This window comes from Vidua macroura, chromosome 11, assembly GCF_024509145.1.
Source record: "Vidua macroura isolate BioBank_ID:100142 chromosome 11, ASM2450914v1, whole genome shotgun sequence".
Classification (NCBI taxonomy): Eukaryota; Metazoa; Chordata; class Aves; order Passeriformes; family Viduidae; genus Vidua; species Vidua macroura.
Genome location: NC_071581.1, coordinates 18,265,376 through 18,332,682, shown reverse-complemented (window position 1 = coordinate 18,332,682; position 67,307 = coordinate 18,265,376). Strand labels below are relative to the sequence as shown.

Here is a 67,307-nt window from a genome sequence, read left to right as displayed (position 1 = left end):
AGGGATGCTTGTCCCATTGTCTGGTAGGGAGAGGAAAAGAAAAGAAGTCTCTGCTCACTGTTTTGGATTTGGCATTTGGGAATGACTTCAGAGCAAGGGATCATCCTTTTCTTTTCATTCTTTGATTTTAAACTGGGCTGTTCTGTAAATTAGCAAATTATCACCACGGAATAGTCATGTGGTGTATTTCTTTATGTGCAAGCTGTTCCAGAGTCAATTGAATGGCACATCTTTGTACTAAATATCTTATCACTCTACCATATTCTCCCATATGTGACCCAAATCCACCTATGAAAGTATGGCAGGATTCCATAAAACTAAGGCAGTTTTTTAACTTCATGCTTTTGTTTCTAGATAAGGTACTTAACTGAGTTCAATGTTGTTAATTTTAAAATCCTCTGGAAGGAGAATTATTTCAATATAAAGCATGTGATTGCAGAGTAAATCTTAGGCTCCATTGACCATGAAGGATAAAGAAAATCGTTGCACAATTATATATTATGCAATTTCATATGGGTTACCCTAAAATCCGATTTTTTTCAGCTGAATCACCATTGTTCTCAAAATGTTTAACATCACTTCTTAAGACTGACTGATCTCTTAGAACTATAACAATTATTTTATTCAAATAAAAAACACAGTTTTTGCTATAGACTTTTCTGACACATTTATTATACATTGTTCCTCTTCTCCAAACCTCCTGTCTGTTTGATGGCTGATCTTCACTCCGGGAGATCATCAGGACAGCGTACCTTGGTCTCTTTTTGGAAAGCACTGACAGAAGCAGATGATAACAAAATAAAAACCCAGATTAGAAGAGAAAATATAAGTTCTTTGTTTGAATTAGTAATACCAATACTAATACTAAAGAGCAGAATTGAGCCACAAGGCTGTAGGAGATGAAGGGGATCAAAATCCACAAATATATGGAGATACAAACACATAGACATGCATATCCACCATACATATGCATGTGGGTACTTGGACGTGTGTGAGTGTGTGTGTGTGCATTGAGATGTTGATTTACTTTATACACAAAGCCAAGTAAGGGGTTTTTCAGCAATGTTAGGGACTGAAAAGGATCTGGCAAAAAACCAAAGCTGCCCAACTCTACTCTCGCTAAGCCATGGGGACTTCTCTCTCCACAATGTTCAGTTTTGCTGTAATATGTTTGTTTCAGTGCATCCTCATCCATTTATGTCTGCACTCTTACTGCTGTAGTTTTAATTATCTGACCTGTGAGATGCCTAATCTGTAGTGATATTAAGATTTCCATGGAGCAAGTAAGCAATAAAAAGATTAATTCAAACCTCTTCTGCCTCCTCCACACCAAGTGTTCATGTAGGTTAAGGGTCAGCCATGATGAAATAATTGGAAGCCTTGTTAAAAGTTGTCTGAATGGAAGAACAAGGAGCTGCAGATATCCAACAGCTTCTGAAATCAACCTAAATGTGCTTGGTAGCTAATTTTAAGTGTCTGTGACTGAAAGTTTTGTCTCGTATGTTGTACAACTTAAATAAAGAAGCTTTATGGAGATAGTTTTTCCTGCTTGTCAGTAAAAAATACTTCATTTACCAGCAAAATTTTTTTTTGCTGTTTTCATCACACTAATGACAAATAAGCAGTTTAGTACAGTATGTGGAGATTAATTTTCTTGCCAACTGTGTGATTTCCCCTCTTTTTACAGTGAAATGGCAAAATATCAAAGCATTGATTTACAATTATAATGTGTAATTATAAACAGCAGAGGATGTGGATTAGGTGATTTTTCTAATTTTATTATTTCACAATGTTCCTTCTCGTTGCAAAACCCTTCAAATATAAACCTTCCCCCAACCAAAACTCCCATTTCTCTCCAGAGTTTCCTCTCTGTATTCACCCCTCATGACAAGTCACCAGCTCCCCACCACATGCAGATTTGTTTCACTGTATTTCTCTCTGTGCTAAACAACTATGCTGAAGGCCACAAGCTGTTTCCTCTTGGGCCCTTTCTCACTTTCACTTCCCTCCAGTCTCTGCATGTCCTGAGCTTCTCTCCCAGCCTTTAAAAGGGCCATGAAGACATTTTTGGAGGCTGGAGGTTGCGTTTTGGGTGTGGTTAATCTAAACACAGCCTTCCAAGGCAGCAGAGCTTGTTAACTGCATTTCTAGTACAACAATAATGACATTGACGTGTGCCTACCTTTGTACTTTTGGTTCACTTAGCAAGAAGCAAGTTATTGCCTTACAAATCACAGAGAGACCAATAAAATTCCTTATCTCTATTGTACTTATTTTAATCTCAGTCTTTTGCTTATAGAAATTGAGTTCTAATTAAAGCCCATTAACAAAGGTCAAATTGACTTGACATATGACTTTTAAGCTGTGCTAAGAACTTTCAGCTATCAACAGTTATCTATTACTAACAAATAAAACTCCAATAGCAAAACTGATATGAACTTAGGAGTTGTTTTTGCTGAAATCACACTGATTGCTATCTCACTATCTAGAAACACAAGTTCTTATCTTTGTTAAATACTCTTTTATTGGCATGACTTCATTTCACAAAACTGCCACCAGACTATTTAGAAACACGCCACTTGCACTGTCCAGATATAACTGCAAACATAAATTACTAATGTAGTTTGTTCAAATTTAAATAACAATAATTTCCCTATATTATTCTGACCAGGTATTATTTAGGTCAAAACTGTTATATCATTTGGACAAAAGTAACTGTTTTTCTGAGATTTTAATTTCCTTTTTAAGATTTTAATTTTGGGGAAGGGGAGTTTTTTCTGGGATTTCACAATTTCTTTGATAAACAGAAGTATTGCTTGTTTTTCTACAGTCATAGATTTAATACCTACCATGAGAAATACATAAAATAAATACATGGAGTAACTTAATATTAAAACTCTTCAAGTGCTGAGGCATGGAACTGCTGGCCTACCAATACTGGTATCCATCAGACTGAGCCTGCCCAGTGATCATAAAGCCCAAATATTTAAACACTAGACATTAAAACAAATAAACAACCACAGTGTCCACATAAAATTCCTTGCTGTAAGACTTCTATAATCTCATTTGCACCTTTCAACATCCCTATTTACATGTTTTAATATGTAAATTATACAGTTCAGTCAAGTGTTTTCAAGTGGGCAGAATGACAATGTGAAGGTTGGTACTCAGTTCCATGACTGAAGGTGTAGAGATGGGGTCACAAATGGGTACAATGACAGAAATTAATGTTGCTGCTCTATCCTACCTAGTAGCCTACTGTACATCTTTGGGGGAACATAAAGAAAAACTCAAAAGGACTGCTTTGTGCTTTTAGTAAATGGCAACTGAGTGTAGAGGGCTTAGCACAAAAACAGTGTTCCTGAACAGAGAGGCTGCTGGGCCCCCAGTCCTCTCATTATGGGAATTGTGAAGCTGATCTCTCTTGTAAGCTGCTGGATATCTTCTCGTAGGAGACATTATCAATGAAAACAACTTGTAATAAAGCTTTTTTTCCCTCTTTGTTTCCATGCCCTGTAAGCTCTGAAATAGCTCATAATAAGCAGAAGAAAAATGTGTAATTAAATAAAATAAAACAAACAAGAGGTGGAAACTGAAACACCTTAGAAGTCTGGCCAGCTTTACACTTGTGGAAATCTGGAGAGACTGCAGACACAATGGCTGTAAATGATGGCTGTAAATTCAGATCCAAGCAATTTATTTCACCTCTGTGTGTGCTGGGTAAAGTTCAGTCCGTTTGTATCTACCAGTTAATGTTTTACCCAAAGAGGGCACCTTTAATGCTTTGAACAGTTCTCTAATTACGACATTAAGGCAATGGCAGATCTAAATTGTGCCACTTAGTCAAACAGGATCACAAGGACATATGAGGTGTCATCAGGTTCTTGAGATAGTTCTGCTCCTTTCCGAGTGAGCTTGGGGCTCAATTTGGCCTTCAATAACCCCAGCTCAATAAATGTTCTTATGGGGCCCACTTATCCCCTTCTTCCTAACAATCAAAGTTCTGCTCTGCAGGCAATAGCACAGGGGAAAGAGCTGGGAAAGAGGCAGGGACTGAGGCATCGACTGTGGCAGTGAGGAGAGGCCAGCTATGAGCCTAAAGGCAATGCCAGACAATTCCAAGGGGACAGTTCCTATGAGAAGACCCTCGGGGACTTATCCAGGTGAAGACTTATCCAAGTAACTATACACATCTTATAAACAGAAATGATGTTCAAATCAACAGCTCCTGAATGTAATCCTACTTATCTTTATCCTGACCCCATTATGGCAGGCATGAACGTCTAATTTAATTATTGCACCCTGTACAGATAAGAATTGTTTTCCCTGTTTTTATAAACAAGATAACATCAAAATTGCAACTTGGCAGGGATCACTGGTAAGTTCAGTGAGTTGCCTCATGGAAAATTAGACAGTAGAAGCAACAACAAGACCAAACCCTTTTCAGTCAGCAATAACCGGGTCTCACCATCAGGATAAGCAGCACAGGAGAGCAAGGAAGGAAGTTGTGATCCACCTTCTTAAACTAATTGGCAAATGAGCATTTTTAAAGCCAGCTGAAGAGATGGAAGGTGTAGGTGTAGTTGTAAGTGTAAGTGTAGGTGTAGGTGTAGGTGTAGGTGTAGAGGTAGAGGTAGAGTCTCCTCAGGACTCAGTACTTCCTACCTATCAGGGTAACAATGTTCTTCACACTGCAGAAGTTTACATGACACAGTAAAATGAACTACTCATAATCTTGTCTCAAGTTCATGATACCTGAAAATAATCTTCTTTTCTACCTCAAAGTCAAAGCAATGGAAATAAGTTTTCCATTTTTATGTTTACTCAAGTAATAGAACACAGAGGTGTTTATATTCCTGATAAAAATCTATATATTAGATTCAGTAATATTCAGGAATGTAAAGATGGTAATATCCTCCTATAGAGAGTAAATTTACTTGCTCTTCCTCAAGGCAAATGAACAACAGCCAAATGAACAGGGGTGTGATTTATTCCTTCTCTTTGGCAGCTCTTCACTTCCTGAATTCTTCAAATCTAGCACTTTATGGTCTCTATTATGGATTGTCAAGCTATTCTGCAGTGCTGCAGTTTGAATCACAGGACATTCTCAGGCTGTCATGATGCAGCTGTGATCTGTGATCTGCACTGGGTACAGACCAGGACCACTCCGAAGTCAATGACTTCTGGCATAAGAAAGCTATTTTAAAAAATATTTCTGTTGAGGAAGAATGCAAAAGACAAGTTTCCCACAAGAAGGTAAGTTCAAGGAGCACTGTTTACCTGACATCAAGTGAGTTCTCACTTAGGAGTGAAAAGGGTTTTCAGAAGTTTCTCTCTTCCTGGAGACCCTAGCTGCTAATTTTGATGCTTTAAAAGCAGTATTTTCTTTTCATGTAAATGCTTTTCTCATTCTTGTGGTAAACAATAAACTGACAGAATACTTTCCTGGCACTAAAGTATAAAAAGTCAACAAACTGCCAAAGAGGGAAATTGTCTTTCTTCCACTCTCCATCTGCTGCAGGCAGCTGAAGAGTAACTTATAGCAACCGTAGATTAGGAAAAAAATGCACATTGCTATAGAAATTGCCAACAGTAGACTCACTTGAAGAGCTTGGCTTTATTTGTAGACATTTCCAAACATTATTTGTTCTTTTTCAGGGCCTATTTCAAAATCCATCAATGCCAGAGACAAGACTTCCATTAATTTCAATGCCTTTGGAGCAGATTCACAGGGGAGAGCCTGTGGCATGCTCAGCCCTGGCATTTTTAGTATGTTCATGTAGTCAGATTCCAGCAGCAGAGAAAGAACTGGACAATGCTACAGAACACATTCATCACAAAAGTGAGCTCCTACTGGAAATGTCTGTATCACCAAGCCAGTGCATTTAAGTACAGTCTCCTTCATCAGCCTGTGCTTTCAGAAACAGGCTGTGCTTTTCTTATCTAGAAGGATAAAGTGGGAGGGCTGGATGCCAGCTCCTGTGAAGCCTGGCAAGTCTGCAGGGCCCAGGAAGAAGCAGGGAGTCTGGAGAAAGCATCATGCAAACATACAGTAGCCAACTAACTTAAATGCAGCTGCCCTCATCTCTGACTGCTGCAACAGCTTGAATATAAAACACTTGGATTGGATGTTCCCAAACTGAAGCCTGTAAAGATTTTTATGGGGCCTGAAAGGGATTCCTAATTTGCAGACACATGCAAGAAAAGCAGCTGATAATAGTAGTTGCACAATCTCATCCAGGAAGGGGATGGGTGTCTGGGCCAATTAGCTAATTAGAATATGGATTGGCCTTCTCCAGAGCTGGGCAATCCAGTCCCAATATTCATATCTTAGCTGCTCCATAAGCTCTCCCTATTAATCAGTCAGAAATTCATGTGGGATCTGCTCCAAGGGCTCCATAGCTGAACTCTTGATTTACAGGCATGGTGAGAAAGAAGACATCCAGAAAAGTGTATTTTCTTCTCCTTTCCTCTCATCCCCCACTATTTTCCTATCCTTTAAACACTTCCCAATTAACTTTATCTTGAAAACCCTGATAACAGTCCTGCTTTTTCCAGCTGAGCAAGACAGCCATAAACAGGAGGTCCAGAAAGGTCTTGGGATCGAAGTTCACTCTCAGATATTGACTGGATGCAGTGCAAGCACTTTGGCAGAAAGCTTTGGAGCTGGACTGGCACACTGCAGGGATGGGCATTGCCTTCAGCCCAGCAGTGCAGTGCAGGAGGCATTTCTGCAGTGCAGGAATCCATCAAACACTGCTGATTCCTCTGTGCTCTGGTAACTCTCACTGACCCATGCCTAAATATGTTCTTTCAGTTTTGGGTTATGGTGGTAAAAAATTAATAATAATGGCATCAAACTTAATGGAGTTAATACCGAGGACAGGAGGATCACCATAGCTAAAAATCCTTATTTGTACTGTGCTCCTAGTAAGCTGGTGGCTTTGTAAACCCGATGGATATCTTTTATAAGGAAGTTGAGATGCATTTAGAGATTTCAGCTCCTAAATGTTGCTGGGCTTGCTTCCCAAAGTCCATCATCAGCCATTGGAATGTGCTAATAGGGCTCTCAAGTAGTTCTGATGATTAAGGCAATATTTTCATCTTTTCTAAACCATTGGATTAAGTTATGGCCTTCTCTTCTGCCTCCCAGCAGATATAAATACTGTAGCTCCAAAGAGCTGAGCAGCTTATCTTTTAAGGGATGCTGGGAGCATTTCACTTGGGGTGTGGAATTCTAAGCAAACACAACAGTTCAAAATGAAGCCTATTTGGAACAGCTGAGATGAATCTGCCCATGCATAAACAAGGAGGCAGGATGGATCTGATACAGTAATTATAGACATTGCATTAGCATCTAAAAGAAGGACCCCAATAATTATTAAAAATAAAGCAATCCAGACCAATTAAATGTATCTAGAGAAGCAGAGTGTTTTCCCATCTCACAACTCCTTATGTTTCTCATTTTTTTTATTCTCACTATTTGCTGTTTGTTGTTGCTATTTGTTGTAAAGACCTCCCAGCTTCAATGCTCACACAATGAAGCCTTTGATGTAGGAGCTTTATCTCACTTTTCCACATGTCCACAGTAGCATATATCAACTTTATCTTCTCTGCTCACAAGGAAAGCAATGATTTAATGTCTTCTCCTCAAACTGATCTCACATGGGATGTGACATTTGTACAATGCAGCTCACAAGGGTCAGTGCAGGGGCTAAGCATCAGCACAACACCCCCCAGATACAATGACAATTATATATTAGAAGTTCTGTTCTGTTCCATCCTCTATTGCTGCTGTTGTGGCAAGGAGCAAAGAGGAAGGAGAATGCTGATGACATGACAAGGATGACATCTCAAGCTTTTGAAGAAGGCAGCAAAAAGAGTGGTGTCCTGGTAAGCAAGACCAGTGGGATGCATGGCACTGAGCTGAGAATGTGGCTGGGGGTCACAGTTCTGATTTCTCTTGCTGTGAGTTTGGCTGTGGAGGAAGCAACTGATGGAGGAATACCTTGTTCAAAGTACCAGCAAGCTTTCAACCATTCATGCTATGAGTTTGTTAGACTCCAGCAAACCTTCACAGGTGCCCAGAGCTGGTGTGAGAGAGGAGGAGGGCATCTTGTCTTTATTCACAATGAGGAAACTCAAGAGTTCTTGCAAAAACATATTGCTGAGGATCAGGAATGGTGGATAGGACTGATTTCAAACTCCTCGCTGAATGAAACTACTGATGGTAAGTGGTTTTAAAATCACATCTTTAAAATTGTACCAGCTTATGATGTTTTCTCAATATGGTAGGAAATGCAGTCAGTCCCTTTGTAAATATCTGCTGAAAAGCTTCTTTTGTTGCTGTATCTTCAGATTTATATTAATTTCTTTAATTGCCTGCTTCACTTCCTTGTTGCATGTAATCACCCTTTCCATTGGATCTTGTGGTTGTGTGAACACATGCTGAATGAGACCAGCTTGCTGACCCAGTGAAACAAATGTGCTGGGTTAGGTCTCCAGTGGAAGCCAATTCATCCCAGTAGGAAGTGCTGCAAGGTCTGATGCAAGGGAAATGGTGAAATCTTGAGGCTGGGAGCACTGATGGAAATGGCAGTGTCTCTTTTCATGATTGTATCAGTTTCAATATAAAATGTAATTGAAGATCCTTACCCAGACTAAACCATCTCTGCTTCAGTAGGAGCAGGGCTACGGTCCTGCTCTGCAGGCTCTGACTCTAATTGCATTACTGTGGAAAATAAACATTCAGGACACAATTTCTCTGTTCACAGGGTCAATAACTTGGCTGGACACTTCAAATATAATCTACAGTAACTGGTACAAGGATCAGCCATCTCCCTTCTCATCCATGTGTGGATACATCCTGAAGAATGCCAAGTATCAGTGGGGTGTGACTGAAAATTGCAGCCAGGAATTTGACTTCATTTGCGAGTTTGGTAAGATACACAACAGCTGGAAGAGCGAAGTGAGTGTGCTGTGATCACAATGGGGCATAAATTGCCTTGTTGCTTTCCAAGTAGCTGGTAAATAACTTCATGAATCTTACTAAATGTGAACAATCAAAAAGTCATATAACCCCAGCAGGTGCTCTTTTTCCAGTGTGCTGATCCAAAGAAGGAAGAACCCACTGGTGCTCAGCAACCAGACATTAAGGCCCAGGGTTCCAGCAGAGGGTTGATAAAATAGAAACAGATCTGAGAGTGACTCTAAGGTGCAGCTGTCCACATCTTCAGTGGACATAAGCTGGCTATGTTAAAGCATGGCTGCAAGAATAAACTCCCACAACACCATAATACCTGGGCTAGGTAGGACTCGTATGGCTGTACCATAAAAACACTCATTAATGTGTGCCAGAATAATTTCCATTTGTAACTGAAGCAAAAATACAGGCAGGCTTCCAGAGGCACCACTCCTTGCAGCCTGGAGTGAGCAAAAGTGAGAGCAAGTTTTTCTTGTTTCTTCTGAGACCCTTCCACTATGTGAACTTCAAGGTTTTCCCAGGTTAAGGAAGCAGACAGGAACCTGTACTTCCTGTGCTCAGACAGAAAATCCACAGACATTGTGTCACTCAAATTGTGACAACTGAGTGAACAAACAGTTCTGGACAGGAACGCTGGCAATATCATCCCTTTCCACCTATAGATATGAGGGGAATTTGTGTTCCTCCCACTTTGCACCAGAGTACTTTAAACTGCAGCTAGAACTGGGGTCACAAGCACTGGAAGGACAGTCTGGCTGTGGGCTCACTATTATAAAAAGGCTTCTAATCAAGTATGCAAGTACAGGTTTCCACAAGCCCTAGAACTGCTACTGCCCAGTCCAGCAGTCTACTACTACCGACATAAATAACAAATTGTTCTGCAAAAAGCAAAGCTAATAAAGTTTTGTTTCCTATCCTGATTTTCTGCTCCACATCCCCTCCCTACTCTCCTCAGCACTCCCAGTTCACTCCCATATCCCCAGCGTGTCCCACCTCTGCAAATACTTTTCACTGCCTCAGCTGCCTCTCCTGCAGCTGCTCCAGAGCTCCAGCTGTATGTGCTGGCCACTTGAATTCCATGTCCATGGCATTGATGTAGCTCTTTCTCTTCTCCCTAGATATTGCATTTCATGAATTTTTAGGGTGTTGGAGGTTTATATATACATCTAATTTAGATGAAGATGACTAACACTAAAAATTACTGGGGGAGAGGAAACTGGCAGACAGCACAATCCCTTAAGCTTATTTTTCTTGCAAAAACAGACTAAAATTATTTTGCCATTATAACCACAGTAGACAACTGTCTGTTTGTAAGGAAACTCTCATCTGTTACCCTAGGATCTGACTGAAAGCCCATTAAATTGAAAGAGCAACAATATCCTACACTACATTCATCATTCCACTACCCAGGAAACCAAAACCAGATCAAGTCAATTCTACCATTTGGTGCTCTGTAGGTTAGCAGTTTGTTATAGTAAATATATATGTATCAATGCTGGGTTTGTACCTAGAAACACAGACCAAGTTTTGTACATCCTTCCATGTAAAAGTTGCTGAGACAGCAAATACTGTGAGAAATCTGCATGTAGAGAACAAAAAAAAGGCATGAGATAATGGTCCATACTAGAATTTACCAGCAAGTTATTTTACAAGCTTATTTAGAAAGCTCTAATCTGCAAACTGATCATGTTGCTATAGTTACAGCCAGGCTTAGCTTTAGCCTTTAAATAACAATAGCACACAATTATTGCTGTGTGCACACACTGGCACTGTTAATCAAAGGACTTGAGGGGAATGATCCAAACAACAACAGGAGGACAATGTATTTAAACCTGGAAGAGCTGAAACAAAAACATCTTTTTGCAACACTCCCATATGAGAGCAGTTATTCACATCCTCCTCTTCAGGGTATTAAGTATCCTGATTACTACATGATACTAAGAATTCTGAAAGATAATTAACTGTCCCAGATTAATCAAAGAATGAGGTGTATGTATTTAGAGCTATGACCTTACCCATCTGAGCAGTCCTGCTGAATGAAGTCAGTCCAATATCACACAGGAACAAAGGAGTCTCTGTGGCAGAAATGGGATCAGCTCCCATACTTAATATGCAAACTATTCTCCAAAGCAATTACCTGAATATTGTGCAATCCATACATCTCTTTTGGAAGTAAGGAGCAACTTTAAACCTTCCAGTATTTCAGGTCAAACAAATGCTAAGAGTTTTTCACAAAATACTATCTATTTCTATAATTACAATATTTTTGCTTATTGAAAATGTCCTCAATATTGTAAGGCAGTAAAAACATAAATCTATTCATTTTGACTTTTTAAAAATAAAAATATTTCATTCTTTTTAATTTTCTTAAATTTTCTTAATTTTTTAGCTTAAAAGGGAGAAAAGGGAAGAAAGACAAACAAAACAAAATGAACACGGAGTAGAATTGTAGCAGGATTTTTCAGAAATTCTAAAAAGGTAATAGTCGGGTTTTTTTTCTCCTATTAGAATCTGGCCAGAGCATCGCTTGTGATAATTACAATGCCACTGTACAGTGTGGATCAGGAGAAGTGATTCAAATTGAAGAGAGCTTCTATGGGCGGAAGACCCCTCACTACTGTGTGTCAGAAACTCCTCTGCAGTTTGAAAGAGATGAAGGCTGCAGCTGGATCAGTGTCAAGGATGAAGTAGCAGGTGGTATCTTACAGCATTGTCAAAAACACAGAGTGTGTACCAAAGGTCTTTGTGCCTCGAATACTTTCTCTTTTTTTCCAGTAGAGTTAGCAAATGGGAAAGTGGATTATTCCTAAAATGAAGGGAATCACAGAGGACTTCTGACAGGGAGGAGGCTGCTACAGGAGGCTGGATGGAAAAGAGAGGTTTTGTGAGGAGGGAAAATTCCGATTCCGAGAAGGAGAGGAGGAGCAAAAGGAGGGGTTTTGTCAGGAGCAAAGTTTCAGAGGAGAGGAGGAGCAAATGAAGGACAAGGGTGGGGCTGGCTCCTCTTAGTGTATGAAGAAAATAAGTGAGCACACCGATTCCTTGACAAATTCAGTGGGATACACAAGGTTTGAGAGGTGGAAGGCAACACATCCAAACAAACCGAACTCCAAAGCAGGAGGGGTGAAAAGGCTGTCACCTGTGGGGACATGAGGGCAGGAGGGACCTGCTGCTGCATGTCAGGCACCCACCCTGCGGAGCCAAGGGCTTGGATACTGAACAGTGGCCTGTCCCCAGGGAGAGATTCCTGGGGCTTCCAGGCAAAATTAAAGAAAACACAAAAGCGCTTTTTTTTTTTTTTTTTTAATAGCTTTTCAAATTTAACTTTGTTCCAATAAAATGAAGTGTTGCTAAGAAATGCCACAAAATAAGCAACACGCTAAAGTCAAAGTGATGTGGAAATTTGTCTAGAAATCAAAGACATGATACTGCTCCTCCTGCCCTTTTTGTTTCTCAATCATCTTCCATCTGAGCTGTTGTGGCAGTAGAGTTAAAAGCCACTTGCTGATCTGAAATGCTCCCTTTCCAGGCCAGTGTCACGGGCTGCAGGCCTGCCAGGTGGCAGCAGATGGCACTTTCTTTGGAGATCCTTGTCCAGCTTTGGGAAGCTATTTGTCTATTCAATACCACTGCAAGGAAGGTAAGAGGAAGGGCTGTCCACACTAGAAGCCTGTCCCGTTCTTTGCTGTAACACTGAGATCACTGATATTTATCTTAAAAATCACTGTTCCATCCTCAGCCAAGAAACTGGAATAATGGTGATCACTGCAAATAAATAGGCACAAAAATGTAGATTCCCATCATAACTGAGGGTTCTGGGTAGAATACAAAGCCCAGAAATTCAGACACATAAAACATATTTAGATAAAATTATGTTCCAACAAGAATTTTGATTACTAGTAATGGAAAAGAATCAGCTCCCTGTCACACCACTAATGCACACAAATTAGCAGCAGTACCAGCTGTGGTTTGGAGCAGGCTGGCTTTCAATGCCTGAAAATCAATTGAATTTTGTAAGAAAAGTAGACAAACCCTGGCACTGAATTGTCATTCTGCTTTGCAGGTCTGCAGCTGATTATGACAGACACATGTTTTGTCTTTGAAAATATCACGCTCACTTTGACCTGGCTGCTCTCACCATTCTCTGGGAACCTTTCCTGTACCATTAGCACTGGAGATGGTCACACCATTGATCCTTACTACCCTCTAACGTAAGACACAGCCTCCATTTCTCTTCAGAGAACAGTACCTTTCATTGCTTGCACTTTATTGAATGTGTCAAATCTCATAAATGAGATGTTAAAAACTAGATAGCTCAATAATAGAACATTCCTACAAGGGATTTGGATTCTGCAAAAACCTGTTTCGAAATCAATACAAAATCTTATATTAAGCTGCCAAGCAAAATCTTTCTCCTATTACAAGTGTTTCCTATTTCCAAGACTATTTATTCCAGATCTTAACACTCAAAATTACCAAAAACATGTCAGAAATTGCCAAACTACAAGCAAATATTAAGTTTAAAGAGTGGTTTTTTTTTGTTTTTTTTTTTTTTTTGTTTTTTTTTTTTTTTTGATAACAAAATAGAACAAGGACATTCTGTAGTTTTTATTTTAAGTGCATATAAATCCTGTCTTTAATACATCAAACATTTTTCTGCTGGATTTAAAAATCAGATTTTGTCTGAGTGGTGGGAATGACATTTGAATGAATGAAATTTGGGGATGTGTTATCATGTAAGGTGAAGGACTTCCCAGGAGGGTCTTCCACAACAAACAGCTCTTCTCTTTCTATTCTAGACTGGTCAGCAACCTCACATACAGGTACTCCTCTCCTGGGGAGTTTACTGTTTTTGTGGAGTGCACCACCAGTGAGTGGCACGTGATGGCACAGAGGCAGGTGACAGTTCAAGATCAGGTGGATCAGCTCAGCATTACTGGGTGCTACAGCCAGTATGAAACAGGGAACAGCTCCTGCTGCCGTACGCTCTTTGGGGAGGTGTTGTGGATCCAAGTTCAGCTCAGTGGAGGTGAGGATAATTTCTCTGCATGATTTAAAGGGAAGGATAAATATTATGGCCATCCTTAGGTTAGAAGCAGTATTGTCATTATGCAAAATAAGAATTCTTTTTAGTCAATGCTTTCCCTCTAATTGTTGTATTCCTGCAATTTAATTCTCTCAGTTCCCTTGGAGGGGTTCTTTCTCAGAGATATTTCACCACCTAAAGCATAAGTATAAACCCTTTTTTCCTATTGACAAAGCTGACAGCACAAGCATACCTTTAGTCACAAAAATCAACATGATGCCAGTCAGAATATTTCTGTATTTGAAGTTAGAAATTTATGGAAATGCTCCTCTGATTAGAGTAAGAGGATTCCATTCTGAGCTGGACACATTTGCTGGTATACATTTCTTTCTCACTTCAAGTTCCTAGAAGCCACATATATGCTGAAAAAAATAAAATTCAGTAGTGTATAATTGAATTCTCTTCTCAAAACATTCCCAGCAGAAAACACACAATAGATTTTCATTAAGTCACCTTAAGTGACTTCATTAAAAATGACTGCTTTGCTGCAGTGTTCTTGTGACTCCTGTATAAACACTGGAATGCTGCACAAAGCAGCTGGAACTTGTTGGCCTGTTGCACAAGCTGTGAGAAATTTTCATCTGTGTTTTTGCAGGCAATGAAGTAACCTACACTATGTTAGCAGGAAACATGACACTGAGTGAATCCAGTGCAAAAGAAGGTCTTGTCCCTCATAACCTGACACTCAGCAGTGCCTCTCAAGAGCTGATAGGCCCAGGGATGCATCAGCTGGAAATCCGAGCATCCAGGAACACGATGGCATCGGAGATCTCTGGGACTATTGCTGTTCATTTAATTGAGCCAGTATCTGGAATTCAGGCTGCAGTAGCTTCCCACACCCTGCAGCTGGGGGAGGATTTGGAGGTGAATGTCTCTGTGTCCCATGGTGCCCCAGAGAAGCTGATGTTTGAGGTGATTGGATCCAACCAAACCCAGTGCCACAAAGCAGACAGCCCTCGTGGGGAGCTGCGGATGTACGGTGTTCCCGTGCCCCAGGAAGGTACAGCACCCTGACACCTCCTGTGCTTCCAGGACATCACAGATGAGTACAGGTCACATAAAGAGTCACAGCATCCTGGGCTAGGGGACAGTAATGCACAGCTGAATTTGGCAGCTTTTCTGACTGCTCAAACTTAGTATGCAGAGCAGGATGAACAGCACAGCCCTATGTAAGTGAGCTAAAAAATGGAGCTGACAAATGGCTCTGCTCTGCAGAGTCAGAGCAAGGCTTCACCTGATTCTTGCAATGGAAGAGACACAGTAAAGAGACATAGGGTTTGTTTTTTCATGGCACCATCTGATTGAAGTACAAATGAGGACATTTTCTTGAATAGCAAAGTGTTTCCCTCCTGTTTGTTCATTATGTTTCAAGTTTATACTGCTCTGCATTTTACACTGAAGTAATTCATACTCTGAGGAGCTCTCAGTAGAGATGACAAAGAAAAGGGGAGTTTTTCTGCATGTCCATTTCCAACACATAACTTTTGTTGGAGTTAGTTATGAATAAACATTTTAGTAATATTACTCTTCCATTATTACATAGTCAAAGCCTTTAAAATGTGGAATTAGGCAGATTTTGCTGTAGAGGTAATTAACAGTGGCAGAAGAGAAAAAAGTTTCCACCTCTAATGAGCTATTCCAACCCCATGCCAAAGTGGAAACAGAAGAAGCTAATTATGATTTCATTTCATATTTTTAAATTATTCAATATTAAAGTTTCATTTGTTCTCCCTGTACCCATTTGAACATTCCTTCCCCATAGGCAGAAATTTTCAAACAAGATAACTGCTGTCTCAAGATGCCTAAACTCATTTGGCCTCCAGTGTTTGTACACCTCTAGTTTCCTGTGTGATACCATAGTCAGCTGACAAAAAATTGCATGACAAGGGCTAGAAAAAGGGCGGAGGAGTTATTCAGAAGTTGAGATAAAGGGAAAAAACATTCCAGTAAAAGCCTTTCAGCAGTGGATACCCACCAGAAACCCCTCTGAAAACTCTTAACAGAAAAGAAGGAAGTTTTCTTTACAAATTGGTTATTATACCTCAAGCTCGTTGGACTGGGCCCACTGCTACTCTTAACTGGCCCTTTGCCTTCTCTAGGTATTTTTCTAGTGAAAGTGGTGGCCATGAATGACTTCTCAAACATGAGCCTGGATCTTGGATTCATCACTGTGTTGGCAAACAGCTCCCATAAAAAAGGTAATTGCATTAATCTGACAGTGCTGGTTTTGACCACCTAAATGTCTTTTTGCAATCAGAGCATTTCATGGAGTGTTTATGGTTTGCATGTAGTAATTGCTTTCCTTCCAGCAACAGTGCTGAAAACTTTTGTGGAGGCTTCTTCCTGATGAAGGCAGATTCCCTGACTTTGATGTAGTCATAAATTAGCATGACTCTATATATGTAACACATTGCACATTTGCTGTTTGTCCTAGAAATAATGAGTGAAGTTTATGGCTGGGGACATAGCTTTGAAACCAGAAAATATTTGCATCACAGCAGCCTCATAAATTGCTGTCACTAATGGCTTCTAGATGGCTCATCCTTACATTTACAAGAGCAGATTATATCAGAAATAAAATAACCTTAGCACTAATTGTATTGAAAGTTTTCCTGTGCTTTCCATCAGTTTTCCTTTGTACATCAGTGAAACTCCATCGCCTTCTGTGAATATATTTTTATTTATACCATTATGGTTGAAGAATCAGGATCATCTCCTTTGCAGTCTTTGATGAGCTTGTTGTTACCATTTTCCAAATTTGACTGTGCTGTTTGTCACAGCTCTGGAGTCTGATTCTTATAGCCCCATCTTTCACACTGTCAGGAGTCAAATCCTGTGGATTTAAGTCATATTCACTGAGGATGTCTGAAAGCTTTCCAGGTAGCACTAAAATATTCTGTTCTTTTTTGCATTAAACAGATTCTGATAAGGAAGAAGGCAGCTACAAAACAAATACCCCAAAGAAAAATGTAAGTATTATTTAAGGATCTTTCTTTAAAATTGCTTAGAAATTTTTCTTACCAGTGAAAGTGCTGTATAAGACAGGGAAAAGAAGTATTTGTAGCATAGTAAATTATGGTCTAGATGTTCTGTTCCCCATATGGCTTAACACAAAATCTATACCACAAGTCTTGGAGACAAATGTGTTTACAGGCATTCCATCTACAATTAATAAAAAAGATTAAAGAAAATGAACTTTTTACAACAATTCAGTTTTGGAAGTTAAAATGTGTTTAGATTAATTTTTAATTCATCTACATGACTAATGCAAACCTCTCTCTGGAAAGTGATCCTTCAAGTAGAGTTTAATATATTTTATATGGTTCCCAAGTGTTTTCTACTTCTGTATTGGAGTGTTTAAATTATTTTGCAATGAAAAATCTTCCAGTTTTTGGCAAACTGAGAAGTTAATGATACACCAATTGCTAGCAGCTGTCCAGATTTAAATAATAAAAATGTCAGATAGAATATTTTATCATCTTAAAAGTCTAGTTTTTAACTGTAACACTAGCAGACAGACATCTGCTATGGGAGATATACTGCTTCAAGAAGCCATCATGCTTTACAGATTGCCTGTAAAAATATATTGCATCAGAGGAATATAAATCTTATCCAAACCCAAGTTTATCACAGTTTTGTACACAGAAAGACAAACTCAGCTACCCCTTCTTCTCTTTGTTTATAGCTGCAATGTATCCAATTCAGAAAAAAAAGGAATGCACCAGAAGACAAATGGTTGTTCAAGGGTTAGAAGTCTTGGTCCAAATGTGAAGCTTTTATAGGAATTAATTTCCTAAGTACCTAGTTTTGAAAATGGGAGCTGCACTTCTAAACCAATTCTGCATTTGGGAGAATTTTGCCACACAATTTTTCTGTGCCATCCTCTTCTATTCCCATAGCTTCTAGTTCCATACTACCTCTGCTAAGGGAAAGATGATATAAAGTACAGATCTGCATCCAGTGATTTGGGGTCTAAACTTTCAGACCTTTTTCATTATAAAGAAGCAACATATGTATGTGTTTATACATGTTTGTGTTCTAACTGATACATTTACTTCTTATTTAGGATCACAAAATATATATTAAACCGAGTCGCCATGTGGATCCTTTCACAACTGTTACACTTGGCTGGCCAGACAACAACAATAATTCCAGTTTTCTCTGGACCTGTGGTTTGTGCATTTCCCAAACTTTTTTCACCAACTTGTACTTGATGAGTAACAAACTCACTGTTGTGTCAGATCCAGTGTTGAAAATCTGACTTAAGGATGCTTCATTTCCTGGCTTCAAAGTTTGCCACTCACTGTATGTGAAGAACGTCCTTCTACCCAACCCTAATTTTGGGATCAAACTAATTATGGTATATAACATGGCATAGTACTCCATTTTGTCTTCTCCCAAAGGGTTCCGTTTTTTAGTTTTTCAAGATCTACCTGTCCTAAGCTTCACTCTCATAGCCAAGGATTAGTCCCAAGTGACTTACACAGGCATTTGCAAAGTACATGTGTCTCAATAAAACAGCAATAATTAACATTAAACATGATGCAAACACATTTCTGGCTGAAAACAGGATTTGGATTCAGGCCATCTGTCTTCTATCCCCATAATTATCCCTGACCTCATACATGACTTTGGAAAAACTGTACTCTGAATCCAGATTACCAACTCCTTAAATTGTGTTCAAGAAACTTGTCTATAAAGCTCTTTGAAATTTATGGCAGGAAAGTCCTTTATAAGATGCTGTTCTAACTATAGAGGAAATGTTTCTGCAGGAGCTTGCTGGCCTGCCTGGAATGAATGTGTGAAGCAACAGATAATCCTAATCAACCAAAGTGAGGTGCAAATCCCACCTTCCTGCCTTCCTCCTCCGAAATCAGCAGTGACTGTCAGGATTACCATCCAAAACCATGGCAGTGAAGAGAGGCAGGATGAGCAATGTCTCTATGTGACTGCAAAACAAGAACTGCAACTGGAAATCAGGTCTGGTTTTAAACCCTGGTATTCACAGGTTAATATTATTACTGCGCAAGCATAGTGCAAGACCACAGTTTCCAATAATAATGATAATAAAGTAGTATTGTACTTTTAGAATCATAGAATCCTAGACTCACAGAATGGTTTGGGCTGGAAGGAACTTTAAAGATCATCTTGTTCCACCTCTCAGTTATGGGCAGAACACCTTCCACTAGATCAAGTTACTCAGAGCTCCATTCAGCCTGGCCTTGAACACTTTCAGGGATAGAGCACCCACAGCTTCTCTGGGCAACCTGTGCCAGGGCCTCAACACCCTCACAGTAAAGAAAACTTATTGTTCTAAATCCATTTGCACCTTACCATGATAAAAATTACTGACCAAATAAGTCTTGCTGCATTTTTCAGTCCATGTTTCTGAACACAATCCTTTTACAAACTGAAACACATTCTTCTGAAAACCGCTTAGGGTTTTTGACTCCACTGCAGTGTTGGAGATTTCAATATGTCAACCTCATTGACACAATAGGAATAAATGCCACAAGATATGTGTGAAGTTTTTTCCTAGACATCTCATACTATGTGTAACTCCCATCTTACTTCCTTACAGGTGTGAGGCAAACTGCAAGCCAGTGAATGTTAGTGATGAAGTTGTTTTGAGTGTCTCTGAACAGGAGGACTCCCATGCCATATATTATAACTGGTATTTAGATAACACATTCCAAAACAAGGTGAGAGCACCAGATTGGTCAGAAATACTGCACACACAAAAACAAATATCCACAAAGCCATATGGCCTCAGAGGGATATTTTGTCAAGTGGATGCTTAGAAAATACTAGTGAAGACTGAGACAACGGGGTGCCTGGATTGGGAGGGGTTATAATGGAGGGCACCAAACTGCTACCCTGTTCCTGATAAATCACAACAGAAAGAACAGCAAAGAGCCTTTACTACCATGTGTTCTTTTCTGTCTGATTTTCCAGTCTGCAACCCTCCCTCTAGCCTGTGGCCTGACTGGTTTCCAACAGAACTCTTTGAATTTGCTTCAAAGCAACTCATCCGTGTTGAGAATGACCAGCTCCTTCTTGCAGACACAGGGAGAAGCTTTTCAGATTAAAGTAACAGGTAGGGGGTAACAGGGTTTTTAGGGTTTACAGACTTATTTGAGATAATCTCTGCTGACATGACATCATATTGATGTCACACATGCATAGCCTCACTGACAAATATGAAGGTGTTACTTGATACATGATTTCTTTAAAATAATGAGGATATAAGTTTGTTCTGGGGTGTCACACAGCAGAAGAAATTCAGTTATCTTACTCCAAGCTGTTAATAACTTTGTTAAGGCTCACCTGAAACAAAGTCATGCTAAATGCTTGATCAAGTAATAGCGCTTTGCTTTATAATGCAGACATTAAGATATTTGAAATAGCTCTTCTGCTGATATGGTTTATGCAGTAGCAGGATTTCATTCCTCGTTAGCCCAGCCTGCCGTGTGCGTGCCCGAGCAGCCAGCCCGGTGGGCGCGATGCAGGGCTGGGGCACGGTCCTGCCTGACGCTCTGCTCCCTCCACTCCCAGCCGCGACTGAGCGACGCTACGGGGAGCGATCGTTCCTGGTGAGCACCGTGCCCCCGCCCGAAGCCCCCGGCTGTGCCGTGAGTCCCGAGCACGGGTCGGTGCTCACCGCCTTCAGGGTCTCCTGCAGCGCTCCCGGCTCGGAAGGGTCGGGCCAGGCCAGTCCTAGCAGGCAGCTCACATATTGCTTCTATGTGACACCGGGTAAGTCCCCAGGACAGCTGTTTGGCTTCTGACAAGAGCAAAGGCACAACCTGCCCTGCTCTGCACTCCTCGAGAGTGAACATGCCCTGAGTCCCCTGTTCTCAGAGAGCAGGAGGTGTCTCTGTGGTGTCTGCTCCCTGACCCCTTCTTTCCCATTTCAGATTCTCTCCTGGATTGTAGCCCGGATCCTGAACTCTTCCCAGTTTATCTTCCACTTGGAGAAGAGGAAAATAATTTCATTTTACATGTGACAATTATTGTTAGCAACAACGTCGGTGATACAGTTCAAACAAATACTTCAGTGAAGGTACACAGTAGAATTAATTAGTTTCAGGAACTCTCAAGTGGATAACTAACCCAAAACTGACTTTTGGAGCTCATTCCTGTTTTAGATATACTACTTCCATCTGAATGTGCCATAATCACCATTTTTCTACCTAACAGAGACTATTCTCTGAGTGCTCAATGTCAAAAGGTCTTCCACTGCCCTTTATTCTAGAACAAAAGTCTAAAAGAATTGTTTGGACATTGATTGAGCAGTGTAAACCTATTTACTGAGTCTGGAATTACTCTGTGTAGGCCCCAAAAGCCTCCTGCTTCTTCCCCAGTGCCACAGTAAGGACATCCTTATCAGGCCATTAAAAATAAAACATTTAAAATGGGAACATGAAGTTTTATGTCCCACTCTATCTAGGCTGTTATTAAGATGATCATGGAAGCTGTTGGAAGAAAATTATAACACCCTTGGCAATGTTGAGAGCACATCTGATTCCTTCACCAGGTTGGACCTGCAGATATGATGGATGGGAACCTGACCCTACAGGCTGTGGTATCTGAGAAGGCAAATATCATCCTAAAAGATGGGAACAACAGCATGAGTCTCTTCCAGCTCTACAAGTCAGTGACATCTGTCCTTAATCAGCAGATCCAAGAGGAAAGTTTTAACATGTCTTTACAGACAAACACACGAAAAGAGGTCAGCAAAACATTTTCTTGCAGTAAAATGTCATATAATGGACTCTTCATATTTTTTGACAGCTCTTAAGTAATAAAAAGCTCACATATCACTACTTGAAATCAATGAACGTTTCAAGTTTCTAGTGTTTGGCACAGGTTTCATCTAGTTTTCACTATTTGTCTACATAAATTATTTGTTTTATCACTTATCACTAAAACAGTTAATTCTCAATTGTTATTTCATTGATTTAAACTAGTTAATCTAAACCTGATTTTCCAAAGCAATTTAAATTTCAATAAAATGGCATCTCCAGTGGGATAAATATCCTATCCAATTTTCCCCAAAAGCACTAGATGGCAGGTAATTTTCTTTAGTCCACTCGAGCCACCAGTTGATGTTTCAGTCATAAGCTGATATTTGTACAGTGCTTTGAGCACCTCAGATGAAGAGATCTAGAGAATGTATCCATCAGTTAAGATTCATTATTTGAATAACATCAATCACACATGGCTCTGCTTTCTCTGGAAGTGGCATTTACACAGTAATTCACATACATTAGTACAAATTCTCACAAGTAACTCTCCTTGCTGTTAATGGATGTTAAGTGTATGAATTCTCTGTGCTGGGAGGTAACATAAAACTCATGATTATATAATTACTAGGGCAAGTAGCACCTTGTCAGTAGAGCTATAATATCAGCTCAAATGATCCTTGTTGTGGAGCCTTACTCTACTGCATAACTTACAGCAAGCCTGGCTGTCAATACACAGCACTACTTTCACAGTCCTAATTAGCATCTTGTTCCTTTGCCTAATTATCCCTTTTCATCCCAAGCTCCGAGGGCTGATGCTGACAACTCTCTCTGTTGTTAACATAACATCAATGCAGACTGCTCTGAAGATGTCAGAGGTATTGAAAGAAATCACTTACAGGAGTGAAGAGCTGTCTGTCTCAGCACAGGTAAGAAGCAATTCATCTTATATCTCCTCACACTAATAGCAGAGTGTGCTCTAATTATCCCACTGACCTTGGAAGAGTTTCAGTACCTTATAATTATCTGTTCTTACCCATTTTTTCAACTGTACCAAGTATGTGTATTTTGACTAGCAGTATTTGACTCTGTTTAGAGTAAGTAAATTCAAGTCTCAGATATTGTCTCAGCAATCTCTACAATCCAGGCTATGACCATTACATTTATCATACATTTTTGTTATTAAGAATCTTTAATTTTTAGTCAGAAACATGTTTGGGTGCATGTTTTCTCTTGTAAAGCACTTTTAGAACCTTGAACTGCCCCATGAGGGTTTTTCTATAATTGCCCACATTCATTCATCCCTGGTCCTGGCACTGCACAAAATGCACATAGGCAATGGTCAAGGAACATGTCAGCACCCAGAGGAGCTGGGCACAAATGTGCAGGTTGAGCCCACAAAAGTATCTCTTGAGTCTTGTCTGGGAACAAGGCATTATTAGTAGATGATGCTATTTATGGTTACAGGGTGAGCATATGGCAGGACAGAACAAACTGTCACTGGGGGAAGTTTCCCAAATATGCAGGCAATAAAAAGAGCTGTCCTGATTTCGATGTATTATAGAGTTGGAGCCAGACAATGGCTTGGGAGCATTTCAGCAGGAAGTGGTTAAATTTGGCAAGACAAGAACACAGCTCAGATCCAGCTCTTACCCTAGAGAAAGGCTGCTCAGTGTTCACAGGCTGTGGGGATGGATGTGTCCAAGCCTGCAGTGAATTTGCTTGGCTCCTTCACTATGCTGGGCTAAAATCTGGCCAATGCTTTCCCAGTCCCAAAGCTGCATCCAGGCACAAAATAAAAATTGTAAAACTCATTCTCCTTTGGCACTTAGCACTTTGGCACTAAGATAGAAACTTATAACCTAATTTACTACTTTACTGTAAATCTAAAAGCTATCCTCGCCCAGGGTTTGACAGACAAGCTTCTTTCAGATGTTACTAATCTTTTTATGGATTACATCTGTAGAAGCAGGCTGCATTTTTCATGCCTGTATTCCATTTTGGTGTACCATCCAGTATATCATCTTTATTAGCATTTGAAGTATTACCCCAGCACAAATAATAATAGTAAAAATGGCATTACCCACTAATAGTCCAAAAAGATTAGTGCTGTTGCAATTTTCAGTAAATGACACAAGTGTCACTTCTGTCATTTGTAGTGCCAGTACATATAAACTGCTCCCTGTGTTTTTCCTGCAGGTGGAAGCCAGCAACACTCTGAAACATGTCAGTGCCTCTTTGCTTGCTGTAAACACAGAGCACAGCAGAGATGGTCAGGAGTTAAAGGAAGCAGCCAACTATCTGTTTAATGCAGTGAGCAGTGTTCTTAAAGCTTCTGTAGAAATCAGAGCTGGGAACACTTCAGTGCCAGAAGCAAAACAGGTAATTTAGATTTGGTCCAGTTTACACTGTACTGTGTGTGAATATTTGTTTGCTTTGGGAGGTTTTTTAAATCTCTGCTGTCTCTTGTATTTTTACCTTTCCACTGGGAAGGGTTCACTGTGACACCATGATGGACTTGAATATGAGAGGAAACTTCTCCCCAGTTAGACATGTTAGATTGAATATCTGTTAATGAAGATAGAGGCCTCTTAAGACTTGTTACATTGAAAGCTGAACAGGACAGAGAACACAGCATCAGCTCTGACCTCTAATCCATGACAAGCACATTGTGATTTTTTTCAGATTTGCTTCTAGACCCTCCTTTTGGCCCATAATTCAAGGAAGCCACAGGTATTAAATATTCACGATTGCCACCACTTCTTCACAGCTTGAAGCAGCTCTGGCTGCTGCTGACACTTTTGCAGAAAGCTCTGATTATCTGTTCAGAAAGACACAACATACCTATTTTGTCCTACCCCTTCCTAGCAATATGTGAATTGTCACAGCTAACTCTATGAGTTTCCTGGGCTGAACATACCTTAATTTCATCACTGCAAGGCAGTAGGGATGAAATAAATCTGAGAGAAAGGATTATCAACTGGACAAGTTTTCCAACAATAACCCACTAATAATACACAATTGATATGTAATTAGGTCTTGCTTTTCCAAGTAACAAAATACTAACATGTGCAGCTAAGGGCATTAATACACAAAAGCACATGAATATATTGATAGATGTCATGCTTCAATTCAATGTATTTCAATGTACAGAAGTTATAAATGTAACAATATAGGAGTAAAATCTGTAAGGCATTTATTTGCCATCTGCAATGTTTCAATGAGAATTACAGAAACTGAATTGCAATAGAATAGCTTTCTCTGAGACTAGGAAGCTTATCACCAAGTTAGTCAGCTTAGTAAGACACCAAAATTAAATGGAAGCAATGACAAATAATGTGCAGCTTGATAATCCTGAGTACTTTTGTTGTAAATTTCCTCCTCCAATTCTTTTCCAGAGTTCAGTGTCACACCAGCTCCTGAGTACAGTTGAAAATCTCCAGAGTGCCCTTCTGTTTGGGAAGGCACCAGGTGATGAGCCAACAGTCCTCACCTCTCCCTCTGCCACAATGTACATGCACAGGTAAAAGCTGCAGTGTCCCCCACTGAAGCTTCTGAGAGCTACAAATGTCAATTCCATTGTGCTTAAACAGAACGTTTGGAACTAAATATTCTAGCATAATGACAATTTCAATAGTGTAACAAGTCTGTTGTTAGTGACTGATAGTAAGAATAGTTTGGACTCCAGGAGCATCACCTTAGAAATTCCCATGCTGTGTGTTCTTTAACCAGCAGAGAATTTGCTACAATTTCCTGAATGAGGCAGTAGTCACTTACTTTTGGAATTATGTAGAAAACTCATATCATACCAGCTAAGGGTTTCTTTTCTTTTCCAAGTTGCCAATAATGACATGTTATATGGAACTGTAAGCAGCTTGGCAGAAGCAAATATAATTCTGAGGAGTCTGACGAGCATTTTCCATTCCCTATAATCATCCCTAAATTGTTCCCCGAAAGCCTGGTTTTCATCCACATCAAACTGTGCATTCAAATCAAGAGCATGTTCACACAGAAACCAAGTCTTTCGAATAAGTACACCTTGGTAAACTTCCTCTCCAGATATGCCAATTCCACCCCTTTTTTGATGATTCTATGGTAGGTTTACGTGGAATACTGCATCAGGGACAGATCCATGTACTGGCAGACTTAGAAATAGTTTTGCAGCTAAATTATATCCTTAAAGAGAGAAAGATTTCTCTGTAGATATGAAGTCCATGCTATTGATGTTTGGGTCTTTTCTGGTGTGTTTTTTCCTTTTATTATTTTTTTCTCTTTTATTCTGCTTTGCTTTTGCCCAACCATAACTGGACAGATTACAAACAGAAAACATGGATAGCACATCCATTAACATCTCCAATTCCAGCTCTGCCAGCTTTACTCTCCCACCTGCTTCCTCTCTCAATGTTTCAGGAGTTGATGGTGAAACAGTGGATATAAGGGCAAGTAAACAGCTTTTATCTAACTCTATTTGATAACCAGCTTACATTCCTGATGCAATGGTTTTAGCATCATTTATCCTTTCACAATGACCACACAAGCACACTTCATTCTTCCTGTCATGCCAAGAAAATTATTTGAAATTATTGGTCAAAGAAGCCTTCATTTATCTTAATTGCATAAGGTTGGTTGAGCAAGTTAAGGACATCTGAATTCTTAAATTCCCCATCCCATCAGCCTCTTGCATACGCTCTGATTCACACGTACATGGCAGGAGCAGGCGCTGGAATGAATCAATACCTACACATCTATGTGCTGTTTGCTTACATCTTATGCTCTGAGGAGAATGTAACAGCTCAGACTCCATATCACATTCAGACTAACCTACAGCAGTCTTCTTTCATCCCAGCAAGAAACACCTGAGTGTGAGCACTCAGATCCTGCAGGAGACAAATGTGCTGATGGTAGCACAGCCCCCATCTGAATTAGGATGTAGTGTTTTTTCTCTCAGAACAATAGATAGCATATAATTGTCATATTTTCATAATTAATTTTCTGAAGATCTCTCTGGTTGGTTTGACCCTTTGACAAGACCTCTAAAATACCTGCAAACATTTTTTTTTCATTGCACTTTTTCCAACTCTGCCAAAAAGGTGTCACACTGTATGAAAACAATAAATATTGTTGTATACATTTCAGAATGAAAATCACTTTCAAGGTTTATAGACCCACCTTAGAGATAAGGTAGAGTCTTATTTAAATCTGGATGCTTGGAAGTTTACTTCTATTTGGGTCTGAGCTCATTCTTTCACTATTCAGCAATTCAGGATGTGAATAAAATGAAATACTGACAATACTGAATATCTGGTAACAACAATAGCTCAGTTGTCTGATTGTTAATGTCTTCTAACAGATGGTGAGCTTTGCCATGAATCCCTTTTTCTCCAGTGACAGCAGTTTTGACATCAGTGGAACAGTGGGAGGTCTAAGTCTAACTGGTCTGGATGGTTTGATCATACCAGTCAGCAACCTCAAAGAGAACATTGAGGTAAAGCCACTATTTCCTAACTCTCACCCTCTTTCCCATATTTTTCCTCCCTCCATTAACAAACTGTCATTTGTGTTATTTGTGAGGTGAACACAAATTCTGGTAGTGTTCATTACATTAGATAATGGGCTGATGCAGTCTGTAGTTGTGATGGAGGGATTTCTGTGATGTGGTAAAAAAAAAAAACAAGTATTTCTGTCTTTTCTTGAAAAGGAGGCATTTTATTCTTCCTTTAAATGAAAGAATGCTAATGGTTGTGGAAATAGATTCCAGATTACATTCATCCCAAAGCAGAATGTGAAGTCTGATTTCATCAACTAACTACTGAATTTATTGTGCTACTCTTTGGCTTCCTAGCCCATGTATAAACTGACATCTAAATCGCTCATACTTTATGCACTTTATGCAGCCAATGTCTCAGTCATAATCACAGGTCTCAGTTCAGAAATGCACTAACCCTAACACTAACCCTAACCCTAGGTTTTGTGATGAGTCTACACAGATTTCACATTAATTTTTCAGAGGTTAGTTGACATTAAAAAGAAAACTACTTTGAAAGTGGTATTTTTGCTGGCCATGCTTTCCTGATGTTGTGAAAAAAGAAAATCTAGCATGTGGCTGCATGCTAAGAAGAAAAAGCTTTTCTGTATTTAAACCTATGTCTTTTTGTTTAAAAACAGATCATATTACCAAGGCTTTCAGCAACTCGGGAAGATAAGATTCTGTTGAATCTGGGCAATTATAGCACTTTTCAAGTCAATGTTACCTCAGAAAACACATCTATAGTGATCCACCTGGAATCTGAACATGACATTCCACTAATACTTTACTTGGGGTATGGTTATCACCCAAATGAAACCAGCTATGATATGAAAAATCATCTGTTCTATAAGAAAACTTCTGGAGGTAAGATAAGTGGTTAGTGACTCATAAACTTGCAGAATGAGCCTTGACCATGAGTTCAGGTGTCTAGCTGGAAAGAAACCTCATGCTTCAGTGTTCCAATCTCTTGAATAAAATGTTTATTAACAAGAGCAAAGATTGGGGTGATTTGATCAATGAGTTGCTAAGAATGATTTCATGCCTGTTTCTTTGGTTCATTTATTACATGCATGCTTCTGAATTAGCCTTCTATAGATACATTGAAACGAAAATATTTATGTTCAAGGTGAGATGAACAGCTGGGTTCTCAGCCCAGAAGAACTTATTTTTGGAGAGGGAACCTACTATTTCATGGTTTTACAAGATATGGGAATGGATTCAACAGTCTACGAGGGGTTAACCATAAATGCCACTTGCTTTGCATCCCGCTGTGTATTTTGGGATGAGCACCAGGGAGGCTGGAACAGCTATGGATGTCATGTAAGTAGAGCAAAACAAAACAATGTGCCTGTTACACACTTCAAAGCCAGCCCTCATAACCACCATCTGTAGTAACTGACACCATGAAACAAGATCATTCTGTGATGTTTTAATAAACTCAGGAAGTTTAGTCATATTGAACTAACCTTTAAACAACATTCCCATTTCTTGGGATGAACTTCTATATAAGAAATGGAACCATTCTGACAAGGCCATAATATATTGTAATTCCCATTACAGGTTAAGTGTTAGAATTAATATTCTTTATTGGAACTTGAACAATTTGGTGTGCAGCAGCTCTCTACACTAAATTACCAGTCTCAGCACTGTCTTTTCATTTGCTTCATAAGTCATCTAATACTTTGAAGGCAGATGTTTTATCAGAAATCTTTTCTGGGTTTCAGGTAGGACCAAAAACAAATCCTAGCAGCACACAGTGCCTCTGCAACCATCTGACCTTCTTTGGGAGCTCATTCTTTGTCATACCCAATGCCATAGATGTCAGCAAAACAGCACAGCTGTTTGGTACATTCGTGGACAATCCTGTGGTGGTGACAACTGTAGGATGCATTTTTCTGATATATGTGCTTGTAGTTATTTGGGCTCGAAGGAAAGACATCCAGGATGATGCCAAAGTAAGTCTCCAGCTAATAAAGTCAATGTATTCAGGCCAATTCCCACCATGCCTAGCCTGTTTTAATAGGAAGTCTTTAACCAATCCTACTCCTTTCCCTGTGACTCTCTGTTTACTGGTAAGTAAACATTGTTCACAAGATCACAAATTCCTACTCACAGCTTTCAGGAATCTGTTCTTACAGGACAGCTAACATGCTGCCTGTGTTGTGTGGCTCTGCAGGTGAAAATCACAGTCCTGGAAGACAATGACCCCTTTGCTCAGTACCGTTACCTTGTGACCGTTTTCACAGGACACCGCCGTGGTGCAGCCACAACCTCCAAGGTATCAGTGGCACTGTGTGGGAGGAGAGTTTATTTGCTTAGAGAACTGGATAAATCATAGAGCACCTGAGGCTATTAAACAGGACAACTCTGTCTGAGACAGAAAGCCCTTAGGTTTAATGAAAGGAGAAATAATCACACTTAGGATTGAGACGTGCAAATCTTCATTTTGCATTTTTATTTTCCAGGTGACTCTCACCCTGTATGGACTGGATGGAGAGAGTGAGCCTCACCATCTAAATGATCCTGATACGCCAGTCTTTGAACGTGGAGGAGTGGATGTTTTCCTCCTCTGTACCTTCTTCCCTCTTGGGGAACTGCAGAGTATTAGATTGTGGCATGATAATTCAGGGGACAGTCCATCCTGGTAAGTGAAGGTCTAGAGATCCTGGGAAGTAAAAATCCACAAATAACTTTTTATAATGGTAACAGCTTTCCCTTTCTAGCACTTGAAAATTATCCTTTCTGCAGTTCTAGAAAGAAAAGAAGTGTTAGATTCTACTTTTTGCAGCTGAATAGACCAAATAATAGCCTAAAGTGCAGGACCAGGAGTGCTTCCCGTATCCCATGTCCAGTACAGGATGGGATATGTCTTGTGCCTTACAGTTTAGTCACCCCAAGTAGCTGAAGGCCAGAGTTGGTCCTCCACAGTCTTGTTGAGCTCTGGATTTCACACTCTCAGTGGTATGTGACCGTGCCCTGTGTGTTTTTCCAACAGGTATGTGAATCGAGTATTAGTCCATGACCTGGCATGGGATCAGAAATGGTACTTCCTCTGTAACTCTTGGCTAGCCATTGATATTGGAGAATGTGTCCTAGATAAAGTGTTCCCAGTAGCAACAGAACAGGACATGAAGCAGTTCAGGTACCTCCTATTTCATGGATTTTTTTACTCTTGATAGCAGTCAGTCCGGAGCAATAGGCATGAAAAAACCAGACCAAAGCCCTAGAAAAAAATTAAAACAAGGAAGGTCTTTCCTCTGTCCTTAAAGGGCTCTGAATAAGGGAGAGAGGGATGATGGTTACATAAATCATTACCCTAACAGTAGTAGCACAGTGAAAATATTGGTGCTAAAGAAGGATAGCCTGACAAAGCTACAGAAACCCAAACATCTTCTCTTAAGTGTAATTATCTTAACAATTTAAATCGGAACTATTCTCTTTCCCCCTATGCTGTGTCCAAAAGAAAAGGACATAAGTAGCCATGACCATTCTATGCAAATCAAGCCATGATACTTGATAATTTCTCCTAGTTATTACTTCTGCTGATAGTGCCTAGAAGCATAAACAGGTTGGGACCCTGAATTAGGGTTCTTCCTTCTCCTTTCCACATATCCATTTGATTTCCCTCTTCTCCTTCCCAGAAATCTGTTTTTCATGAAGACCTCCAAGGGTTTCCAGGATGGGCACATCTGGTACTCAGTTTTCAGCCGCTCCCCACGAAGCTCCTTCACACGAGCCCAGCGCGTGTCCTGTTGCTTCTCACTGCTCCTCTGCACCATGCTGACCAGCATCATGTTCTGGGGTGTGCCAAAGGATCCTGCTGAGCAGAAAATGGATTTGGGTAACAATCCTCACCATTGCTTGGGCAGGCAAATAGAGAGACAGCAGAATCTGGAAGCAAGAGTTGATTAAATTGTTTTTTTCACAAGAGAGAGACTTGATGGTTTATTTTGCTTGGGGTTATTTTTCCTTCTCTGCTCTGTTTGATCTTGACAGGTAAGATCGAGTTCACATGGCAGGAAGTGATGATTGGCTTTGAGAGCTCCCTCCTCATGTTCCCCATCAACCTGCTCATTGTGCAGATCTTCAGGAACATTCGACCCCGGCCAGCCCAGCAGAGCAGAGAGAAGAAGCCGAGAAAGAATAGCCGAGTGTCTCCAAGCCTGCTTCCCACCCCAGGGGCCACCCAGGCTGCCTCTCTCACTCCAGAGGCTGTGACAAAGGCAAGTCCCAGTGAGTCCTGCACTGCCCTCTGCTGCCACACACTACCACCTTCCCCAGCTCCACAAATTTCCCTGTTTCGATGCTCTTCAGCCTGTCTGAAGAGAAAAGCCAATTACCACTGGTGCAAAGTGCCCACCTAAATGCCATCCTTCATTAAGGTCTGCCTTTGTACATCCCAGCCCTTGCACAGTTATTGCATGACCAAATCACTGTGTTCAGCAGTTAGAGCAAACACTAAGCAAGACAGTGAAGATAAAAGGTATCATGGACCACATCTTCCTCAGCTTAGGTCCTCAGGCAGGCACGCTGCCCTTTTGAACCCTGAAAGCTGCCTTGCTGAACTCCCTGAAATGTGCCTGTCACATCCAGCACTGCAGGATGTGCTATTTGTGTCCATTCTGGAGATTTTAGCAGTTGGTGCAGCTCCCAGCCAGTGGTACTGTCAGATCACATCAGCTTAAGCCACTGCAGCCAGAGTCACTGCTGTGTTGCTGCTGTCTTTCCTAGGACATAAGAAGAATTGCCAACTCACTCTTTAAAGCCCTGAAGACTCCGTCTCTCATCTCAGCACCAGACCTTGAAAAATTAGCTAATATCAACACACTCCTGTCATTGGTTGAGGATATCATCTGTCAGCAGAACAGAGCTGGGCAAGGGTTTTATGAAGAGATCAAGAAGGATGGCCCTCTAATTGTCACATTGGGTGCAATGGATATCCAAGGTAAATAACACACTGTGAAATACCTGCTGAAACCCTTGCAATGAAAGCACTGGATGTGATGACCCAAGCTCTTCTTACATTCTGACTCTAAGGCAACTACAGAATCACGGAATAGCTGAGGTTAGAAGGGATCTCTGCTCAGAGCAGGGTCAGTGGGAGCAGGATTGCCTAAGATCACATCAGTCTGATGCTGAATGTCCCCAAGGATGAAGATTCCACAAATTCTCAACTGGAACAACCTACTCCAGTGTCCAATATCTATGTTTTTTCCTATGTTCAGAAATTTCCCATGTTTTAAGATGTGCCCTTTGCCTCCTGTTCTTTCACTGCACCGCTGAGCACCCAACTAAGTAAAGACAACTGAGAAATCTCTGTTTCTTACGCTGTAGAATCAAATGTTTGCTACCAGTCTGGCTTGGGAGCTGGATCAGCATTTACAAATGAAAAGACTTACAAATATCACTTGTTTCACAAACTCTTTGACCAGTATTTTTTGTTTTCTTCTTGGCTTCATGCTGTTGTTCCTTTCAGTCTGACTCTCAATTAAACAAGAATATATGAGTAAACAACCTCACTGATTTCATTAAGACTCACATTTGGCTTTTCCAGGGAGTCTTCCAAGCTACTAATTACACAGGTAAACCATGAACAAATTAACAGTTGATCTGATCTGACCTGTCTATTAAGATTTTAGGACTGCTGTTTAACTCAGTTGCCTTCTAGAAAAAGTTCCAGGCCATTCCAGCAGAAGAGCTTTAAGGTCTAGTGTCCTTTCATATGTTAGTCTTCACTTCATCACATTTATGATCTTTAGCTCCAGAGAAACCACCCTTTGTACTGAACAGTGTTTTAATCTATTTATTTTCTCAGTAAATAAATAAATAAATATTTGTCTGCAGAAAAAACAAGAAGTCCAACTCCAGAGAAGAGAATTTGTGACCAGCTGAAATACAATGATTACGATCGTTGCTTGTACATGCAACTCCAGCATGTAGAGATGGAGCTGAAATTACTGGGGCCCCATAAATTTCAGATGCCTCAGAGTTACACACAAGCTGTTTGTCAGATTCAGCATATGAAGAACCTCCTGGAGAACCAAATCTGCTCATCAGCATCCATCAGTGAGGGGTAACCCAGTTCTCACTCTAAGTATAAGTAAATTCAGGTCATGCATTCAAAATTGGGCAGGATGACAGAGCCCAAATAATTACTGCTTAACATGTGCTAGATAACTATTATTACATCTGTAAAAATAAGTCTTACTATTATAACACTGCAGGAGCTACAAAGAAATTGCCATGCACTGCGAACTGCACACAAAGGCAATAATGACAGACCATTGCTGTTTGTCATTTTTGCCTCCAAAGTGGAAAGTTACAATAAATGTCATATGATAGTAAAGGGTTGGGATAATCACCCAGCTCCAAAGTCACACAAGTCTCTTAAAATGTATGGATAAAGAAAAATTAATAGGCAGACAAAAATAGTTCTGTGAAATATGATAATTAAGTTGGAAGTATTGAAAACAATTGCACTAATCACGTCACTTGGCCATTATGGTGATCACAAGAGATTCATTCAGCAGATTTAATACACTCATAGCTTTGTCAATAATTCTACTGGAGATTCAATTATGCATGAACTGAGGAGTAAAGAAGCCCATCATATTTATTTTGATTTTAGCTGATCCCTGCACACTTAATTATTTTTTCTCACTGTACTTTTTGGTATCCATATATCCTACATAACTGCATTAATTAAAAGAATATTTTGATTTTATATCATAAGATGTTGCCTATTCCCAGTGAACCTGATGACTGCAATTTTGGTTCCTGTTCCATCGCAGACTGAATTTTCTCTTCTGGTTCACTCTCAAGGTGGTCCCATACTCCGAATTTGTCCAATGATGACAAGAAAAGTTCTTCTCCCAGAGGGCTGCCCTGGTGGTTTGTGTTCATTGCTTGGTTCCTTGTGGCAGCCACCAGCAGTGTGTCGGGGTTCTTCACCATGCTCTACGGACTCCATTATGGCAAGGAGAATTCCATCAAATGGCTCATCTCCATGGTCATCTCCTTCTTGGAAAGTCTTTTCATCACACAGCCCTTAAAGGTGAGAGCCTCAGAAATACAACCACTGGTCAAGATGAACTCACCTGCTGCCATTGCAGGAAGACAATGTAACATGTTCTAAAGAGCTGCAGGATTTGGGATATAAAATGAGAAGTCTTTGCCCTTAAAACAAGAGCAGGCAGGTGGTTTACAGAGTTCTGTTGGTTTTTGCTGACATTAACTCCATTAGTTTCATCTCCCTTGCTTTGTCAGGGTTTAATGATGTTTCTGACAAGTGAATATGTGTCACAGAATCAGTTTAGCTGGACGAACCCCAGCACTGTGCCCTGTTCTCTTGTTTATGGGCTTCAGCTGCATGGGTTCAACAAACCCAAGGCACAGTTGTTTTCCTGCAGTGCCTGGATCCAAAGGGATGCAGGTCAAAGCCTGAGCTTCTTCATATGAAATTGGAATACGGTGAGTCTATGGCTGATTCTTTCCAGGTGCTGGGATTTGCTGCTTTTTTTGCTCTGGTTCTGAAGAAGGTGGAACATGAGGATGAAGAAAACACAGCTATTGATGGGCCTTTATCTGCACCAGGTAACTGCCCGGAAACTTACAAATTATTAAAGAACGTGCAGAAATTTCCAAGCTTTTGGAGTCCTTTATGAATGAATATGTGACTAAGCTCAACTGGCTTGCAACAAAACCCCTAACTATTCCACAACTTAGTGAAAATAAATAAGTGAACAGTAAAAAATGCACCCTTCATGTAGACTGGTAGGTCTTTATCTGACAAGCATAACTAAAACCTCTCACAAAGAAATTTCCTGCATCCTTTAAGCCCTATATGGATGTTCTCAGATTACATACTTTTCCACAGCCACAATTATCTGTATTATTCCCCTAAACTTAGCAGTGGCTTCTGCAGTCACAATCATATCTAAATAAAGCCTTCACTAGCAGACAGGAATCCTAGTGCATAGCAAAGTTATCTGATCTACAGCTTCCGCCCCGCTCAGCCCCAGGCTATGAATACACCACCTTCTGAGATGCTCAGCCTAGTGAGAGACACCTGGACCACACCTGGTCCTAAACCCAACACACAGTTTTTGTGAGCTCCTTCCCTCCCCCCTGTTTGCCTTACAATTGCTATAGTAATTTTTTTAATCACATCCTCTGTATTCCTGAGGGAAAGCGTTAGATAGAAATGTTTCCTTAGAAAGTCCAAACAAACAAAAAGCAGGACATGGATGATCAATTGACTAATTCCAGGGTTCACTGCTCTCCCTCACAGGTGATTCACACCCTCTCTTCGGGGTCCGAAGGGACAGTAGAAGCAATATTTACCGGCCACCTCCTGCTGCTGATGTGGAGAAAATGAAAATCAGCTACATGAAGGAGCAGAAAGCATTTGCCCTCATCAGAGAAATCCTGGGTATTACCCATAAGTACATGTTCTTGTTTTATTCAGTAATACTCATAGGTAATTTTACATCAGTGAAAATATTGTTCTCTTGGGTGACAAAGTTTTGGCATATCTTCAGCTTTCTGCCAGCCATTATGATGTAGAGACAGGCTGTTCCCTGGCAGCTGGAGCTGCAGGGAGGTGGGAATGTTAGCTGGAGCTAAAAGTGTGGCTAAGGCTTCATTTTATGGTAAAGAAACACATTGCAAACATGAGAGATTAAAGAAAAGCAGAAAGGCTAAAAGGAGGAGGTGAACAGTTACATGAAGCTGAAACCAAAGAGCAGATGGAGGCCATCTTTCTAAAAGCAGATACTATCTATAGATAATGATTTATGCCCCTGTTTTATTTCCTCTAAAATCAATGGCAAAAAAAACCCAAAAAAACTCAACTTTACTTGGAACAAAGTTAGACTAGTCATTTTATTTGGAGCTACCCTGACTACTTCTATTCAGCCTTCCCAGTTATTTTCTTGACAGCTACTCATATTCCAAATGTGAAACACTTAAACTGCAGCACATGAAGCAGCTTGGGTGCATTCATTAGCACTGGTCACTCAGAATCTACAAAGCACCTCCTTGGCCTAATGGCTGCTGGCAGCAGTAATCGTTCATGCAATCTATTTTGAACAGCATTGTTAAGCCAGAGCTCACATGTGCTGTCTCTTTCTGGTTTTTTTCCAGCCTATCTGGGGTTTTTATGGATGCTGTTACTGGTTGCCTATGGGCAGAGAGATCCCAATTCCTACTATTTAAACAAACACATTGAGGACAGCTTTACAGATGGATTCCATGATGTCTACAGTTACCAGGATTTTTTCACGTGGGCGAACACTACTTTACTCAAAAATCTTTATGGATCTTATAAAGGTGCAGAGTCGCATTGTTTCCCTTCAGCTTGCCAGATTCTGAAACATTATTTTTAATACTTTAATACTCTAACTTGCATATTTGAGTGGAGAAAGGGACTGTGAGGAAGCTAGCAAGGAATCTTATAATAGGAATACCAGTGAATAACAAAACCCCACATCTTGACCCTAAGTTAAATATCCCCTGATATTTTCCTTATATTTAATATAACCCAAAAGTTCTTCACTGCAATGCTAAATTTTTCACATTTTTTATTACTTACTCCAGATATTCAGATATATCAGAAAGCTTTACACTACTTTCTCTCCATAACTAAGAAAAAAAAAAAAAAAGAATGGCAGAATGGCAGACAGGTGGCACCATAAAGCTTTTCCTCAGGAGAGTTGTTTGCATCATGACTTGGATCAATGTGAAGGCAAATTATGCAATATCAGCATGTTTCTATCCAGCCATATCCAGTAAAACATGGCCCATTTTCCAGCTCACATTTACAGGTAAATATTAAAATATATTAGCAGAGATGTTCTTTGGACATGACAGGCCACATGAGCACTGCATAAAGCTACTCTTCTATGGGACTCAAGGTGAGTCACTTTTCTCCTCCAGGCCTCACTTTCCTTCTGTATAAAATACAGATGGGGGTGACAGAACTCTGTAATTGTGAATGTTATTTAAGAACTCATTTCAAATCAATATGAGGGTTTCATTTTCATTACAATTTTGCTTACAGTGTTTCCGAGAAAAGAATATATGGCAAAATATTAATGCATCAGTGAATCATAAATGAAATTAAGAAATATTATTAATTTTGTCATATTGCCAATGCTGCTCTTTTCCATCTCCTGTTTAGGATTCATTACAGATGGCAATTCCAAGCTGGTGGGTAGTGCTCGAATTCGCCAAGTAAGAGTGAAAGGAGACACCTGCCCTATTTCTCCCAGACTCCATCATGTAGTTGAGGAATGCCATGCTCCATACTCCCTACAAACAGAAGATACATCAGTTTATGGGGAGCACTGGAATACCTCAGCCTTTGGTAACTCCTCTGACTTGAGCTCAGCATGGCAGTATCAGAGTCAGTCCAAACTGAGAGGACACCCCAGCTGGGGTAAACTTGCCATCTATAGTGGAGGGGGATATGTGATTCACCTGGGAACTGACCCTAAAAATGCCTCCAGGTACCACTTGTATTGTAAATTATCAGTGCATCCTCCATGTGATTCATCATTCCTGTATGAATTAGATCACTGGCTACACATTCTTTTGGCAGAATTCTCCAGTACCTTTTCAACAATGTCTGGCTTGACACCTTCACAAGAGCAGTGTTTGTTGAATTTACAGTCTACAATGCCAACGTGAACCTGTTCTGCATTATAAGCCTGATGTTTGAAAGCAATGCTTTAGGTGAGAGCCTTTCCTATGTTACACATTATAGCAAGAAATGCACCTACAGAAAGAAGATTTACACACTATCAGTATTTTCCTAGTCCTTTCTTCAGGAAAGACAAGTGTATTAATAAATCTAATCATGAGAGAATCAATGCAAATTTTCTAAACCTTTTAGGAAAAATGCAGCATCACAATAATATAGACCATAATGGAATATCTTATGTTTGCTTATGCTGTGGTCATCTGCTGATGAAGAAAACATGACACTGAAACTTGATCTCGAGAATTTACAACAGGAACAAGAAAACTCCTGTTTCCTAATCACTTCAGTTAATCAATAAAATATTAGAACAGAAATGCAAATAACAGTCTATTTTTTTTGTTCCAGATGACTTTTGATCTGAGCAGCAGCCTCCTTAGGGTGTGTCTAAGTATTAGAAAATGCCCAAACTGAGCTCATTTGGGTTTAGAATGAGATTCAGCTTTTTTTTTTTTTTTTAATTCCAAGTCCTGCTGTATTTCTGCATTTGCAGTCCAATCCAAATTCAGTCCTACTGCATTACTATTGTGCTATCACACAAGACTCAAGCAGACAAGCACTACCATTCTCAAAGCCTTGACTCTCTGAAATTCCTGTTAGAGGAAAATTTCAAACCCTTATAAGGTTACTCACATAGTCAAGTCTAAATCTTAGTTCAGTGGTTGGATTCAGGCTCACGCTGATGTGAAAGCAAGTGCAGAAGTCTCACTGGTGAACTGAGTTGTTTGAATGAAAGCACAAAGAGCCCTGAGGTGACCCCTGTTTGTTTTTCAGGAGCCTTCTTCACAAGTGCGGAGCTGCAAAGTGTCCGGCTCTACCCCTACACCAACAGCCTCCACATCTTTGTGGTTGCAGCAGAAGTCATTTATTTCCTCTTTATTGTGTACTACATGATAGTCCAGGTGAGGCCCACTGGAAAGTTTGGCTGAGAGCATTACCTTGTGTCTGCTGTTGATTTCACTTTCAAAAGCTTTAGGACTGTACTTGATTTCAGTAGCACTGATGCTGCTACACCAATGGAAGATGGAATCAGGTACAGTGTGAGTATTAAATAATAGGAAGGCAATACTTTATTTGGCTTGGATGCTGTTTTTGAGAAAGATAATGAGAAACTAGTGTAAGATGTAGTTTTATTAAGGCAGAGCAGCCTGCTTTATTGTGGAGGGCATTGTCCTAATCTTCAGAGGTGCATTGTGTGATATGGAGTCATGAGACTGAAACAGTAAAACTCCTCACAGGGAAAGCTGCTGAAGAGTCTGAGATGGAGATACTTCCATAGCAAGTGGAATCTCCTGGAGATGGCCATTATATTGATTAGCTGGAGTGCTCTGTCAGTGTTTGTGAAACGGACGGTCCTTGGGACCCGGGACATCAGCTACTACCAGGAACATAAGGAGGAGTAAGTACTAATGCTATTTAGTGCATCCTTTGTTGTTGCTACTTATGCAGAAATAAATCTATTTTTCTCCTCCCCAGATAGCACCTTTTCTGTGCTAAATATTGCTATCCTAGATGGCTATATATTCCTGAAGGCTGTAAGTGTGTCGGGGCTTAGATTTGTGTCAGCAATAGGATTTTCTTCTGATACTGCTCCAATAAAATTCAGCAGACTTGAGCACCAAGTTCCCCTTTTTAGCTCCTGCTTTCCTGTCTGCATCACCCTCTTGTGAACCAACAAGCCTTTCTGCTACAGGACATCTACCCAGAAAGCACATAAACTACCTTGTTCTTTGTTGTAAAAATCCATTGGTCAGAGGACAAAAATAGAATATTTAGTACAGAATGGAAGATTATAATATCTTTTTAAAAATGGTTACACACCAAAGAGATGATAAAATCACAGGATAATGAGCAGAATTTGGGCTGTAGCCTAGACCTCCTCTCCTTAAAATTCTTAGACATGCACAACTGAGCTTTTTATGTGCACACAGTAGGAAGTGCAGGTGGGAACACTCAAGCAGGAACACATTAGGTCTCCACTGAAACCCCAGCACAGGCTTTTCTAGCAATACCCATTTATGCACTTCAAAAGATTCTGTGTGCATGGTATATTATGTATTTTCTTTTTTTCCCTAACAGCTCCATAAGCTTCAGTGAAACAGCGAGAGCTGATGCAGTTCTTGGCTACCTGATTGCATTCCTGGTGCTTCTCTCCACAGTGAAACTGTGGCATCTGCTGAGGCTCAACCCTAAACTGAACATGATCACTTCAACACTAAGGAGGGCATGGGGTGATATCTCTGGATTCATCACTGTTATTGCAATCATGTTTCTCGCCTATTCCATTGCTGTGAGTACCACAGTGCTTTCTCTTGTCTGCAGTCTGCTCCCAGGTACTGTCAGGTTAAATCAACTATTTTTGAATGCTAAAAGCAACATAGCTTTGCCATGTAAAATGGAATAAAGCTGCCTTTCTAAATCTTAGTTTAGCAGCTTGGAGCCCAAGTCTTCTGTATGAGTGAAAGAAGTTAAAACATCCACTTGTCTGTTCTTTGCAAACTGAAATCTAGTGAAAAACCAAAAACTGAGCTGAAAAATAAGGACTCTTTATGTGTCATAGATGTGACAAAGAACAAAGTACTGGAAAAAGGATTTTCTGGATAAAGCTTAAATTGTGGACCATTCAGGAAGTGCCATTTTCTGTTTGGCTAATCATGAGTGGGAAATAGTTCTATTTTTATATATTTAGTGGCAGGCTGAGCAGATACAAGACATTCTCATATCCATGATGAAAGGTCTTCAAGTTAAACACATTTTGCAGCAAGGACTCTGATCATGACACAAGACATGACTTCTGTCCTCTGCAGGCAAACCTGATATTTGGCTGGAAGCTCTACTCTTACAAAACTCTCCTTGATTCGGCAGAGACCATGGTCAGTCTTCAGCTGGGAATCTTCAATTATGAGGAGGTACCACATCTAATTTTGAGAAGTTTACAGCCATACAATTGGTATCTCAGCTATCAAATATGCTTTGACCCAGCAAATAGAAGGACTTTCAATCAGTGCTAAACATTAATCTAATTTTACAAGCTCCACAGCTCCCTAAAGCAGTCATCCTTTCTAAGCAAGAAAAGGACATCAAGTGAAACCTCTTTCATGTTCTATTTCGACCATGAGAAGGCTCATAATGAACCTTTCATTAAGAATCCTGCTCAAATTTCAACTAGAGAAGTTACTAATTGATTAAAAAAAGTTTTGACCAATTTCCATAGAAAGCTACAGATAGAATTGTTAACAAAGCCCTGTGTTTGTTCTGAACACCCCCTCTATCTTCCCAAGAAAGGCAAGGCCTTCCACAAGGGAACTTTATGCTATTTTTTTTTTTGTTATTCTTTGTATACTACTTTTTCAGTAAGATCTTTCAAATATTTCAATATCCTTTGAACATTTCTTTGTGGATTAATTCTTGAACATCTCTGACTGTGAAAAACATCCTCCTTGGTGGATGTTTTTAGACCATGGATCCAGTAGGACATGGGTGGCTTTGAAGATCAGTAATTTGGCACATTTGGCACATTTTCACCTCTACATGCCATTCATGTTAATCATGAAAATATATCCCTATGTTGTAGCTTATATAAAAATTAGTGGTTTGATTTTTCACAACCCTTGGTTTATAAGTGTCTCTGACAGTCTGACTGTGCTTCTTTGTAAAGCATACAGTAAAATAAATGAAATGCATGCAGGGATTTCACCTATTTTGAAAGCTGAGGCATTAGGAAGCTTCAAGTGTTCTGTAGATAAACAGATCTCCAGGTTTGTGGATTTTCATGTGAAACTGTCATACCATCACAATTAAATGTAAATACTTAAAAACCTCCGAAGACTGCCCATATTCACACACATATATATAAAATATTCTGTTGTCTTTGTACTATATCATATCAACAAAGGACAATACTAGAGTAGAAAATTTATATATGTGTATAATACATATGTCATAATTGATTAGACACAGGATTTTCAAGGTGATAGACTTCTTATTGGGTCTTAACTGCTTGTATGTATATATGTAGACAGGTATGTATGCTTTTTTGGTTTTTTGATATCTTACCTTATGCATTATACAGGTCTTGGACTACAATCCAATTTTAGGCTCCTTCTTAATTGGATCCTGCATCATTTTTATGACATTTGTGGTACTGAATCTGTTCATTTCGGTGATTCTGGTTGCTTTTAGTGAGGAGCAGAAGCATTACCAGGTTTGTTCATCTAAGCTCTCTTGCTTTTAACATTTTTTGTTCAGTGCTTACTAAGGTATTCAGCCATGGATGAAAGCCACCTCTTAAGAAGGCAACATTTGCTCAGAAAGTACACTCAAGATTTTCCAGATTTACACTGTCCATTCCTGTTCAGATGAGTCCCTGTTCAGATCTGATTTGTAGCCTTCTCTTCACATACTACATCCATCAAAAAACTCTTAAGCTTGTGCTGGGCTCTATTGAAATCAGTGCCAAACTGCTACTGAAGTGCATGAGGCTTTATAGCTTCTTTTAAACTCTCACTGTGTGTGCCTGACCCATTCAAGCTATTGGTAGTGTGGTGTGAAATTCGTCTTAACACTCCAGTACTGCCCAAAATTCCTGTATGTTTTAAGTAAAGTCAAGGGAGATGAAAACAAAGGATATGGTTGATATAATACAATATATATTTAGTTTTTCTCATTTACTTCATCTTCAAATGGTGTGTGTCTCATTGTGTATACCATGAGCTGTATGGGAGCTGGAAAGTGCACTCCAGGCTCCTGTAGAGAGATTTCTATGTGATTTGACAGCCAAAATTTCTGTAGTGTCCATACTAATGTGGGGCTTCTGTCTGGATAAAAATATTGGCACAACGTTTTGCTTGGCAGTCGCTCATACTCTGTTGAAAGTTGGATTATTTCACCTCAAGTAGAGATTTTGTCTTGCAACTTCCCCTGGCTTCAACAGAGACTGAATCCACTCTGGGTGTGCCCCTCTGAGTAACTTATTTGTTACTATTTCAGGCTTCAGAAGAAGAGGAGATTGTTGATCTAATGCTGATGAAACTCTTCAGTTTCTTTGGGATAAAATGCAAGCAGGAAGAGAAGCCGGTCGCTGGTGAACAGCTGGAACAACCTGTCAGCGAGTGACTGAAGACCACCTTGAAAAGTCACTTTGCTTGTGGGCAAAGCATTTACTTGTTTGCTATCAGCTGCAGTGGTTAAAGTTAGGTTAGGCTATAGGCTTAGGTTATTACAGCTTCTGATTAAAATGGGTTTACCCAAGGGAATGGCTGGAGCTGTGTCAGGGGGTGTTTGTGTTGGATATTAGAAAAAGGTTCTTCACCCAGAGGGTGTTCGGGCACTGAACAGGCTCCCCAGGAATGGGCACGGCCCCAAGCCTAAGAGAGCATTTGGACAATGCTCTCAGGCACATGTGGGATTGTTGGGGTGTCTCTGCAGGGCCAGGAGTTGGACTTCGATCCTTGTGGGTCCCTTCCAACTCAGCCTATTCGGTGATTCTGGGAATACGACGCGGTGTTCACCCTTAAAAGTGCTGCCGGCACGTTATTCTGGAGTAATAGCTAAGAAATAGCGGTAACCCTAAGGCGAAACGTCCCACGTGCACTTGCTGTAGTCTTGGCGCCTGTATTTGTTTAATAAACACCGAGCGGCTGTTGCACTGTCTGGCTACATCCTCTCCGTCTCGGCCGCGGCGGCGCACGGAACATGGCGGCTCCCCTCCCTCAGGGCCCCGTGCCCGCTGCCGGCGGGGCAAGCGGCCGAGCCCGGGCCGCTCCCCCGGTCCCGCGGGTCCCTTCGGCCACCGCCACCGCCGGCCCCGCCTCGCCCCGCCGCCATCGCCGCCGCCCGCCGGCGCCGCCCCCGCCCGCCCCCGGCAAAGATGGCGTGGCGAGCGCTGCGGCGGGTCGGGCCGGTGCTGGCGCCGCGCTGCCCGCGCCTCCCGCTGCCGCCGCGGGAGCCCGCGGCCCGCAGGCTGGGCACCAGCTCGCTACTGCTGGCCGGTGAGTGGCGGCCCGAGGGAGGGAGGGAGGTGCGCGGCGGGCGGGTGGGACGGCGGCCCGGTGCTGCGGGGAGCCGGCGGTGCCTGTGCCCGGGACGGTGGGCACGGTGGGCTGCGGGGGCTCGCCCCGGTCCAGCCCGCGGGGGAAGCCCCCGCCAGGCGGGGCTGGGTGTGCGGAGCGGCCGGAGTGCGGGTCCCGCTGGCGGCCCCGGGCGGCAGCCGCCCTCTGTCCCTCTATCCCTCCCTCCTCCCCTGCCTCCCGCCGTGCCGTGTCCCGGCGGCCCCTCGGAGCGCGATGCTGCAGCCGCCCGGAGCCCCCCGGTGTCGGCGGGGCCCGGAGAACCTCGCAAGATGGCTGAACCCCCGAGCGCCCCTCACCTGCCCCGGGCGCGCCTGGCACTCCCGACCGCGCTCCCACAGGAGCAGCTTCACCTCCGTTAGTTGGCCAGAAACTTTTAACCTCATCTCCACACTGCAGTTTCGAGCAAAGCGGCTCAGTCCCCTCTGGGAGAGGGGAAAGAGGCTTCGCAGAGAGGGCCGAGCGGGGAGCACACCAGCTTGCCCAAAGTAGCGGATCACTTTTCCTGGGATCGCCGCTCACAAAGAGCTCGATGTTGGCTCCAAGGAGCATCAGCAGCACAAGAAAGGGGCAGGGGTGGGTGTCTGGCGAAGGCAGAGCCGCAGCAGGGACTGGCGTGGGCAGCCAGACAGACCCAGCCAGGCTTGCAGGGCCCTGAGCCGCTCTGGCTCCTGTGCAGCCACAGCTGCACGAGCGGCACGGCAGCGCATGGACCCGTGCATCAGTGCTTGCTGTGATTTTGCATTTGGTGTACTTAATTCTGAAAGCATCTACTGCTGTCAAAGCTCTCTTTGAATGGAAGTTACCCACGAAAGTCTGAAAAAGAGAACCTGTGGTACTCTAACAAACAGAAATGTTTAAAAAGTGGGCAAGAAGAGGAGGAGAATAGGCTGTAAAAATAATGACTACCACTAAGAAGAGTTCATCCATTTCTTTCCAGACAATCTTAAACCTACCTGTTTAATTGCCTTCTGCTGCAAGTGAAAGAAATATTATTTATTGTTCATTACTTGCAAACTGAGTCAAGATCTAAGCTGTTTTTCACTATTCTGGCCAAGGTACCCATTGTTTTTCTACATATATCACTTGAAGGAATAACAAACAGTGCTTTTGTTTGAGGCAGAGAGGAAAAGTTTTGTATGCCTCTTTGTGGAGGTGTGAGTTCATTCTTCAGATATATATGAAATACTTAATAGAGGCAGATTGCACTGAATGAAGGGCTGAGTTCAGAGTGTGCTAGTTAAACTGAAACCAAAGTCCTGTTGAAATGAATGAAGCTAGAGTAAATTCTGCTGCTCTTCTGTAAAAGAATGCAGAGAGAGATTTGGTATGCATTGACATTTCATATTCCTTTAGGTTGATTTATTTAATGGGCCGACCACATAAGCTCAAAGTTCAAATTTTGAGATTACTTATTAACTGTTTTTAATTTGACCTTTACTTTATTTGCAGTGTTTTTTGTTGCATGCTCAGAATTTTAATTTTTCACGTTTTTATTGTTTTGGTTTGTTGGGTTTTTTTTTTCCTTTTGTCCTACAAGAAAGTTACACGCTCTTCTAACTGTTCGGGACATTTCACTGCTGTATTCCTAACTAGTATGAAAATCTTCTGGTTTTTTTATTAGCCTTGCTTTAAAAACAGATTCCATACACTATTATTATCCTGAATAACAATGTACTGGTTGGCTTCTTTGTGCAATGTGTAACATCATTAATGTCCAGCTTGAGCTTGAGATTTGTCAATTGTCATTCCCCATTCTTACGGTTCATTACTCATTTCCAATAGAATCCCCATGAGTTTAACATCTTGACCCAAAATGATTTGAGACATTTAAGACTGTTCATTAGAGTGTGTAATGAGATTTTTTTTTTTGTAGTTATAAGTAGTGCTAGATGAAATTCTGTGGATTTTGACTGATAATTCATGGGAAAATACTTCATGTTTACAGTTGACTCATGTTTGTTTGTGTATTATACTTGCAAACCCACATATTGTTCTACTGAGCTCTATAATATTTGGGCCCTAAGACAAACCATTTTATCTGAGACTTCCTACTCTTGAACTTTTCAGACACAAGAGGATCACTGCAACTGAAGAAGCTTAAAGTATTGACTGTCTGGAAAGATTTTAGCAGGTCTACAGTGAGAGCTTCTGTTTTCCTTCATGTACAATTTTAGAAAATACACAAGGAGTATACCAGTATACAGGTGCAGAAGTGTAATTTCTCTGGTGTTTGCCTTAAAGAGTTCAGCCCACAGGATGAGCTTGAGAGGAGAGTTGAACTCAAAAGGAAGGTGCAGCTGTACTACTGTGGCACTAATCACTCAGGGAGCTGTTTCAGAAGTTGCCTTTTCCAGTTTCTGCAACATCCCTTGCCTGACTGGATGGGTACTGAAAGAGGAAAATAAACATAAATTAATTACAATTTTTTTTTAAAGTAGGAAGGTATCTACAGGGATATTATGTAGAAATGAGAAAATGGACATGGCAGGCTGAAAATTCTCAGAGTAAGAAAAGTTCCAGGAAAAATGTTAGCAAGAAAAATGTTACTTGTTTCAGTAACTTCTTTTGAAGTTTCTCCATATGACTTTATAAAAACAATTGCCTATAATAAAGCTGTTTTGAATCTTCCAGATCTGAAATGTAAGGAGAATTGTAAACATGCTGTGAAAGGACTTAACAAGGTTTTAACAGACCTATTTCAAAGTGATACAGAATAACTACTGTGTTCTTCTCACAGTAACAATATTAACAGAGAGCAATTCTATTAAGTAGCAGTTGTCTGTACGAGTTGCCTTATTAATTTGTCCTGTATTAATTTGCCTTAATAATACACAGAACTGTGCCAGCTTTGCACTTTGAATGAGATGCTGTAATGCTCACAATGTTTCTAGAGTCACCAACACTGGCCTTCCCAGCCATAATAAGTAGTTATCAGAAATAAACACTAAATATGTTTGAAAAGCCACTGTGCTATCATAGAAATGTATAACTATGAGTAAAATACACATCAAAGCTTTAGATTTGCACTTCTGTTTGAAGTAGAACTGCTCTTTTTGCTCCTGTACTTTATCAGTCTCTAGATGATTGCACAGGAACTGATAATACTCTGAGCAGGACACCCAGTGAGCCTCTGCCCTGTCACTGAGCATGTTCTCTGAGCTTCTGTAAATTGCATGTGCTGGTTAAAATATTTTCCAAGAAAAATGAACAAACTCAGTGAAAAGCCCCACGGTTTAAGCCTGCAAATGTGTTACTGTATTTAAGCGAGCAACACGTCACTTCTTTCTGAAATGTCAGCTTTGTTTCCTTTCAGCCCGCAAATTCACAGACAAGCACGAGTGGATATCTGTGGAAAATGGCATTGGAACAGTAGGAATCAGCAATTTTGCACAGGTATTGATCCCTCTGCCCTTGCCCAGGTCTGCAATATTTATTTATGCCGAGCTGCTCAGTCCTTGCTCTTTGGACATTTACGGGGGTTTTTTTTTATTGTTTTAATTGCATATGCAACACAGTGAGCATTCTTTGTGATATTTGTGCCACTTCAACATTCTGATAAGGTCTCAATGGCTTCAGATTGAGCCTGTGGAGAGCTGAACTTGGTGAGAGATTTCAGTGTTCAGGTCTAAGCCTGGGCAGTTCGTGGCTGTGTGAAGAGGACATTATGTACGTTTTTAGGTCAAATTTCCTTTGGACACAAAGATGGTGAAATCCCTCTGGCTAAAGAACAGTTGTGAACAGATGTACAGCATGGCATATAGTTTTTACTCTAGGACAGGAATTCCTTTGGATTTTTTGTTCTCATGCAGGTACTTGATTTGGAATAGTCACAGGCAAATTCTGGGCAGTACGTAAAACTTAAAGAATGGGACAAGCTATCAATAAACGGAATTAATGTTTCTCAGAACAAGCAGCATTTCTTTTAATTACAAGTCTGTCAGTAATACTCTCTGGTCTTTTGTGAAATAGGATACATGTGTCAGGGAAGAGTTGAGACAATTTTTATGATGATAAGGGTCCCAGTTAAGTCAGTGAGGACAAACTGTGTGCTAACAGCTCTCTGTAGCTGATGCTAAGATCAGCAGATGTTATTCCTCATTCTGCCAGAAGAAATCTGCATATAAACTGAGCCTGAGGGTTATTAGCACTGCAATAGAGAAACAATAATTTGGTATTTGGGTCATGATAACACAGCAGTTTATTCACATTAAGTATTTGCTAAGAAAAAGTGAAAAATATGCAATCTGTAAAGAATGAGGACAATATTTAGAGACAGGGAATATTTATATGCAGATTCTAGAGTCACTGTAACAGTTCTCTCCTATATGTAGTTTTGTTAAATGTATGCTCTAATGCTTTTATTTTTCTTTTAAGGAAGCATTAGGAGATGTTGTTTACTGTAGTCTTCCAGAAGTTGGGACAAAATTGAGTAAACATGGTAAGTTTCAGTTCTAGTTGCTCCTGAAGTGATTATTCTACTCATCCCACTCTTCCCTGGCAAAGATAAATTTTCTGAAATAATATTTATGGTTACTAATACCATTGTAAAGCTCCTGGATGCAAAATAAATTCAGGTATTTCTACAAGAGACAGCTTTAATTTTCAGTTCTCACTGTCAGACTGTGCTTAACAGCAGAAAATACACACTTTTTAAACCATGAAGATATTGATTCAAAAATAAAGTATTAAAATATTTTTGTGATAATTTTATCTATACTCTGTTTTTAAAATATGATCTGAACTTTCAAGTGTTTATTTGTAATTCTCCAGTTATGCACTTTGTGAGTTGCATGATGTGAAACTTCTAATTGATATCAAGCTCTAATTTTTCTATGAATATAGAGACTCAGTAATTTTGAGGTATCAAATATGATCACAGTTTTTGCTTGTTAGTGATGTACAAGTTGTTACATTCTTCATCATCCAATTATGTAACTTTTCCTGTTAAAGAAAGTGAACATTAAGAGGTAGAAATTAAAAATCTTTCCCTGTATTATGGTGGAGAGCTGTCTCAGTAGTATAAGAAGAAAAAATTGTCATTATTTTGAGACAATTTTTTAAAAAGAAATGGGGGTTTATGAGGTAAAGTAGAAAGCCTTTCTTCTGCCATCCTTCTTGTGGAATAGATCCCCATCAAACTGTTTTGGCCAAATCTATTACACTGAATACTGACTGTTAGACAAAAGGTCTCTCTGTGTAGGATTTTAATTAGCCAACTTGTAGTTTTGCTTTATTTGAAGGAATTTAATTTCCATTTAAGTTCTTCTCTTTTCTACCCATTCTGGCCTCAGTCTAATTCCAGGCTTTCCCAGAACAAGTTGTTCTCAGATCCCTTGTCCTGGTGCCTATCTACTCTTGTGACAGCTCCCTGTTCCTTCAGCCTCTGTCTTGTTTGCTTGTGGCTGAGAGCTGCTCTGGATTAACTTTGCTCCAGGCACCATTTCCATAACTCCCTACAAAACAGGAAAAAGGGAAGAGCTGCTGGGTGCTTCCAGTGTGGTGCTTCTGAATACTAATGTGTGTTTTCCAGTGAGTGCAAATATAACTCTTGATAGTGTTTCTGAAGGAAAAATGGGATTGCTGAAATTGTGGCTTTGTTGATTTTGTAACCAAATTACAAATAAAAAGTTTTAAATTATAGATAAAAGGCATATTTCAGTCTCTTGCAGCAAGAGCTGGGTGTTGTTCCTTCTAAGTCAATATCATGTGTGCTGTGGGCTTCAGACAAAGGATTAACCAAATGTAAGGAATTCCTGTCCCTTCTGTAGTAGCCAGCTAGCACAAATTCCCCAGAATTCAAGAGCATAAACATCAAATTTCATAATGCTGATCCATGTCATAAAGTGGGTAACTTCAATCCGTTTTCTTGCATAAGATCAAGACATTTCTTCACTGGTTGGGTCATCACCAGGATGTCTGACTGAACAAATGGAAATGCTTTGTGTTTTCCCCTAGAAACATGCAATCATATTCTCTGTTTCAGATGAGTTTGGGGCTTTGGAAAGTGTGAAAGCTGCTAGTGAACTCTACTCCCCTCTCTCAGGAGAAGTGACTGAGATTAATGCTGCCCTTGCAGATAATCCAGGGCTTGTCAATAAATCCTGTTATCAAGATGGTAAGATGTCACTTCTATCTTTGAATAATGAATACTGTGTGGATTCTTGCTACTACAAATGGCTCTGCAATTCCTGTTTTTCCAGTTTAATGGTGTGGAGACTTAAATGGAATATACTGAATATAGTTCAAGCCCAGTAAAATTTAACATAAAAGCATTATCACAGTGTCTTCTTTGAACAGCTGTTTTACAACATCTTATTTTCAGATATATACTGTGGCTGAATTTAAATCTATTTGCCTTGACTGCATTTCTGGGTTTTGGGTCTTGTAAGAGTTCATGACACTGAGAGGTCAGGCTCCTTTATTCTTTCGAGACAGCATCTCCCTATGTTACTGTCACTAAATTACACAACTGCTCTGACTCAAAAAGTCATTTCTTATGATGAGTTGGTTGGTTATTCATTTTTTAAAATACTGAAATGTTGTTCTGCCTGCACAAAAACCTGGTTGATTCTTCAGTGATCCAAGGCTAGTTGTTCCTGCTGGGAATGCTTTCCTAAGGCAGTAACATGATTGAATTGTTCTTGTAGGATATTAGCAATTCTTTTTATTTTCCTAACTACAGGTTGGCTTATCAAGATGACTGTGGCAAACCCTGCTGAACTTGATGAACTGATGACTGAAGATGCCTATGAGAAATACATAAAATCCATTGAGGACTGAGCTGGAATAATGAAATAAATTCATATAAAATATCTCAGTGTAGTTTGTCATCAATTAAGGAAATACTGAATATCCAGTTTTGGCAACTTGAAAAATACCACTTAAGATCACATATACAAGACTATAAATAATTACAGTGATAAATGTGTTTCACATCTTTGTACCTGTGAGGATTTTTTATTGTGTTGTCTGATTCATGTAACTGCAGATGTTATCTATAATATTTTGGGAAACAAAATTCACTTGCTGAAATATATAGTTCCATAGAGTCATTTGACATCAAATTTAGTAACAACAGCCTAAACTTGTTAATTTTGTCATAGGCACATGACTGTTCTCATGACCTGGACTGTAGTTTTCCCTGAAATACTTTTCTATTGCTCCCAAACCACTGAAAAGCAGTGTCTTCCTAACCTACTCTTGTTATTCTTTCTTAGGGTTACAAAGATGATACCAAAAAAGGAGAAGCCATATCAACTACCTCTCTGCATGATTTTTATTTCTTTACAGAACTTATTAATCCTTTGATTTCCTTCTTTTTTAAATTTCTTTTTACTGTGTAATCAAGTAGTCCTGCCTTTGAGACAGGAGGGATGAGGGCCCTGCCTTCCCCTTTCTGTGCTTTCTTAGTGTGCAAAGCTCCTGCAGTGGTTGTTCATCAAGGTTCTACAGTGGGTTATTTAGGCTGTATTTTTGTCTAGTGAACACTACCTAAGTCACACATAATTAAGGAGTTCATTTTACGTCTTTTGCCTGGCAATTGTGGTGATTTCACCGGAGCAGGTACTTGTGGAAATAGTTTGACATACCATGTATCCACATGTGGCTGTATTTAAGATCAAGTAGCCAACTGCTCTAATGACATCACAGAACTGAATCCAAAACTTACCCTTTGCAAACCAGTGAACTAAAGCAGCTGATTCCATTAGACTTAATATTTAATGAATCCACAAATGTGAACTCAAAGTTGATGTGACATCTGATGGTAAGATGGAGTTGTACACACCTGAACTTTAGGAAAACACAATAGTACAGCAGAGTTTTGGTCTAAAACTTTTTCCCACAATTTTAAAATGGTTATTAGCAGCTAAGCACAAAATGGGAACAAACCCCAACGATTTAGGTAGATCTAAGAGGAAGCAGGGGAATGCTTAATTCATGTAAGATGACTAAAGCAAAATTCATGTTGCTTTGAAAGTTCCTTCTTTCTAAAGGGATGTGAATCACTCGCCTTCTAAAGTGCATAAATACACTGCTGGTAATATAGAAACCTTTGTAATGTATAAAAAGGGTTTCTTTTACGATCTGAAGGGATGTCAAAGTAATTGCTTTGGTGGTTTTTGGGTTTAAATCCTAGGAGCAAACCTTTGCTGCACAAGTCACACATCAAAGCCCTGCCAAGAGAGAATCCACTGTGTATTTAAGATGGTTTCATCTTCTCCACAGGAGTTAAACTGCAAAATGAGTAAGAGGAATGAGGGAGTTTGACTGTTCCAAAGGAGTTCTAACTTGGCAGTGGCTGATAAACAGAAGGCTCTTGTAAACCTAGTGCAAATGTTTTAAAAGCTCTCAGTACTTATCCATTATTCACAGTTCCATGCAGTATTTATTGTGACAACATTCAGGGCTCAGAGAGCTGGGAGCTTGGTCCCGGCCTCTTACAAACTCCCTGCCTCAGTTTGTCTTTTACCCCTTGTGCACTTCAGGTGGGAAAGAGAAAGTTTGTTTCAAATACAGTAAGTGTAGGCAAATGGAAGTAGGAATGCAGGAAAATATTTCTTGATACTGTTTCTTTCACCATCTTTTTTCCCACTTGGCTGGAGATTAACAGGCCCTTCATTCTTTGTCATGTAACACGTGACCCTTGTTGATCTCCCCTGTAGAGATTATAAAAATGTAACACATTTTTATACCATTTTCCCTTAAAATGTTTGTATTCTTTTATTTTAATTAATAAAATAGTAATTTCTGCAATGACCTAGGGAACCTGGGGAACAATAAAAGCTGGTGAACCTGTTCTCTTCTCAAACTTTGCCCATTTAAACTGTATTAACAGTTTACATACATGTGTGTGGATAAATGACAACTGTCTGGGAAAAGTACCTGAAACAGAATTCAACCTCTCTTTCATGGTGTACAGGTGGAAAAGTGATGTTCTGTAGCTTAAAGAGGAGGATCAAGAACATCTCTATCCCTAATTGTTTTACAATTTTATACAATTTTAAAGTGACTTATTCCTCTTAAAATGGGAACAATAGCAGCTAAGTACTATTGTTCCCTTTTTTTTTTTTTTTGTTTTTTTTTTGTTTTTTTTTTTTTTTTTTTTTTTGTTTTTTTTTTTTTGTTTTGTGTGGTTTATGCCAAGAGCTGTGGTGTGCTGTAGTTTAGGACAAATTATGTCTATTGGACCAAATATTTTTATACCTTTTTATAATTCACACAACTACCTGAATTATGCTGCTAAAACAATGTGTTTTTCCTTGTTTGATGTTTGCTACCCAAGCAGAGCTCCAAGCATCTCATGACTTCACTAAGTTCAGCAGCAGCAGGAAGCCTCAGGCAGACTACAAGAGCATGAATGCAGCACTTGCTGACATGAATCCACAACAAATGTGTTCATCAACATAAAAAGATGGAGAGAATGTGCATTACCTTTGGTCTATGACACAATTTTAAATGCTTTTGTATAAATTGTTGGGGACAACATCAAACTTGTTCACCAGTGTGTGCTCCTACAGAAAATTAATAAAAAGGGTGATTTCTTACAAAAAGAATCACTTTATCTGTGACCTCTTAAGTCTTGATCCTGAGCTTAAGAACTTAACAATTACAGAGTAATTTATACACATTATAGATTCAGTATAGAGAGATTTGCTTTACAGCAAGTTATAATTCCACAACAACTCTGTCTCCTGGGGGTTAATTATATCATCATCTTTCTTTGTACCAACACTTCCTCACTGTTCCACAAGTACCAACATCTTTATCTGCCCAATTATCTATCTGACTAATAGAAGCTAAACTTGGAACTAAGTTTTTCAATCCATATTTTATTTTCCAAGATTTTAATCAATGCCAGTCCCCAAAAGCTTGAATACCTTACATTTTGTCTGTTTTTTAGTCAGTGGGGTGCTGCATCTCTCTGTGACTCTTGGGCTTGTAATGTATATAAATAGAAATCATGTATTTATTACTTCTTACTAGAGAGAGAGAAAAAAAAAAAAACCAACAACATTTAAAACTAAAAGAACTAAAATACATCAAAACACTGCCAAGTGTTTTGATGAGCATAAAAGAAGGGCAATGTCATCTTCACTCTCATTAAATTAGCACTGAGACAACCTGTTAAGCAGCTCTGAATAGAAGTGCAGCAAATCTCAGTATCCAATGCTTGCCTGAACTGGTGTCTGCAGACAAGTGATGTCCTTTGGCTAAGGATTCTCTTTCCTTTTCCTTCACACTGATAGGTTGGGAATCTAAAATACCCCCGTGGAAATGGTTCCCATCACTGAGTTTTAATCTGCCAAACTGACACAGAAAGGACACGACATCCATCTTCAGCCCAGCCGAGTGAACAAACTGAACTGCAGCAATCAATCAACCTCTGGGCACACGAGGCTTTTCTGCTGTGGTGTGGGCAGCTCACACGGCAAAGAGGCAAAGGGGACTGCACCACCTGCACTAAGTATTCTGGAGGAGAGAAAGAAAACCTAAGAATATCGCAGAATTATTTAATAAACACAGGTCATCAGTGGAAAAAAATGCTTCAGGTCGCAAACGGTGCTCTGACTGAAATGACTGCAATTAAAAATAGGCATTATCGCACAAATTCACCACACGGTGGCACTTGGAACCTTGGAGCCGGGGCAGGGAGCTCCCGGGGCCGCAGGCTCAGCGCAGCTCCGGGGCCACGCACTCGCCCAGGGCAGCTGCAAGAGCAGCAGAAAAGATGAAGACACCATTGAAAATGTTTAAAACACACAAACACATTTCTCACAGCACTGCATGTAACAAAGAAATTAACTTAAACCTAGTTTCCTTGGACCCATCGTCATGTGACTGAACTGATGGAAAACAGCACCCTCGGGGATTGTATTTCCAGGGAACAGGACCTCATGCCTGTAAGGCAACATTAAAACACTCTCGAGCAACATCCAACCTTTGCAAATTGCCACCAAGATATGCTGCAGATGGCACAGACAAATTTTGAGAGCAGCTTAGGAGTGTCCTTTATGTAATTTTCTCCACTCTCTCCACACTGTGAGACAGTCTAAGAACAGTCCTTGGCAGGAGAATTGACTCTGTGGTATCTGGATTGCTTAGTTTGCCCCACAATATTGATGTCTCTCCCTGACAAAGCACAATTCAGTCACTTCAGACCTGATCTATTTTTAATGCAGTACAAATGTCCTACATCCTTTGCTATTAGGCTGTTTTATTTGTTAATTGTTTATAGTGTTTAATTATTTATGCTGTTGAAAGTATTTTGTGGAGAGAAACATTTAAATGCAGGTACAGCACTCGTACCTTTCTCTGCCCATGAAAGTCAATCCACAGGACAGGAGGATGAGTCTGCACTTCTCAGGACACAAACTTCTGCTTTCTGCCATCACCTGCCTCCCTTCTTTAGTGCGTGGGTCTGGATCAAGAGAAAATGACAGAATTAAGTGTCCAAGCTGTTCAGAGAAGTCCTCACTTGTGCCACAACTGGAAAGGCAAAGCCAGTGATAAAAGCAGTGTAAAATCCCCCTTGTAGAGCTCCTTTTTCCTGCAGTGTATCACTCTCATCCACAATGGTTATTATTATCATTAGTAGTAGGACTGTCTGAATACTTATTTTAATTCCTGTTATTAATAAGACTATCTACAACATGTAATTCTGATTAATCATCAGATGAATTACCATACTGTCCCATGGAATAATGAACTAAAAGAAAAATTAATCCAAGAACAATATAAAACTACATTAAACTTCATTATAATCTTCACTCAGAACTGTAATCTCATTACTTTAGGACCATTCAAGTATAACAGCAGTTTTAAATTCAAAGCATATTCCTTACCAAAAGAAATCTAAATTACACTCTGTGATTCTAACTAATGCAGTCTAATATTTATGTAATGGTATGTTAAGAAAATAGTTCTGGATTCTGTAATTTATGTGGGCTAAGAGTTCATTTTTACTTGAACAGAAAGATTAGATGGATGTTAAATCATGAAAAATCCCTCTGGAAAAAAAAAAAAAAGAAAGAAAGAAATCTAGGGCTAATATTAATTACTGAACCCTTCCAAAGAAACACATGCACAAAAAAAAAATATTATTAATGAGACAGCTAGGCAGATGTTTCTGAAAGAGGATAGAAAAATAAGTTGTACCAATTACATGAGAACAAACACAGAACATTTTTTCTCCTTGCAGCTATATGGCTTTTTATCTGTATTATAAAAAAGGCTTAGAAAGTGTTAGTTAAAGAAAAGCTGAAAACTTTTCTTGGCATTGCAAGAGAAGATGCTGAACACACTGAGAGATTGAATAGCAGCACATCGTAACAATTCAAGAAACAAGTATTTTAAAGTAGGCAATGGACAGAGAAAGAATATTTGGAAGAATGCTTGGGATCATTTAGCTGATAGAGGGACAGCCTCAGCTCTGCAGTTCAGGCAGCCCTTCCTCAACCACAGAATGCTGAAATGGGACTGAAAAGGTGCTATTGAAACAAGACAATAAAAACTGCCATATGCTTTTACATCCACTCCCATCCCATCCACAACCAGAACTCCTCCTGCAGCTTCCACGGAGAACGCTCAATGGAGACATGCTCAAGACAGGCTGGGAAATGTGTCCCAAATATCAGGTATTTGTCTCAGATTTGCAGGTACATCCCAACATGCACAGTAGAGGTTTTGGAACATCGCTGCTTCAGATCCTCAACAAAAAAGTCATCATGGTTTGTGGATTAAGTAAAAAAAAAAAAAAAGAGTTTATAGTCACCACATGCTCATGATTTGTCTCATTAATTTTTAATGGCAGCTAGAAGCTACAGGTTTATAAATATCTCTTTTTCATAATTGTGACAAGCAGTGACTAGATGCAGTTTTGGTGGAAAATTTTCTGAAATACTGTAAGGCTAGGTAAATTACAAGGCATTATTAGAAAATGTTGATTTTGACTTTTGGTGATATTACATTAACTTTTACAAACATTAGAAACAAACATTATTTGGTGAAATAGAAACATTGCAGAAGACACTACAACTAAAAGTAATTTACTAGTCAAGTACAGAGTTAAGTAACAATCTTTTTTTTCAGAATGAAGTCACAGTAAATCAAAGAAACAGTAATAAAAACCTTCATGTTGAAGAACACTCTCTTCAACAGACAGAACCTCTGTTTGTGTAACGCTACAAGGGAGGAGTTGGGTTTGTTCAAACCTCTCCAAGAACAGCAATTCTGTCACAGCAATTTTCCTGCAGTGCAACCTGGATTCGTGTCAAGATGTTGGCAGGTTTTGCACCCAGGGTGCCCCTCCATGAAGGAGGCACAGGAGGTACACAAATATTTTTTATACCACAGTTCAGAGACTTGACACATGAGTAATCCCAGCCAATTTTAGTTTGACTACTTTTGATCAGCTTTACAAACACACTTATCAGCTCTTTGCGTTTAAAAGTGTAGCACAAATTGGCTTTTTAAGATACAGTAATACAAAACATTTTGAAACTCACAACAGTAACACAACTTTTGTCCTAGAAGGTGATAAGTGTAATGTGTGCGACTTGATTATGCAATGTTATGAAATATTGTCTTGTTATTGATATTCAGAGGAGTTTCTTATGATTTAGTGAAGTCAGGTTAGACAAAAAAGAGCCTAAAGTTGTAACACCATTTAAGACACACAATTTCCTTAATGACACTTTAAACAGAGTATTCTATACATAACACACTGATACATGAACTACACCAGTCAAGTTAACCCCTATAAAAACAGGTGCATCATAGAATTGCATAGAAAGAAATCCCTGGCATTAATAGCTTGCACTGGAGACTAGGACTTTCTCCCTGCCTTTCTAGATCAAAGCACACATGTTTTTTAAAAAGCACATCTCACACTTGACATTATTCTTAGCTATATTCTTTGGAATCACTAGTGCATATGTAATTTCAAGCAATTTTTATACTTCATGCTCGTGTTTAATATGTAAAAAATGAAAATTGCAAGGAAAAAATTTCCCTGCTTTCCCCTCCAAAAATCTAATGTAAAATATTCTTCCTATGTAGCATAAAAATAAAATCAAATCTTTCCTCAACAACAGAGGCCTCAAGCAAAAGCCAGAGTGATTAATGAAGAGGATATTCATATGAGATGGGGAAACCCAGGGTCAAAAATCCTTTCTGTGAGGGTATTTTCAAACAGTATTTGTAACTTGGATAAAGAAAACCTCCAAGCAGTAGCCAATGGTTTTAGCTCAGTATCCGCTTTGCTCATGGAAGACCTACATTCAAGCCCATACACAGATGTAAGGAAATACCTTATCACTTCTTTATTTTAGGTAATTTTCTCCTATCAGCTGAACCTGAGAAAACCTTCACTGAAACAGGTGTGTTTCCCTGAACATGTTTAATTTTGAAATACACCACTGTCTTCCATTTTAAACAAAATACTGATCAGCTCTACATAAGGCCAGTGGTCTTTGTTTTACAGCAATATTGACTGACTATATTTACTTCTTGCCTTGAACTATTTATTTTGAAAAATCCTTAATTTCAGTGCTCAAAAATATTTCCATTCCATTAATAATCCTTCTACTTACTCCAAGCATGTGCACGTGGAGTCTGTACAGGAAACAGAATTACCGAGGATTTGCCAAAAAGCCACGCAGAATAGCTGGAAGGTAAAAGTAATTAACTTCAGGCATTCTTTGCACTGAGCACTTTTGTTTAATGATATAAACCCTGCAGACAGATTAAATCCATCAAAAAAAAAAAAAAAAAAATTAACAGTATGCATTATGCAGCATCAGGTAAGTAACAGTAAAAGTTGAAAAGGCCAGGTCTCCATAGACAGATTTCATAGAAAACTAGAACTTCTGGCTTCAGATAGAATATAGATTTAGAATATTTGTGCAAGAAGTGAATATGTACAACAAACACACTCTGTTATATTCACTGTAGTCACAACTGGTTTCTATTTTACATAACTACATAAATGCAGAGGTGCACCAGGAAGACATATTTCTGACTGACATTTCTTTCACTGTAATATGGGAAAATATTATCAAATCCTTCTGGCTGCTATAGATACACAATTTCTGGCATAGCTAAAAATGTGTCAGGAATTAGGATTATTTTATTTTTGTAAAAATTTCATTTTAATGACCAGTTCATTATTGGACTTGTGGTGGGAGAGCTAAGGAACACGTGAGCTTTATTTCTAGGAAACGCTGAAAGGCACATAAAAATTTGAATATATGATATGTTCAAAAAATCAGATTCTGAGTATTCTGCAGGTTACTTTACATTAAAATTAGCAGCTGCTTGCCTGTTGGCATTATGGAAAAACATTTCACATATCTGTAAAGGGATGATGCTCATGCATGAACAGACATTTGTTCATTCAAGTGATAGATTTGCCCCTCACATCTGCTGAAACAACTGAGTGTGCACTTACTCTGTTGTTTACTGAGATACCGAGGCACACACATTCACATCAAAAAGTTACTTGGTAAAAGGAGAAAAAAATTAATTTACCTGAAATTATGTACATTTAGTGAAAGCAAATACAACACCTTCAGTTACTGATTTTATGCTAATAAATAATATGTTTAGCTAGCTGAAATTCCATTTATGGTCGCTTAATAGTTCTCATTTGTTTTAGGATTTCTAATAATTAGGGTAAATCTCCAAAATAATGCCACAGAAGGCATAGAGTCACATGCAAAAACCCTACCAGTTCCAGTGTGAAGCAGCAAACACCCATGTCTATCAGACATACAGTACAACTTGACTAGCTGGATAAATGAGCCCACAAAACAACATGGCACATTTCATAAAGCTACAACTTTGCACCATAAATGACAGACACATTTTTACACCTGCAGAGAGATAAGCAATGAATAATTCACTTACAACTGAAGTACACAACCAAAGGATTATTGCCTTGCCTAAACCATCCTGGTATCACTTGGAAAGGGAGGGGGCATGGACCCCATTCATGCATTTAAAACCATTTTTTCCAGAAACAGATTGGCTTGAAAATTTCCAAATATTTAACTTTGCTTGTGAAAGTTTTTTTCTTGAACAGTATTCTTTAGAAATACAATTTTGAAATGATGTTTTGCTCAAGCTCCCAATAAAATAAGTGGTGTCCTGCCAACTTGAAAATGACCCCCTTTAACACAGGTTTTTCTCCTCAAAGTCATTGTTTATGTATTATATAAATATCATTTGATGTTGCTATTTCATCTCCACTTATCACAGTGCTTCTAGAAAGTATTAGATGGAATAGATGGGCTCAGATTGAAATCTAATGGATTGAAAACATGAATGCTGCCAGTGGAAAAATACTCCCAACCACTGAACTGAACACATATTTGGAAACGTGAATAAACCTTTCTCAGAAATAAATTCATGTGATAGAAGTGCAAGTGTGTAATTGAAGTAGCACGGTTTTGGCATATGCTCCTGATAAATGAAAACCCCTCAATCTCCTTCCACAATTTTCATCAATAGCATTCTCTGGTCAAAGCTGGCTGGGTGCAGCCTTCCCTTTCCCAGGCATTACAATGGAACTGTCTCTAAACCTTCTACAAGACCAGGTCTTTTACTGGACTTGCACATGTCTCATCAATAATCTCTGATCAAGCCCACAAAGTTACTCACAAAATTTAGGTTAAGGTCAGGAAAAACTGCTTGAAAGCTCAAGAGACTGTTTTGTAAAACCCTCTCCTAGTATGCTTCCAAAGGTTGAATATTCAGATTTGTGTTTGGCAAAGGTGGCCACAAATAAAAGAATAATATCTGAACAGTATTATAAAGATGTAGCCCAATTCTGCCTGCAAAATTCCAACCAAAAACAACAGTAAGTTCACCTAAATCATGATCAAAAATAAAGTGAAATACAACAACCTCCTTGTGCACTTGATGCAGGTACATCCACTTAAGTAATCCAAATTGGAAGTGTTGAAGCCACAGGTGCTAGAAGGAGATTTTTAAACTTTTTTATAGACTTTTAGAGATTGTTGGAGACCAGCATATGCTGCATAAATCAAATTACAATGAAAACTACATAAATCAAACAACAATGAAAACTACCAATCGCTGGAAAATAATCTTGGAGGTCTAGAATTGCTCAGTGTTAAAAATGCTTTTTAGCACTGTGTTTTTTAAAGCCATTGAAAAAATAAACAGAAAATCCTGTTAAAACTTCATAAGCAGAGTTGCAGCATCAGTTGATCTAAAATGCATAGAAACTACTTTTTTTCTCCAAGCATTTTCATTAGTCCAAATAGCTGCTGTTGGCTCACTCTGTCAGTTAAAAAGGCCAAGCTCTGGAAAGTTACAACACATAAATAAATGATGGTTTGCTATATTTCTACCAGATTTCAAAGTGCTCTCAAATGGAGACAAGTCCTTTTCCTTCTCTCCAGTATTAAGGCTCTTATAAAAAGTAAAGTTCAACTAAAAGACACTTGGGCTTGCTTTATCAAATACACCACTTAATATGCTTTAATCATGAACATTTTAAGACCCTAGCTGTGCAATTCTAGCTTTATAAATGTGTTCTAGTAATTTACAGGATTACTGTATTACAAGATGGGGACCTTAATATACTAAAATGTGAAATACTCAGTAGATGCTGACAGTGTATTTCTATTAAGTTTAGTTTCATTAAAAGCACAGGGATTAGGACACTGACTGGGAAATTAAAACCAAGCTACCAATACTACAGAAAGTAGCCTTGCTATTACTTCCATTAAATCAGAACCAGCAATCTAGAGAAATGAAATTAAATATTCTTTTCCCATTGAGTTTCCAGACCTCTTTTCCCCCAGAATTTATAAGTTTAATTATTCTCACTGAATCAGACCCTCAGGAGATAAAACTGCTCTCAATTCTCACCAGAGTCAAAAGGTTCTGCAAGAACTCTTTACTCCAGACATTTCTCAAGCTGCTTGGGACCCTTAACCCTTCCAAGAAACACAAAAATGCAGTTTAAAAAAATTGCATTTCATCCCAAAACAACCTACAGAGAATTCAAAACCTAAAGGCCTGGTCTTACAGCCCTTCACAACCAGAAAATCACACTGACATGGTTTTGCCACTGTCATTATATTTGCAGAGGCCCCACTCCAGCAAACACATTCATGCCTCACTCCTGGAAAATTAGCACCCAGATTTGGCACCAGCACAACCTGTATTCAGCTGAACTTCTGAAAAAGCATGTTTAAAAAGGAAAATGCTTTGTTTAGTGCTAATATAATTTAAAACATACCTTTGAAGGCAGAAGTCAGTATGCTGTGTAATTTTGATTGATACACTTTCATACGGCAAGGTAGAACTTTCTTTGATTTCTTTGATTAAACCTCACCAGTTTTGTAAAATCCATCACTTACTGAAATTATTATGAAGAATTTGGAGCAGAAAATTCAGAATGCAGGCTCCTGCACCGATACTGTTTAATTAAACTGTCAAAAGGAATAAAAATGAAGGTGTTGCCCATGATGCAGACTGGAATTACGAATTCAACTCCTGTCGTCTCTCGTTCTTTTGGTGCAATTCCACGACTTGCCTGCTGACCTGAACACAAGCAGCTCTGTGGGACCAGTCCTACTGAAACAAACACCAGATCCTAACAAACTTTCCCATCAACGTACCACACAAATTCTAAACCAAAACACTTTCTTTTAAAAATCTCTCAGTGAGTTGTGTTTCAAATTGGATGCGATGCTATTTTTCTGCTTTCTAACTATGATTAAATACTTGAAACAGGGTTCAAAAGTAAAAAAATAAAAAAAAAAAACCAAAAAAACCACTTTGCTTTAAATCGAATACTTTCACTGCATAATGAAACACAGCTACGCCTTGGGGCATCCATACTTTTGTCTTTTTGGGTTCAAAACGAATCTGTCCCTCAGCCTGCACTATCAGGCCCTTGACCCCGCGGGACAATTAACACGAGCGGGTCAGCGAGGCGCTGAGGGCCGATCCAGCCCTCGCCGGAGCCGGGCTTTGCTTGAGCAGGATTAGGCAAATAGGAGGGAGGGATGCCCTGCGGCAGTGCCTTCCGTGCAACCTGCTGAGGTGACAGCAGCTCAGCCTGACCTCCGGGACCGGGAGGATGTGCATTCACCCGCTCCTGACCAGCAAATCCCGCACACTCCCGGCCCCTGTCACCGGAGCCCGGCCGGCAGCCGCTGCTTTGGTGGAAGCCACAGTGCTCGGGACACCGAGGGGAACCCGCGCCCGGCCTCCCTGCCCACACCCCGTGAGCGCCTGGGAGGCGAGCCAGGGTTCCCCCCGGCCCCGCTAGTGACACAGAAAACACAGATTACCCCTCTGTAAACAGAACTCCGGAAAACTCCTGCGGGCGGCTCGCGGGGAGGCGGCGGGGCAGGCGCCGAGGGGAGCGCGCCGAGCTCCCCCGGGAGGGCTCCCCCGACCCTGCGCGGGCTCCGCGCTCCCCCGTTTCAGATGAAGTGGATCCAGGCAGAGCTGTCGGGGTCCTGCGGGGGCCCTGCGGCGGGCGGGACGCGCTGCCGGCCCCGCAGCCGGTAGTTCTTGCCCTCGTTGTTGTCCCAGTACTCGGCGCCGGCGACGCGGTAGCGGACGGCGAACTCCAGCGTGGTCTCGGCGGCGGCGGCGGCGGCGCCCAGAGGCAGCAGGAAGGCGAAGCGGTCGGTGATGCCGTCGGCCGGCGCGGGCGGCTGGTACGTGGCGGCAGCCTCGGCGCAGCTGGCCCAGCCATTGAGCGTGTAGCGCACCGACACCACCTTCTCGTAGGCGAGGTTGAGGACGCGCACGGCCCCGCGCAGCGCTGCCGGCTCTGCCCGCACCCACTCCAGCCTCACCTTGTGCTGCCGCACCCGCTCCGCGAAGCCGGGGCTGGCGCCGGGCTGCGGCGGGAACAGCGGCTCCAGCAGCGGCGGCGGCGGCCCGAACAGCACCGGCTCTAGGTCGCCCAGCGCCGGCGGCTTTCTGGTCTTGAAGAGGTCGGCGGGGCGCGGCGTCGGCGGCGCGGGCAGCGGCACCCGCGGCAGGTCGGCCTCGCAGAAGAGGTGCACGGAGGTGAGCTCCAGCCCCAGCGAGTCGGCGAACCGCACGGTCTTGCGGCGCGACGGGCTCTGCTGTAGCGCGGGGCGCAGGCTGCGGTCGCCGGGCGTGGGCAGCGACTTGGCGCGGCGGCGCTGCGTGGGGCTGGGGGGCACGGCGGGCAGCGTGGGCTCCCGGCCGCGGGTCGGCGGCGGCTTCTCGCCCGCCGCTTCCCGCACCACGGGCGTGGGCGCGGCGTCGCCGTCGGGGCTGCAGCCCGCCCTGCATTGCTCGGCCAGGCTGCCATAGAGGCAGGCGCTGCAGCTGAAGTTGCGCGGCAGGTAGAGCCGGGGCGGCGGCCCGGGCACCGAGCTGTGCAGCGAGCCCGCTTTATCCATGGGGTGCCGGCGGGATCGGCGGCGGTGCCGGCGGCTGGCGCGGCACCCGGGGCTCCTCCTCTCGGACCGCGGCGTGCGGATGGCGAGGCTTTAGCGCCCGGCCCGCGGGCTCTGTCTCTCGCCCGGACCCAGCGGGATGCCGTCGGCGCTGTCCAGGTCGCGGCCGGCCCCGGGGGATGCCGGCGGGTGCATGTGTGCGGGGGCGGCGGCGGGACCGCGGCGCTCTGGCCGCTGCCGCTGGTGACGTGCCGCGGTCAGGCAGCGACACACGCCCCGAGCCATCCTTCCTTCCCCATGGCTCCCACCCGCCCCAGTGCCCGCCTCGGTGTCGGCCTCGCCACGGTCCCTAACTACACCCCGCGGCTCCCCCTTCCCGCTCTCCTCGGTACCGCGGCTACGCCGTCCCTCTCCTCCTCCTCCTCCTCCTCCTCTCCTCGCTCTGTTCTGGGTCTTTCCTCGAGGATCTCATCCAAAAAGAGGAGGCGGCAGGGATTCCCCAGTGGAAGCATTAAAATTCATAGCGGTGCTCTTGGCTCGTCCGATCCCGTTACAGAAATAGCTGCGAGAGGAAGAGGCAAAGCCGGGCTCGGGAAGATTACGCGGGCCGATAAGAAACAGCTGGCTTGCAAGTTGGATCTCACAGTGTACATTTAAAGGAAGAAATCCAGCTGATCTGCTGTAATGCGTTTACAGTACATCTGCCCAATAAAATACACCTGCCGCAGTCCTGCCACGCGTATCCGTCGGGGTAAAAGGAGCTCCGGCCGAAAGACGGGGGGATAACTGTGTGAAGCATAAACCGCGCCGCCTCCTGTCAAAAGAGCATCTGGAAATTGCTGAGCAATATTCAAATAAATTACATTTTAATGACAGACTCTAATGTAGCCGGTCCAAGGAGCTAAACCACCACTTTAGTAAGCCGCTTCATTCCAGACTTTCCGTAATCTGAGACTCATTTTTAATTAGTAAATGGCATTAAAAACAATGATCCTACCATCCCGCCAGAGCCTGAGCCTGAACTGTGTTGACATGTGATTCTGATTTAGCTTCTGAGCAGGAGCTTTTTACACCTCTAGCATTTTATCTGCAGCACTTGGTGTTCCTTTGACAGTGGAAATGCGGCTGATAAGATTAAGAATAGGACAAGTAAACCTGATAAGAACTAAGTGCAAAGAAAAAAAAAAGCCACCAGAATACAGGGAAAAGTTACCCACTGTCTCATATTAGAACAATCAGCTTTAATTCCTTTAGTAGTAAGTATGAAAATAATTCCTAGATTATTGCTGCTGGCTTCCAAATCTTTTTAATGACAGATGATTCATAAGTAGAGAAAATTATGCCCATCGGTATTAAATTTGACACCATTATATTTCATTGTGCAACTGTCTCACACTTGCAGCATGATTACAAGTCTTGAAAAATCAAATAGTAACAACATAAATAAGTACATCTGAATTCATTAGCCCAGAATCTTTAAATTGTCTCACTTGTCCTTTAACACACACCATGGGAAATATATTTTTTAGGTCTCTTTCCTGTCTCCATCACAGAAATGAGTATTTCAGTAAAAGAACATGAACTCATGTCTGGTTTTTGTCTACTCATGTTAATATGGGGACAAGAACAGACTCAAATAATTATTCAAACAGGTTTTAAGGCTACATACTTTTGAATTAATTTTTCCATAATTTCTCCCTGTCATAAATAACATTTTCTAATGAACTAACACTTGGTTTTGCTGATGTTCATTTCACTTAAAATCAAGTAGAGAACTTTATTTTTTACATCAATTAGTAAAGTTTTTGCATTTTTAAACCACTGCAAAACTATCAGCACTAATAAACTGAATTGGTTTAAACCAAATTACCCATTCAGTCAGGTCTGGATGTTTTTGTGGTATGCCTGGGAACACAACTTTGGAGTAATTTAGTTTCTGCTGTACTTTACACAACTAGGGTACCTCTGTAAAGTTGCACTTCCCCTCTTCTGGTAATGTTAGTTGCCCAACTTCTTCTTATCATAAACTTGTGTAATACTATTGCTTTTTGGCTTTCTCAAGTCTCCTCTTTCCTTCCACAACCATGGTATTTCATGGAAGCAAAAACCCCAACTCCCTTCTTCTCTGGCGAGGTAGTTCATGTAACTGATGAAAATACAGATTCCTCCAAAGTAGTAAGCAAAAAAAGATAGCATAAAACCCGAGAAATTGCAGTGAAAATAAAGGGGAAAAAACCCAAACCAACACAATAAGCTTTGGACTAGCAGGTCAAGCAACATGAGATGCAGGGGCACCTCAGCCTTGTCTCAAGCACTGTCACTGGGTAAACACCACCAGGATTCTCACAATGGTATTTCTCACTTTCTTCTCCCAATCCAAACATTCCCAGCAAGCCTCACTGAATCTGAGGATGCTGCTGCTTTCTTTTTACTCTTGCTCACTTGCCAAGTGTGCTGTGGGGACTCTCACCCACGCCTTTCACTTCTGAGGGTGTCCTTACTACCAGGCTGGTCTGCCCCCTCCGATGAATTTTCAGACAGATGCAGTAAATGAAAATCTTGAGCACTGAAATTTAACAAATACACATGCAGACATTCCCTCAAATAGCCTGCAGCTTTGTGCATCCTTCTGTGATGTGGAAGCTGTGGTTCGAGTTAAAGATGGGAAGCATCAGGCACCATTTGTAAAAGGAAATTTAAAAACAAATTTTGG

The 67,307-nt window shown here is 40.7% G+C and overlaps 3 protein-coding genes across 3 annotated transcripts; 2 read left to right on the top strand and 1 right to left on the bottom strand.

Moving 5' to 3' along the window:
• Positions 1-7,579: 7,579 nt before the first annotated feature.
• LOC128812660 (polycystic kidney disease protein 1-like 2) lies at positions 7,580-43,738 on the top strand. The gene is given in 44 exon segments (XM_053987186.1): positions 7,580-7,820; positions 7,823-8,230; positions 8,775-8,939; positions 11,492-11,677; positions 12,513-12,623; positions 13,047-13,194; positions 13,783-14,012; positions 14,665-15,069; positions 16,169-16,267; positions 16,989-17,038; positions 18,136-18,241; positions 18,842-19,049; positions 19,651-19,771; positions 20,025-20,166; positions 20,625-20,825; positions 20,987-21,132; positions 21,607-21,801; positions 22,618-22,743; positions 24,014-24,196; positions 25,213-25,337; positions 26,127-26,253; positions 27,165-27,299; positions 27,980-28,205; positions 28,468-28,661; positions 29,066-29,296; positions 29,518-29,619; positions 29,807-29,985; positions 30,337-30,483; positions 30,983-31,182; positions 31,338-31,564; positions 32,073-32,286; positions 33,186-33,414; positions 34,164-34,395; positions 34,838-34,934; positions 35,632-35,772; positions 36,486-36,671; positions 37,522-37,849; positions 37,942-38,075; positions 38,875-39,002; positions 39,339-39,499; positions 40,180-40,390; positions 40,908-41,009; positions 42,173-42,304; positions 43,090-43,738. Coding segments are annotated over 44 exon segments (7,785 nt in total). The 3' UTR covers positions 43,216-43,738.
• A 220-nt stretch (positions 43,739-43,958) lies between these two features.
• GCSH (glycine cleavage system protein H) lies at positions 43,959-50,983 on the top strand. Its single transcript, XM_053986989.1, has 5 exons — positions 43,959-44,090; positions 47,485-47,564; positions 48,546-48,609; positions 50,155-50,286; positions 50,854-50,983. Exons 1-5 carry the CDS (start codon positions 43,970-43,972, stop codon positions 50,949-50,951), a joined length of 495 nt encoding a protein of 164 aa, XP_053842964.1. The 5' UTR covers positions 43,959-43,969; the 3' UTR covers positions 50,952-50,983.
• Positions 50,984-63,637: 12,654 nt separating this feature from the next.
• Positions 63,638-64,597, bottom strand: LOC128812556 (protein phosphatase 1 regulatory subunit 3E-like). Its single transcript, XM_053986988.1, has one exon. It carries the CDS (start codon positions 64,595-64,597, stop codon positions 63,638-63,640), a length of 960 nt encoding a protein of 319 aa, XP_053842963.1.
• Between the last annotated feature and the right edge of the window lie 2,710 nt (positions 64,598-67,307).

Coding starts and splice junctions, on each gene's coding strand:
- GCSH (XM_053986989.1), top strand. CDS start 43,970: ATGGCGTGGCGAGCGCTGCGGCGGGTCGGGCCGGTGCTGGCGCCGCGC. Junction 47,565..48,545: donor GAATCAGCAATTTTGCACAG/GTATTGATCCCT, acceptor TTTTCTTTTAAG/GAAGCATTAGGAGATGTTGT. Junction 48,610..50,154: donor GACAAAATTGAGTAAACATG/GTAAGTTTCAGT, acceptor TCTCTGTTTCAG/ATGAGTTTGGGGCTTTGGAA.
- LOC128812556 (XM_053986988.1), bottom strand. CDS start 64,597: ATGGATAAAGCGGGCTCGCTGCACAGCTCGGTGCCCGGGCCGCCGCCC.